This window comes from Mus musculus, chromosome 17 (assembly GCF_000001635.26).
Source record: "Mus musculus strain C57BL/6J chromosome 17, GRCm38.p6 C57BL/6J".
NCBI lineage: Eukaryota > Metazoa > Chordata > Mammalia > Rodentia > Muridae > Mus > Mus musculus.
Window position 1 is genome coordinate 23044544 of NC_000083.6, and position 72089 is coordinate 23116632.

Below are 72089 nucleotides of genomic sequence, written 5' to 3' on the forward strand. Positions count from 1 at the left end.
TTGACATGAGTATACACACAGACAGAATCACCCCATACCAAAAGACATAGACATACAAACAAATCTATGCTCACTTACACAGACAGTTATAAAGACAAGCAGATAAATGAAAACACATGTATATACAATAAAGATATACACACGGATACGTAGAAACTCACAAATATACATACATACTAATGGGAAATGCATATTCATATACAAGAACATACATGTATGTACTAACTGAATCCCATCACTGTTTTTTGTGTAATTGGGCTTAGAGTACTGAGGGAAGTCTCCAGAGCCTAAAGTTTGGCCATAACCAGTTGAGAACATATGTAAAAATTATCCTCTAGAGAGAGTACCACATATTTGCCAATTAATGAGCAAACATTCATTTTCTCATTATAGAGGGGATTCAAGAACAAAGATTGATTATATTTCCATTATTAGAATAGATGTGGTGTTCAGGCACTTTGAATCAAAATCATTGTCTTTCATTGATAAAGTGTCTTCCACTCCAATGTTTTCACATAAGAAATTTATACTAATCTCTAGATTTACTTTCTCAGCAGGAAAAACCTTCAGAAATTTGTCTATTTTGGAAAATATTTTCTAGTCCTCTCAGGTTGTGTATCTGAAATATTCTTAAATACTGTGACATTCGTGACACAGAATATTACCTCACAATACAAACACCACCTGCAGACAGTGAAAATCAAGTTCTTTCCCATTATTCATGGGCTGACTACCTACCTGCTGAAGAAACATCTCATAGAGGACATGGGCAACAATATATGCAGCATTGTATTTGTCATAACAGCCATCATTAAAGGCAATCTCAAAGTCTATTCCATTAGTCAATTGAACAAGGGATGTGATGAGTTCTGTAGTGCCTCACTCATATATGCTAAGACCTCACAGTTAAAAGTATATCCTCGTCAGTCTTGCAATATATTCATCTGACATTTGAGAGGGTTCAATGTCTGGATAAAAATTTTAAAACCAGAAATTTTATCATGGTGATATGAAAAATCAACAGTCCCATGAGATGAGTCAGTTGGAAAGTCTTTCTTATTTTCAGTGAGATATCACTGGGAGGTGGTGACCCATACTCTATGTATACCTAGACATTCACACATTCTAAGCTCACAGCTAGAGTAATCTCTGTGTCACTGTAAATAAAAACAACATTTGTAAATGTTGTCATGATTAGGTTGTAATACACTTTGGCTCTCAACAAATATAAATGAATATTGACTTGGATCATGTTCACAAAGGCAAAGGAGACTAATTTTTTCCACCTATCTTCTGAGATGTGAGACAAATTTGCTACCATAATGTCTGAGACAGCCAGCCTGACTCAGTTATAGCTGAAGTGGTATCATGGTCAGGAGTTGTGCCATCTCCTTGGGGGCCATTTGATACAGATAATGAAATTGTTCACGAACACTCATGATAGGATGAAAAGATTCACAGGTAAACTGAAGGACCTAGGACACAGGAAGCACCATGAGGAAGCATCCACTTCTGAGCACTTGCAAACACATTTTCTCTGCAAAAGTTCTAGAGAACCACACTAGCTGGTACTTTCTCCTCATCTCTATTTCAAACAAGAAAATGTTGAGGCACTATCAGATCTAAATAGTACCCTTCAACTTCATAGACTGACAAAAATATAAGGGAAGTCTCCTCCTTATACTGTTCTTAACAACTGGGTATGGCACCAATGGAGACATGATTTTATAAATTCCTACCTCATACAATTCCATATGTTGAGATTTATAGAGCTCTAGGAGTGTCCAAAGTGTTTCAGATGTAATGTGCTCTGATCCTATAATCATAACTGTACATTCAGTCTTTTTCCAACACACATAATTAGGTAAAATATCATGATGTTGTGTCAGGAGTCATAATGGGACAAGCTAATAAGTAGCAGGTGACCGTCCTGAAATGGCCTGCTTCAGATTATTATATAATCTGCGACAGGTGTGCCCTTATTAAGCAAGGCTGTAAGGGATTCATTTTAGGAAAGATCCCTGCTATTAATATGTTTTCCTGTTATTATTAAACATATATAGCAATCACTAAGTAGCAGCACACCCCTTTGGAGCAGATCTCTGCAGATCCACAAAGATGTACTGTTTTGTAGTGATACTATATAGACAAATAGATGACTTAAGTCTTAGTGATGATCCTATAAGAATTCCTAATATTGTATCTGTGATCATTAAGCTCTTTTATAATGAGACTAATATTAGGTTCTTTTCTGATAGTCAAAGCTTCAGTTAGAACTCTGCCAGTCTCCCAAGTGTCACCAGTTAATTGCTCTTAGATAGTAACCAGGGTTTCTCCTCCTACTCACAGCACATTCCAAGAGGTTCTAAAACAATTAACCAAAGGTCATAATAAAGAAACCAACGATTTATTATAGGTGCTAGGACAGAAGATAAAATATGACTGGGTGTATTTATACAAAACTTCACTAATAACTTACTTACACTTTTAAACTGTCAGGAACCTGTGGAGCTGAGACAGGTGATGGATGTTAAGCTAAATAATTACTCTAATGGGTATGCATGTAAACATTCTCTGTTGTAAACTTCTATTTCAATTTATTATTTGATTTTTGTGTGAACTTGTGATGAACTTTGTAACATGTGATCATGTATTCTAAAAGATGTTTAAGTACCGAGGGCAAAGAGAAAAGTCAGAACTGAGATGAGAGGAACAGAGGTGAGAAGAACAGAAGTGAGAAGAACTAAGCTGAGAGTGAACTGAGCTGAGGAGAAGTTTTTAGACAGAACACTTTTCAGACAGAACTGAACTCAAGAACTTAGAATTATAGGCACAGCATTGGGAGAAATGGTATTGAGAGTTAGAGTATTATTTTTTCTTTATTAACATATTTATTAGTTATTTCCTTCATTTACATTTCAATGATACCCCCTTTCCTAGTGTCCTCTTCGAAATACCCTATACCCTCCCCCTCCCCCTGCTCCCCAACCCACCCACTCCCTGCTTCCTGACCCTGGCATTCCCCTATACTGGGGCATATAATCTTCACAAAACTAAGGGCCTCTCTTCCCATTGATGGACGACTAGGCCATCATCTGCTTTATATGCAGCTAGAGACACGAGCTCTGGGGGTACTGGTTAGTTCATATTGTTGTTCTTCCTATAGGGTTGCAGACACGTTCAGCTCCTTGGGTACTTTCTCTAGCTCCTTCATTGCGGACCCCGTGTTTCATCCAATAGATGACTGAGCATTAAAACAGAAGGAGAGCAAGATTAGAAGGAGAATGCAGAGTGGAATAACTTAGAAACTATAAGTAACATAAAATACTAAGAGAGCAATGAGCAGCAGAATGCAGAGGGAAAGAGATAAAAAAAGAAGATATTGCAGAGAGCAGAAGGAGCAGGTAGGCTTCTCCTTACAGTGGGACAGAACAGGTCCCATGGTAAGGACAAGGCAGGCTTAGTCTTATTAAAAGAAACAAAGCTTTTTTTCTTACAAACATGGGTTTAGTTCATTTAGCATTATAAAGGGAGAAGCTTTTTCTTTCTCTCTGTAATAAAATTGGAGCTCATTTTTCATCCAGAATGAGTGAGTTCTTTCTGCACTGGTGCTTGGTGTTTTGTTCCATATGCAGAGGTAAGTATGGATGTATGTGTGTAAGTATGTAATTGTGAGAATGCATGAAAGCTGGACCCAACTGGGTTTGAATGGAAATATGTAAAAAAAAATGGACAAATCTGTATATGAATTTACGTGAGATTATGCATATGTGCTTATGTAAAATTTTTTTCATCTTTGAGTGTTGTTCTCTTCTCCTAGTTCAATAAAAGTTTATTGCTCCAAACTTTCCTCTAGCCTGACAAGCAAGAGGCATCTGAACATAGGGAAAAGTCTCTAGCAATTAATTCTTTACTTAAATCTCCTGCTACTTTAGGATGAGTTGCTAAGTGTCTGAGATTGCAGTCTCTGGCCTCAGAGGAACACAGAAGGCAGGTCAGCTACAATAACATAATAAATTAGATTTAGACAAGTAAACTTTTTATTATACAGCAACCCTAAGTATCTCATAAGATAATATTCATTTTTTCATTCTAGTGTATCAATTGCAGGCAGAAAATAGTTTTTTAAAGGTTTATTTTTAAATATATTCAAATATCTGGACATATTTGGTAAAAGATGTATGTTTTAAACACCTGTGTAAATGGACATGAACAATGCTGATTTAGGCCATTAAGGAGGCAATAGATGCCATGGTTAGAACGATACTTTCCTGTAGATTGCGCTGGTTTCAAATGCACAGGAAGACACCTGCTTCAGGTCCTGACTGCAGAGAGTAAGTGCACACATGACCATCCCAATATACTTCAGCTATTTTATGGTTGCACAGACAAGTGATAAATTCACATTGCGTATATCTCAATAACATTATTTTTCTTCTAAAATATATTTTTACTATTTTCCTAGCTACATTAACACAATACTATAGGATCCTACTGAGAACTAGAATCATCTAGAAATTTCAGTGAGATTTGTCGGTGTTAATATTACATGTTTATGGAATAGAAACTGTGACCTGTAATATGTATTGGAAATAATTATGGTATTCTTAAGAAAATAGGTAACAAATCAGGTGGAATGGAATGCTACCTGTTTATATTTGTGCATATGCAAAGAATAACAACTCATTTCTTTTCCTACTCTTGTCCTATCATCTGTCCCATAATCATCAAACAATTCTTCGTTCAGAATCATTCAGTCTTATATACTTATATACTTATATAAAAATTTTTCCACATAGAAATGGAACTTTGGTGGTTTTTCTATAAAAAAGTAGGCCCTTTTAATATATGCTTTATAAACACACAAAAATGTTTCATTGAAAATTTCAGCAAAACACATCAGGAATTTGAGACTAGAATTTGTGCAATTCAAACACTAACTGATACACAACATTAAGAAACATAAATTACTTGAACTGTCAAGACAGTCTACTGATCTAAAGTGCTTTGTGTGAAAACATCTATAGCAAGAGGGAAAAGAAAATCAAATGTGTGTAGTACACACCTTGGTAAAATATGCAGGTATGCTTAATAAAATTACTGAGAGGTAAAAACAAGAAGCAAATGTGATAAAAGTACCAAAGTATTAACAACTTAGACAAGAAGAAAGAAGAAATGTTTTTTGAATAATGGCAAAAACAAGCTAGCAGATAACTGATTTATCCCTCTTCTCAAGTGTTGCTAAGTATCGAATGCCACAGCTGTCACTCAGGAAAGTAACAAGGGAAGTATGCAGTCATAATAATTATATTGAATCTATATACTCCTTCTTTACTCAAGGGAGAGTTAAGAAGTGTACATTGTAATACTTACCAACCAATGATTTCACATGTATACAGATGAACTATTGAGAAATAGGAACAAATATGAATTTTATAGAGGACTGATCTCCTACTTCCATATTCAATGAAGTGTCAGAACTTATAGAGTAATCACATGCAGAGGATCTGAGAGAGTAACTTAGTATGTATGTGAAAGCGGTCTATATTATGCTTCAAACATATGTTGCTCTGTACCATGTACTAGGAGCTACACAATGGTGTAAGGACAATCAGCAATCTCTCCATGGCCATTAACTTGCATGCAGTTAGGATGCAATTTATTAAAGTACTATGGGGTTTCATTCTATAAGACATAACTGACTACTGTGTCTTGGAACCTGTTAAGAGAAGAGCCTATTGTGATGCATCAAGCCTTTTCTTTGATAAGCTTCCAGTCGTATAGGTAGGAGACTAGGTGGAAGAAAAACAGAATTTTTACATAGAAGATGCAAAAGCACTTACTGCATATTCAGAATGTAGTTGAAATACTTTTTTCTCCATGCCTCTCAAGTGTACTGAGGGAGACAAAACAAATAAGCTGTCACCAAGTCTCCATCCTTTTCTTCATTCTGCTTCATTCTCCAAAAATACCTGTGGTGAGTAAAACTGGCCATGAGAAGTGGAGTGCTCTGCACCAAGAGGAGGAAAATCAGAATGTACCTGTTTGTTCTGCTCTAAGCTTAGGCAGTGTGAAATGTGAAGTGCCATGCAAATCAACAATCAAATAGAACCCATATATTCCCATCTGCTTTTATTTTCATGGCCAAAGGAAAGGCTGCTTGCATAATCATGACACTTTTTTATTTTTTATTTTATTTTTTGAGGTAGTTCCTTAGCCCTGTAGAAATCTTTGCAGTCTCTTCCCTGGGAATCTACATCTGATGTTCATAGTTCTTGCCATAAATTTAGGTTGATAAATATACATGAAGGTATTTCAGCTAGTTCCATGATATCAATCATGCTTTTTGAAAATAAGGCCCCCAAGGAGATATCATTTTGGTAATATTTGAACATAGGACTTCCTCAACAACCTATTTATGTGAAGAGATTCAGAAATGATGTGAGTGGATTTGGTTTATGGTCCACAGTGATATATACATTAATGGTTAAGGAAGGACTCACAGTGTTAGAGTTCAGGGCTACACACTGAGTATTGTATGCCAAAATTCATGTCACAGAAAAGCAGCCTCACTTTTAGAAGATCTGAGATCCAAAAAGTATGCATAATATGGACTATGCTATACCAGTGAAAGATACAGAGGGTCTAAACCAAGCCTCTGTTTCCATTGTCTTGAGAACCAATAAGAAGGCCAAATCCAGAAATGTTCTGATTTCTACTGTATCCAAATTTACCCAGGTCATCACAAAGCCACAGCTGATTTACACATTAGTTTGATTTGTCAATATCTTTACATGATCTAGAGGGTATGCCAAACCCATGTGCATGATTTCAAACACTACTTAATACCCATTACTTCTCCTTCACCATATTATTATTAAAAAAAAAAACTAAGCAGAATACTTGAATTCTAAAACACCATCTTCCCCCTAGAACCTTAGTTCTCAATTATCAATATATTGTATCTATACATGTCTTTTAATTTTTCTTAGATTTCCTATGCTGATTTTGCTTGATTTACATTCCAGTAGTGGCTGTGAGAAAAATAATTTAGGCATTGGTAAAGACTTCCTCAGCAGGACTCCACACCACTTGTTTGGGAAATAAGGCCAACAACTGTCTTTTAAGAGTTCATAAAAAAGGAGGAGGAGGCGGTGGAGGAAGAGGGGAGGAGGAGGAAGAGAAAGAATAAGAAAGTAAAAAGAAAGAGAGAAAGAAAAAAGAAAGAAAGACCCAAAAATATTGAATAAATGAGCACTCAACAAAATGGAAGAAAATCATTGCACAATATACGTCTGACAGAGGAATAAAATCCATAATATATAAAATCCTCAGAAGACTAAATAACAGAAAATTCAGACAATATGGTTATTAAATGGGCTAATGAAATAACAGTTTTCAAAAGAAGAAATGCAGGGCCCGGATCCCTCAGAGACAAGTCTGCACATGTGAGAGTGTGGACTAGAGAATCTACACTGCTTCTGAGACAGGCCCTGTTTCAGGCCTTCATCTTCAGGCAGGAGGCAGGTCCGAATGCCAGATATCTGTGCACCTTCCCTGTAAGAGGAGAGCTTGCCTGCAGAGAGTACTCTGACAACTGAAACTCATGAGAGCGCTAACTCCCAAGTCTGCTGACAGGCTAACAGAATCACAGGAGGAACAAGCTCCAACCAGAGACAACTATAACAACTAACTCAAGAGATTACTAGATGGCGAAAGAAAAATGTAAGAATCTTACTAACAGAAACCAAGACCACTCACCATCATCAGAACACAGCACTCCCACCTCAGCCAGACCTGGATACTCCAAAACATCAGATATGCAAGACTCTGATTTAAAATCATATATCATGATGATGGTAGGGGACATCAAGAAGGACTTTAGTAACTCACTTAAAGAAATACAGAACACTGCTAAAGCGGTAGAAGTCCGTAAAGAAATACAGGAAAACACAACCAAACAGCTGATGGAATTGAACAAAACAATACAAGACCTAAAAAGGGAAGTAGACACAATAAAGAGAACCCAAAGTGAGGCAAAGTTGGAGAAAGAAGCCCTAGGAAAGAAACCTGAAACCATAGATGTGAGCATCAGCAACAGAATACAAAGATGGAAGAGAGAATCTCAGGTGCAGAAGATTCCATAGAGAACATCGGCACAACAATCAAAGAAAATGGAAAATGCAAAAAGATCCTAACTCAAAACATCCAGGGAATCCAGGACACAATGAGAAGACCAAACCTAAGGATAATAGGAGTAGATGAGAATGAAGACTTTCAACTTAAAGGACCAGCAAATATCTTCAACTAAATTATAGAACAAAACTTCCCAAACCTAAAGAAAGAGATGCCCATGAACACACAAGAAGCCTACAGATCTCCAAATAGACTGGACCAGAAAAGAAATTCTCCCCACACATAATAATCAGAACAAAAAATGCACTAAATAAAGATAGAATATTAAAAGCAGTAAGAGAAAAAGGTCAAGTAACAGATAAAGGCAAGCCTATCAGAATTACACCAAATTTTCACCAGTGAGTATGAAAGCAAGAGGAGCATGGACAGATGTTATACAGACACTAAGAGAACACAAATGCCAACCCAGGCTACTATACCCAGCCAAACTTTCAATTACCTTAGATGGAGAAGCAAAAGTATTCCACAACAGAACCAAATTCACATATTATCTTTCCATGAATCCCGCCCTTCAAAGGATAATAACAGAAACAAACAAACAAACAAAAATTACAAGGACAGAAACCAAGTCCTAGAAAAAGCAAGAAGGCAATCCATCAAACCTGAAAGAAGACAGCCACAGAACAGAATGCCAACTCTAACAACAAAAATATTTGGAAGCAACAATTACTTCTCCTAAATATATCTTAATATTAATGGACTCAGCTCCGCAATAAAAAGACATAGACTAACAGACTGGCTACACAAACAGGACTCAACATTTTGCTGCTAACAGGAAACCCATCTCAGGGAAAAAGATAGACACTACCTCAGAATGAAAGTCTAGAAAACAATTTTCCAAGCAAATGGTCTAAAGAAACAAGTTGGAGTAGCCATTCTAATATCTAATAAAATCGACTTCCAACCCAAAGTTATAAAAAAAGGCAAGGAGAGGCACTTCATAATCATCAAATGTAAAATCCTCCAAGATGAACTATCAATTCTGAATATCTATGCTCCAAATACAAGGGCAGACACATTCATTAAAGAAACTTTAGTAAAGCTCAAAGCATACGTTGCAACTGAAACAATAATAGTGGGAGACTTCAACACACCACTTTCACCAATGAACAGATCATGGAAACAGAAACTAAACAGGAACAGAGTGAAACTAACAGAAGTTATGAAACAAATGGACTTAACAGATATCTACAGAACATTTTATCCTGAAACAAAACGATATACCTTCTTCTCAGCACCTCATGGTACCTTCTCCAAAATTGACCACATAATTGGTCACAAAATAAGCCCCAACATGTACAAAAATATTGAAATTGTCCCAAACATCCTATCAGATCACCATGGACTAAGGCTGATCTTCAATAACAAAATAAATAATAGAAAGCCAGCATTCACGTGGAAACTGAACAACACTCTTCCCAATGATAACTTGGTCAAGGAAGGAATAAACAAAAAAATTAAGGCCTTTTCAGAGTTTAATGAAAATGAAGCCACAACATACCCAAACTTATGGGACACATTGAAAGCATTTCTATGAGGAAAACTCATAGCTCTGAGTGCCTCCAAAAAGAAACTAGAGAAATCACACATAAGCAGCTTGACAACACAATAAAAAGATCTATAACAAAAGGAACAAATTCACCCAAGAGGAATAGAAGACAGGAAATAATCAAACTCAGGTGCAAAATCAACCAAGTGGAAAGAAGAACTATTCAAAGAATCAAAGAAATGAGGAGCTGGTTCTTTGAGAAAATCAGCCAGATAGATAAACCCTTATTTAGATTCACTACAGGGCACAGGGAAACATCCTAATTAGCATAATCAGAAATGAAAAGGGAGACATAACAACAGATCCTGAAGAAATCCAAAGCACCATCAGGTCCTTCTACAAACAGCTATATTCAACTAAACTGGAGAAGCTGGATGAAATGGACAAGTTTCTAGATAGATACCAGTTACCAAAGTTAAATCAAGATCAGGTTAATGATCTAAACAGTCCTATATCCTCTAAAGAAATAGAAGCAGTTATTAATAGTCTCCCAACCAAAAAAAGCCCAGGACCAGATAGGTGTAGTGCAGAGATCTATCAGACCTTCAAAGAAGATCTAATCCCATTTCTTCACAAACTATTCCACAAAATAGAAACAGAAGGTACTCTACCCAACTCATTCCAGGAAGCCACAATTCCTCTGATACCTAAACCATAAAGAGACCAAACAAAGTTAGAGAAATTCAGACCAATTTCCCTTATGAATATCAATGCAAAAATCCTCAATAAAGTTCTCGCTAACCGAATCCAAGAACACATCAAAACAATCATCCATCCTGACCAAGTAGGTTTCATCCCAAGGATGCACGAATGGTTCAATATGCGGAAATCCATCAACGTAATCCAGTATATAATCAAACTCAAAGGCAAAAACCACATGATCATCTCATTAGATGCTGAGAAAGCATTTAACAAGATCCAACACCCATTCATGATAAAAGTCTTGGAAAGATCAGGAATTCAAGGCCCATACCTAAACATGATAAAAGCATCTACAGCAAATCAGTAGCTAATATCAAACTAAATGGAGAGAAGCTGAAAGCAATCCCACTAAAATCAGGGACTAGACAAGACTGCCCACTTTCTCCCTACCTATTCAACATTGTACTTGAAGTCCTAGCCAGAGAAAATCGATAACAAAAGGAGTTCAAGGGGATACAAATTGGAAAGGAAGAAGTCAAAATATCACTTTTTGCAGATGATATGATAGTATATATAAGTGACCCTAAAAATTCCACCAGAGAACCCCTAAGCCTGATAAACAGCTTCAATGAAGTAGCTGGTTATAAAATTAACTCAAACAAGTCAATGGCCTTTCTGTACACAAAGGATAAACAGGCTGAGAAAGAAATTAGGGAAACAACACCCTTCTCAATAGTCACAAAATTTGCACATTCATCTGGAAACAAAAATCCTAGGATAGTAAAAACTCTTCTCAAGGATAGAAGAACCTCTGGTGGAATCACCATGCCTGACCTAAAGCTGTACTACAGAGCAATTGTGATGAAAACTGCATGGTACTGGTATAGAGACAGACAAGTAGACCAATGGAATAGAATTGAAGACCCAGAAATGAACCCACACACGTATGGTCACTTGATCTTCGACAAGGGAGCTAAAATCATCCAGTGGAAGAAAGACAGCATTTTCAACAATTGGTGCTGGCACAACTGGTTGTTATCATGTAGAAGAATGCGAATTGATCCATTCCTATCTCCTTTTACTAAGGTCAAATCTAAATGGATTAAGGAACTCCACAAAAGCCGGAGACACTGAAACTTATAGAGGAGAAAGTAAGGAAAACCCACGAAGATATGGGTACAGGGGAAAAATTTGTGAATAGAACAGCAATGGCTTATACTGTAAGATCAAGAATTGACAAATGGGACCTCATAAAATTGCAAAGCTTCTGCCAGGCAAAAGACACTGTCGATAAGACAAAAATGCCACCAACAGATTGGGAAAGGATCTTTACCTATCCTAAATCAAATAGGGGACTAATATCCAATATATATAAAGAACTCAAGAAGGTGGGCTCCAGAAAATCAACCCCATTAAAAAATGGGGCTCAGAGCTGAACAAAGAATTCTCACCTGAGGAATACCGAGTAGCTGAGAAGCACCTGAAAAAATGTTCAGCATCCTTAATCATCAGGGAAATGCAAATCAAAACAATCCTGAGATTCCACCACACACCAGACAGAATGTCTAAGATCAAATATTCAGGTGAGAGCAGATGCTGGTGAGGATGTGGAGAAAGAGGAACACTCCTCCATTGTTGGTGGGGTTGCAAGCTTGTACAACCACTCTGGAAATCAGTCTGGTGGTTCCTCAGAAAATTGGACATAGTACTACCGGAGGATCCCGAAATACCTCTCCTGGGCATATATCCAGAAGATGTTCCCAAACGGTAAAAAGGTCACATGCTCCACTATATTCATAGCAGCCTTATTTATAATAGCCAGAAGCTGGAAATAACCCAGATGCCCCTCAACAGAGGAATGGATACCGAAAATGTGGTACATTTATTCAATGGATTACTACACAGCTATTAAAAAGAATGAATTTATGAAATTCCTAGGCAAATGGATGGACCTGGAGGGCATCATCCTGAGTGAGGTAACACATTCACAAAGGAACTCACACAATATGTACTCACTGATAAGTGGATATTAGCCCAAAACCTAGGATATCCAAGATATAAGATACAATTTCCTAAACACATAAAACTCAAGAAAAATGAAGACTGAAGTGTGGACACTATGCCCCTCCTTAGAAGTGGGAACAAAACACCCTTGGAAGGAGGTACAGAGACAAAGTTTGGAGCTGAGATAAAAAGATGGACCATGTAGAGACTGCCATATCCGGGGATCCATCCCATAATCAGCTTCCAAATGCTAACACCATTGCATACACTAGCAAGATTATGCTGAAAGGACCCTGATATAGCTGTCTCTTGTCAGAGTATGCCTGGGCCTAGCAAACATAGAAGTGGATGCTCACAGTTGGCTATTGGATGGATCACATGGCCCCCAATGAAGGAGCTAGAGAAAGTACCCAAGAAGCTAAAGGGATCTGCAACCCTATAGGTGGAACAACATTATGAACTAACCAGTACCCCGGAGCTCTTGACTCTAGCTGCATATGTATCAAAAGATGGCCTAGGCGGCCATCACTGGAAAGAGAGGCCCAATGGACACGCAAACTTTATATGCCCCAGTACAGGGGAACGCCAGGGCCAAAAAAGGGGAGTGGGTGGGTAGGGGAGTGGGGGTGGGTGGCTATGGGGGACTTTTGGTATAGCATTGGAAATAAATGAAATAAATACCCAATAAAAAATAAAGAGCATGAATTCACTGTTCCAAATGCCTATCTTAATCTTTTTGAACATTCAGAGCATTCAGAACCTTTTTTTTTGCTAAATGATTAACAAAATAGATGTCTTAACTTCTTGTGTAAAACAATTGCAAAAGCAGCGGTGCTAGCTATTAATGTAATCAAAGCTGTTATACTAGCAATAATTGAGACCACTATCCTCTTGCTTCTGCTTAAATCCTGACTCACTTCTTCCACTATTTGCAAGGTTTTTCATAATAGTAATGTCCTGTCATACTCACAGGCAATAATATATACATATATACCACCATAATAGACATGCCAAATTTCAATATACTAATACAATTAGAAAGTGTACAATCATTGTACCTTACATTAAATACTGTAGAACAAAAGTAATTTTAACATTACCTGTCAATAAGACATTAGGAGCTTTCAAACATGCACTAACACTTTTTTAAAATCTAGATCCTATTCCAATTTATACACTGCAAACATAACATCATACAAGGCAGTTTTAATTTTCAAATACATTTCTGATAATGTACAGAACCAGCCCTCTGAAAATTCACTGTCTTTTCCATTTTTCCCAGTATTGGATTGATTTCCAGACCAGTCCATGATTGAGTTAGTATAACTGATCACATTCAAGGAAAGAGAAAGGTCCTTATCACAACATCTCTATTTGATTAATTTTTTCAAAGGCATTTTCCATAGTCTCCATATCTCTGTCCTACAAGGTCTAAAGGCTTGAGGCAAAGTGCTCAATTTGGGATATAAACAAGCAAACATGGGTCAGAAACATATGCCCAATATAGCTCAACAGCAGCTGAAAGAGTCAGATGCAGATATTTGTAACCAACCAATGAACAGAAGCTGCTAACCCCTGTGGTTGAATTAGGGAAAAACCTGAAGAAGCTGAGGAGGAGCATGACCCTGTAGAAGGGTCAGCAGACTCAATAAATCTGGACCCCCAAGATCTCTCAACACTGGACCACCAACCAGGCAGCATACACCAGCTGATATGAGGCCCCCACTATACATACATATATATATATATACAGCAGAGTACTGCTGGGTCTGGGTTTAGCCAGAGAAGATGCACCTAACCCTCAGGAGACAGAAAATGGATTAAGACAGAAATAAAGATATATAAAAATAGTTTTAGAATTAAATGAAAATGATTGCACAGCATATACAAACTCAGCAAGCACAATGACAACAATCAAAAGAGGCAAGTTCAACTGTGTAGTAGTAGCACATGTATTAAATTCAGTATGTGAGAGGCAGATCCAAGAAAATTTAAACTAGTCTATATAGCTAGTTCCAGAAAAGCCAAGGCTACACAAACACCTCTTCATGAGGAAGAAGAAGAAGAAGAAGAAGAAGAAGAAGAAGAAGAAGAAGAAGAAGAAGAAGAAGAAGAAGAAGAAGAAGAAGAAGAAGAAGACAAAAGAAGAGAAAAGAAAAGAAAAGAAAAGAAATGAAAAGAAAAGAAAAAAGAAAAGAAGACAAAAAAGAAGAAAGATCGATTTAACAGTACTTAGTTAACAGCACACCAGAAGCCTGAAATATAAGAGATATAAATATTTTTCTCAATACATACCACTTACTGGAATTAAAGAATGTCAAAATAACAATTTACACAGAACTATAACCAATAATGAAATAGAAGAACTCAATAAAATTCTCCCAACTGCTGCACCTTCCAAAAAATCCAAAACAAATAAATTTATGACAGAACTGTTTGAGAATTTCAAAAATATAATACCATTACTCCGATAATATCCCAAACAATAGAAACAGAAGAAACATTGCTTAATTCAGGTTATGAGGCCACAGCCACCATGATATCCAAGCCACATAAAGAACTAACCAAGAAGGAGATATATAGACTGATTTCTCTTATCAGCCTTAGTACAAACACACTCAATAAAATGCTTGCAAAGTGAATCCTAGAACAAATAAAATATATCAACTACCATGATCATGTAGGCTTTATCCCAGAGAGGCAAGGCGGGTTCCATATACAAAAGTCAATAAATGTATGTATGTATGTATGTATGTATGTATGTACACATGCATACATTTTACATGAAGCAAGTGCGTAACACATTTTGGAGAACTGAAAAGACTCAAGGGATTTGGTGATGGGGTTCCATGGGAAGTCAGTTTGGAAAAATACACAAGAAAATATGACACTTGTCTCATAAACTTAACACAAAAGTCATAAAGTAAGAGGGTGGCTCTTTGAACTGAGGAATGGAATGAGTGGTAAGATGAGCAAGAGATGTGGGTTTCTAATGGGAAAAATCTGGAAAAGTACATGAAACATATTTATGAATGGGTCATAATAAAATGTGTCAATTTAAAATGAAATAACCATTTCACACAGATGAAACTGAATGCAATCCTGAATCTGGACTCTTGAAATTTTTATTAGTACTCATCAAAGATGAATGTGCTTTGCCTTCCTATGAAAATCTCTCCATCTCATATCTGTCTGTACCCACACTTTTGCTGCCTAGGACAGAAGTTCTGGTTCATGCACATATGAAATGTTGATATTTAAATGTAAAACAAAATATAGAAAAAGAAAACCGGCTCTGTTTGCCTCGTCGTAAGTGCTAAATATTACACATCACAACACACAACAAAATTGCCTATATTTGTGCTGCTTTCTCTGCAGTTCATATCCACAGACTGAGACTCATCAGACCACAATTATCAATAGACTTTCCCACTTGCAATGCAAGTTCTAAAATATTATCAAGAATAGATGACTATGAAAATTGTATAAGAAGATTTTACTCATTAAACACAGGTTCATTTGCCCCTTGCTATTTGCTTCTAAAATACTAACAGTCAGAATTCTTCTCAGTGAATACTGGATGTAAAATTAGCAAAGTCAGTGTAGAAAATCAATAGTAAATTAGAAGAAACCGGTCAAAACAAGGTATTGATCTGTGAGAACTGAGGGTCAGATTTGGAAATCATGTTTTAGAACTCAAATATTCAGCTTAGTTTCTCACTCATAATAATGGGGAATAGGAGTGCTAGGTCTATTTGAAATGAGGCACAAAGTTCTAACATTCTCTCTGGATTTTCTTAAATATTTTAAAAGCAACATTTAATATGTAAGTAAAATGTGGTTTTGTGATGATTTTTGGACACTGCAGGATTCAGGACATTTCAGGATTTGTCATGATTTTGTACCTGTCACTGCTGTAGCATTGTCCATACTACATTCCCAGTGGACATCAAATGCTCTAAACTTGAGGCTGCTTTTCACTGACATGGGACTTGTGACACAAGGTCAGTGTGTAATCATGAGTCCTTCCTGAAGGTGGATCAACTAACAAAATCTGTTGACGTTATTTCAAGTGTTCACATAAACAGATTTTGAGGCAGTTCTGGGACCAAATTTTCACAAAGTGGAATCTTTCCAGGGACCTCAATTTCCACAAACATGAGTGATGTCATTCATCACCCTGATCTATATTTATCAGCCAGGTTTATCACATGCATGGTGGACATCAGATGAAGATCCTCAGGAGATAGTGTCAAAGATTCCTCCAGGGGTGAGGAAACAGCTGTGAAAAAAAGAAACAAAAATACAGATGTAGCATCTCCCTTGGACACAGTGATAAAATAGTACATGGGGATATATTAGTACCTGTTTGATTTGCTGATTTGTGTGGCACTTCACAAACCATTCTGCCCAGCCTCAGAGAAGGAAAAATATGTTCACTTTGATTTTACTCTTCTTGCTGCTAAACATTCCACTTATTGTGGCTGATTTTATTTATTCCAGGTGCTTTTGGAGAATAAAACAGAATAAAGACAAGGATGGAAACCTGGGATCAGGTTGTGCCCTCTTTATTCAAGCAGTACAATGGCCTGTGGAGAAAGAGTATTTCAGTCCTATTTTGAATACACAGTAAGTGCTTTTGTATTTTCCATGTAAATGTGATCATGAATATTTCCTGAGTCTACTGAGGTTGAGGAGCAAAACAATGCAAAGTCTCTTTTATATCGTTCTTAATGTGCAAAACAAGAAAGAACTCCATATTCTATTAGAGACTAATGGTATATTACCATTTTAAATTGACATATTCTATTGACATAGTCTATTAGAGACTAATGGTATATTACCACTTTAAATTGACAGATTTTTTTTCAAGCCTGCCTTCCATTTATAGGGATCGAATTTGAGTAATAAAACAACTTTGGGCCATTACCAATCACATATTATCCTCTAATAGACAGTTCTATAGCACTGTGGCACAATGATATCTTATTGAAAGACATCATTTTTATGACATTATCCTAGATGTGTTAATGCAAATGACAACAGAGTCTGGTGATGGTCCTTCCATAACTGTGCAGCTTCTAGGGTTTGTGCTAGGGCCACTAATGTTGGAGACACCACTAGCTATGCAGAGTCTTCATACAGATACTCAGTTACTTTCTTAAATTTGTTCCATGAGGTACCCGTTTAATTACTGAAGCTGCAGCAAGAATTGATGCAAGAGATCTGTCCTCTGTCAAATTCCTATTTTGACCTATGCAAATTCACTGGCTTTTAGGTCTTACAAACACCAGTTCTTTACTCTTTCATTAGAATAAAGAAGGAATGTATGACGGTAAAGAATATGTTTGATTCTTTGAAAAGTGATATTATTTCTAATAGTGGTGACTAGTTACTTCCCTAATCACTATCCTGGGTAACAACAGTGGCATAGTATAGTTGGCAATATTAGAGAATAAGGATAAAGGAGTTACTTACTAGCTCGTCTTTGCCATCATTGAGGAGCATGTCTTCCCTCTTTACTTCTCTGTTATTTAATCTGATACTTTCAATATTTATCATTTATGTCTGTTTTTCAGTAATCTTACAAAATGTAGTTGCATAGTTTACCAGTGTGGACATATCCACATTTTGACTTTGTGGACATCTGATAGTTTTTTTCAGACATAGTACTTTACACGAAAAAGCCACTCTAACCACTTAAGTATTTTATGTTTCTTAATGTTTACTGTGGAGGAGTTAGTGTTTTATTTGTACAAGTACTAGTCTCAAATTTCTGTTGTGTGTTACTAAAATATTTAACAACATCATTTTTCTGTGCATTTATGAATAATATCCTAAAAGGGCTTGTGTTTATAAAAACAAAAACCCCAGGACAGATGTATAATTTCTAACCAGAACGCAGATATTTAACTCTTAGTAAAATTAATAATGAAGTAATATATTTGATATTTTTCAGTCAGATGTTTTGAAGTAATTCAGAAGGGATATGAGTTTTTCTTTTCATAAACATAAACACAAAATAGAATTAATCCATTGAAACTGAATTTTAGAAAGAAAGAACATTTAAGATAAGAATGATTATGTGGGGATATGATAAAAATAAATATATTGGCTCCTAATGAGAAAGAATTTTAATGACATGAGCCAAGTATTGCCACAGAAGACTGCTGTGAACTCACCTGTCACTCTTTCACTGCCTTAGCCAATAGTCAATTTCATACATAATACCATAAACTCAATGGCACACATGCATCCCATGTATTTTACATATTTCTAATTAATTTCAAATGAATATGTGACTATTTTTACTGTTTCATCAAAGCATTTGGTGACTATTTACTGTCTTAGCAAACATTCAAACCCCAGAGGAAAAAACTGTCTTGGTGAGAATATGACAATAGTACATCTCATTTATGGGAGATGACTTCTCACGAACATATGAAGAGTTTATGAGCTCCCAGCTTCTTTGGTCATCTCAACCACATTACACAGGTCATTTCAATCTTAGGGGGTGGGGGCAATACAATCCAGTGCAGGATTGTGTTTTTATTGACTGCAAATAATATCTGTAAATTGCTGTCCTTATAAGCACTGTAACCTTTTACAGAACATACACTGAAAATTACAAGTATATTCTGGTCTTCATGTTTTCCATAAATGAAGTCAACAGGAACTCTGATCTTTTGCCAAATATGTCTCTAATATTTACATTCTCAGCACTTAGTTGTAATGAATCCCAATTAAAAAGTTTCATTCATTTGAGTTTACAAGATCATGATTATTTCCCTAATTATATCTGTAACGATTACATATGTGGAGTGGCACTTGTAGGACTAAAATGGGAAACAACTCTGACACTTTATACAATCCTAAACAACTTTATGTCTCATCAGGTAAGTGTGTGTGTGTGTGTGTGTGTGTGTGTGTGTGTGTGTGTGTGTGTGTGTGTATTCGGGGCAGGGAGGAACCCATGAAATCAGATATCATGGGTACTCCCATAGTCTTATTAAGCCTGAGCCAATCTATGTAGTTCAAGGGTACTATTCAGAGTCTTGATGGAGCTTTCAAATGTCCTCTCATGATATAGAGAAGATGGAAGAAATAATAGCTAGTTTAGATTTCTAGAAATTTGCAGAAAACTATGTTTATAAGTTCTTAGGAATTCATTCTACCTCATGCTGCTTCCTGTGTTCTAGTTCCTTTTTCTTAATTATGGACCCTTTCATCCTGCCATGAGTGATCATGAAGAATTTCCCTATATATATCAGATGGCCTCTGAGGATACATCTCTAGCCCTTGCCATGGTCTCCTTCATAATTCATTTCAGTTGGAACTGGGTAGGGTTGGCCATCTCAGACAATGATGAAGGTATCCAATTTCTTTCCCATTTGAGAAGAGAGATGGAAAAAAATACAGTCTGCTTTGCTTTTGTCAGCATGATTCCTGTCAATATGCATTTATACATGACAAGAACTGAAGTGTATTACAATCAAATCATGACATCATCTACAAATGTTGTTATCATATATGGTGACACAGACAGTACTTTAGCTGTGAGTTTTAGAATGTGGGAATCTCTAGATATAAAGAGAATATGGGTCACCACCTCACAGTGGGATATAATTACTAGTAAGAAAGACTTCACATTTAATAACTTGTATGGGACATTTGCTTTTGGACACCACCATGGTGAGATTTCTGGCTTTAAAAACTTTGTCCAGACATTGGACCTGTTAAAATTCTCAGATGAATATCTGGTAAAGCTGGAATGGATGTACTTTAACTGTGAAGACTCAGCACCTAAATGTAAGACACTGAAGAACTGCTCTTCCAATCACCCATTGGAATGGTTAATGGTACGTACTTTTGACATGGCCTTTACTGAAGGGAGTTATGCCATATACAATGCTGTATATGCTGTTGCCCATGCACTCCATGAGCTGACTTTTCAAAAATTTGATAATCTGCGACCTGACAATGTGAAAGGACAAAAATATGCCTGCAACAAGGTAGTTATTCTTATATTATAATGTCTCATGTTATCAATGTCTTTAAGAGTCTTTTAGATGCCCAAACCAAGTGTGCTAGAAAATATTTTCTAAAATAGAGTGATTTATGGATACTTTTCCTACTGATAATGTAAATCTAGAAGTTTGTATAAATCTCTAAGGTAAAGGGAATAGAGTAGAAGGCATTATTTGTCAATGTAGCACTGTGATTTTGATACAGATTACTTGACTATCATCACACATATTCTAAAACTGAAAACATATGCAGTCCTTCCTCATGAACCCACTCAGTGATGAATCCTTGTTCATTGATTATCAAATATAACCATCTTTAGAGATCCTAACATATGCTGTTCTCACTGTAGATGAGGGATATCACGTCTGTGTTTCTGTATATCTGTCTGTATATCTATATATGTCTATAATGTGTATATCTATATGCATATACTTTATATATGTACATATACATTATATATACATATACATTATACACACACACACACACACACACACACACACACACATATATATATATATATATATATATATACATATATATATATATATATATATATATATATATATATATATAATTTTGTGTATTTACCTATATGTCTGTCTATGGCAGTTAACATAAATTTGTCAGTGTTTCAATTGCTTTGTCTAAGTGTATATTCCTGTGTATATTTATCAATGCATGTGGATGTATGTTTTGTGTATGTTCTTTCACTTATGTATAACTGTTTTGCTTGCCTGTGTCTTTGTAAGTGAGCATAAATTTGCCGGTGTGACAATGTCACGCTGTGCAAATGTCAGTATATGTATATGTCTTCTGAGGTATATTCCTCTGTACATGTGTTTCCATGTGGTTTTGTGTGTGCACCTGGATAATTGTTTTCTGTGTTTTTGTGTCTGTTTGACTATTTTGATGCATATTCTGTCTCAGTGTATCTCTGTATAGTCATATGTGTGTTTGGGCATGTATGTGTATATTGTGAAAATAACTGTGTGCTCCAGCCATGTGTGTATTTCTATACAGATGCGAGTATCTCTCTATGTGTCTGTATGTTTCATATTGTAAATACATGTTTGTGTTTGTTTCCTAATTTCCTCTTAGAAATCTAAAGTAACAGAAACATTATACTTTTGTTCATCTCTTTGCTTTCACCGAGATTTCTCACCTGCATACTATCAATAAAGTTGCCAAAAAGATGAAATAACAATACCTTTTCTTACTTTAAGAAAGAACATATACTCTATAGTATGCTGCCTATCTTTCAGCTGGGTTCCTTCCTGAGAAAGATCCACTTCACTAATCCTGTTGGGGACAGAGTGAATATGAACCAAAGAAACAAGCTGCAGGAAAATTATGACATTTTCTATGTTTGGAATTTTCCACAGGGACTTAGACTTAAAGTGAAAATAGGAATATTTAGTCCCTATTTTATAAATGGTCAACAGCTACATTTGTCTGAAGATATGCTAGAGTGGGCAAGAGGAAGTACACAGGTAGGCTTCGCCTAACTGTACTAATTTAAATGACACTGTCAAGTTTGTGCATCCAATCTTCCTTGAAAGTGGTGAAATGAAATTGATTGTCAAATGAGAGACTAATTTATATCCTCCTAAACTAAGTTTCTTCTTTTCATTTTTCAGATGAGTTTTTAGTAATTCACTGAGGATTTCTAACATGCATACAATGTATTTGTATCATATCAGAACCTGTTTCTTACTTTTAACATTAATGTAAATTGTTTTAGAAAACAGTTTGATATTATTTTCAGTAAAGTTAGCAATATGCTATTGGTTCTATTTTTATTGCTATAGAGTGATTTCTACTCTTATGGTAAACCTCTTCAAAAGATGCTTAAAGACTCTTGCTTATTGTAAGTATAGAGTAAATTCAACACAATCAAGTAACTGACTTTTATAATGTTCTCTTAAGCCTGTTTACCAACTAGTCCTAAATTTCCAACACCTCTAGATAACCATATATTAACATTTTATGAAATTTAAATACTTTATGAACTATATCTTGTTTTTTCAATTTTGAAAAATATGGGTATGGGTGTTTTTTTCTGCATGTGTATCAGTGCAACACCTACATGTATGGTATATGCAGATGGCTGATGAGTTACTCTAATCTCAGAGCACTTGAAAGTGGCAACTCAGTAGGTGCTAAAAATCAAATTTGGGACCCCTTCACTGGTAGCAATTACTCTTGAGAGCTGAGCTATATCTGCAGCCCTGACTCATATCTGTAAAATAATGTTGACTAAAGGAAACTATTTGGTCCCACTAATTCTTGCACAAATCATTCAAACAAAGAAATATTTGCATAGTTTCCTTCTGAATATGGGGAGAAATTGGTAGTAATTGCCTTTTGAGGAAATTTGAAAATCAATAATCTCATCTGCATACTAAGTATAAAATCTAATACACTTGATTTTAATGTGTCATATTCAAACTGCTCCAAAACAAAGTTGATTAAATGTCTTCAAGTTTGATATGATGTGATTCCCAGGTTTCTCAAACAGTATGAAAAGTATAGTTGCTATGGTTCCTCAATGTGAGTAAGAATGCAATTCTTAGAGAAAAGAGCATAAGAACTAAAAGTGTAGTTACAGAGCTACATATACATTTAGAAGATAGCATTGAGATTTTAAGAAATTCAACCAGTGTTCTATTCACATATATCTTAATTCCAATGTGGAAACTAATAAATAAAAACATGAAGATATCAGGAAAATATGATTCCAAACCCTGTAGTCATAGACTGAAGTGCGACTATATTTAATGTTATACTAAACAAAGAATCAAAGAATGATTATAAGAATGTTTAAAAAAATCAAAGATGACAGTAACTACCTCTCAGAGAATACAATGAAAGTATGAAAACTATATTACAATAAGACACTGAGCATGTATATGATAGAGAGACTCCAAAAAGGTATAAAGTAATGAAATAATTCCAAACTAGAATATATAATGGAAAAACAAAGTAAACCAAATAAATATCTCAGTGAAAAGACTCACAAAATGAATGCTCCAAGTTGAGGACAGGATGGCAAGACTTGAAGACAAGGCACAAGAATTAGAAACTTCAAACAATGCTCACGGTCAGCTATTGGATGGAGCACAGGGCCCCCAATGGAGGAGCTAGAGAAAGTATCCAAGGAGCTAAAGAGATCTGCAACCCTGTAGGTGCAACAACATTATGAACTAACCAGTACCCCGGAGCTCTTGACTCTAGGTGCATATGTATCAAAAGATGGCCTAGTCGGCCGTCACTGGAAAGAGAGCCCCATTGGACACGCAAACTTTATATGCCCCAGTACAGGGGAATGCCAGGGCCAAAAAATGGGAATGGGTGGGTAGGGGAGTGGGGGGGAGGGTATGGGGAAATTTTGGGATAGCATTCTAAATGTAATTGAGGAAAATACATAGTAATAAAAAATATTTTAAAAAAAGATGTAAAGGTTATCAACCAAAAAAAAAAAAAAAGAAAAAGAAAGGAAAAGAAAAGAAAAGAAACTTCAAACAATGACAAAGGTAAAATAACAAGGAAAAATGAAAATCATAGTGACTTAGGAAGTATGATTAAAAGATTACTTTTAAAACCTCTGTGAACAATACAAGGAAGAACATACTCTATGAAACAAGAAGAAAACCATTATATTGCATCTGTACATTTCCATAATAATTTGAGAAATTTTTAGTAAAGGCATTTTAATGGCAAATAATCGATGTTTGAAATGAAATAGTCCTTGACATATTTGACTTAAAATTTGTTGTGGAACAAAGGGAGTATATAAAATCTGCAGGAGAGAACCTTGTGTCATAGAAAATCCCTCTCTGAATAACAGCAGGTTTCCCCAGCATCACTCATTTTTAAATCAAAATAGTTCATTCATTCATTCATTCATTCATTCATTCACTTTATATCCAGGCACCAGCTTACACGCCCTACTCTACTCCTACTCCCCCCATCTTTCCCCTCCTTCCTATCCACTACTCCTTTCTTCAGAAAAGGGGACCCCCCCCGCACGCATATCAACATGCTTTGACATATCATGGTGTACAATAAATAGGCACAGTTTCATGTTCTCCTAATCAGGCCTAGGGGAGGCAGCCCAGCAGGGGTAAAGTTTCACAAAGACAGGCAACAGAGTCAGACTGCTTTTGAATACTGCTTTTAGGTGTCCCATGTAATGGCCAAGCTTCACAAATGTTACATATATTTGGAGTAACTAGGTTAGTCTCATGCATCATTTGTAGCAAGTGGTTCAGTCTCTGTGAGCCCTTAGGGCTCCTGGTAATTTTTATGTAGGTTTTCTTGTGTTTTTGATTCCTCTGACTCCCACAATCCTTCTTTCCCCTCTTACCCAGGATTCCCCAAACTTTGCCTTTTGTTTGTGTGTTGATCTTTGCATGTGTTTTTATCAATTGTTGGGTGAATTCTGTCTGATGATGGTTACTCTAGGCTCTCGCCTGCAAATATAACAAAAATATTATTACCAGCATGAGCAGAGGGCTTTCTCTCATGGCAAGGTTCTCTAGTTGATCCAGTCACTGGTTAACTAGCCCCTGATCTGCTACATCTTTTCTCCCACACATCTTTATGCAGGGTAAATTGTAGATTGGAGGTTTTGTGGTTAGATGTTGTCTCAATTCCAACAGTGGACATCTTAGCGGGTTATTGGAAATGACCATTAAAGGCTCCATACTGTGCTTTGCTAGGAGACTTAGCCAGGGTCATCCTCATAGATTTCTGGAAGTTTCTATTACCTGAGAATTCTAGCTTGACTCAGAGATGCCACCACCATCATAGTGGTCTCTCCAAATAATCTGTTCCTCTGCCCTCCCCTTCTGTTCTCACCCCACACCACTTCTATTGAGTCCCCAAACCCATTCATCCACACTGTCGATTCTGTTTTCCTTCTCAGGGAGACACATGTGTCCCACCTTCTGCCATATTTGTTACTTAGCTTCTTTAGTTATGTGCAGTGTAACATATCTTGGATATTCTTAAGTGAGGAAAATAAATATTGTGTATTTAAAACATTAAAAGACAGAACTGCCAATTCAGTTACTATAGACAGTGAATTTATTCTTCATAAAAAAGGGAAAAAATTTCATGATGAACAAAATTACAATAAGTCACAACAAGTAAATGAGTGCTAAAAAGGACATTAAAAGAACACCATCATATTTAAAAGTAAGATGAGCACAAAAGGTCAAAATAACATGTAAACAGCACTTGAATGCCTGACAGAAAACTATTAGAAAACATCAAATATTGAAATAACAACTAAAACATAATCTACAAATAACTCTTAGTAATAATTGAGTGTTCATGATCATTTCTAATCAAATATCACAGATAATGAGTTTAGTTTTATTGATTCTTTACAAATTTCCAATCATGCACTGTGATCATACTCAATTCCCAGTCCTTTCATGTTTCTCTCTCCATGACAACACTCCACAAAAAATTAAAAAATTAAAATTAAATAGTCCAATTTCTGTAATTTATGTATTCACTGGATATGATGGTTTGTACATGCTTATCCCAGGGAGTGGCACTATTTAGAGGTGTGGCCTTGGTGTAGCAGGATTTTCCCTGTAGATGCAGGTTTTAAGACCCTCTTCCTAGCTGCCTGGAAGTTAGGAAACCGCTAGTAGCTTTCAGATGAAGATGTAGAACTCTCATCTCCTCCTGTACCATGCCTGCCTGGATGCTGCCATTTTCCTGCCTTGATGATAATGGACTGAACATCTGAAGCTGTAAGCCAGGCCAAATTAAATGTCGTCTTTATAAGATTTACCTTGGTCATGGTGTTTGGTCACAGCAGTAAAACCCTAAATAAGACACTGGAGCATGGTCAAACTCTCAGTTCCTGCTCCATAAATAGTACTTAGTTTTTCACTCCCATACTCCCTCAAGAAGCCCTCAGTTTTAGAAAGCTGACTTCAGATTACTTACCATATATTTTAAGAGTGCTTTTTATGATTTCCTGTTTAAAGTTCTTCTCTTTTTTTGGATTGTGGGGGAATGTGGGTGTTGGAATGTTGGTAAGAGTAGTTACAGAAAACTTTCATGCAACTCCTTCGCATCTATGAATCTACAATCATTCATATCAGTGCAAAAGTAGTTTCCTATCACTTTAAAAGTAGGGAACAAAGATAATGGGGTTCTACATGGTTTCTGGTGCTAGCAGAGAAAACACCATGGGGCCTAACTGTAGCAGGACCACAGACTCAGACAAGGCCCTCAAAATGAGCACAGCTTATGGACGTCAACATGGTTCAGGCTTCCGTCCAGACCATGAAAATTCCAAAGTCTTCAGTCATAATATGTACCATGGAAATCAACATTGATTCCATATACAGTAGGAATATTGATCCAGATACAGCCATCAGCAGCAGTATAGATCTTGACATCTCCCTAGCCTTACTTGGTAGTGCAGATCACTCAGATCAGTATGGCTCCAACTGACAACAGAACTCATTGACCGCGACATGGCATCAACTCAGGCTAAGGGCATCCACATGACCTTTGGTGGTAACACAGTTCATGGACATCAATACAGATCTCATTGGCAGCAGGATCTCTGGCCTACACATGCACCATTGTGGCAGCAGGCTCCACATATATTTGCACAAACTTTGATAGAAACACAGACCACAGACACCAACAAAGACTCTGGGTGACATAGGACAACAGGCCCAGACATGGCTCTTGGTAGCAGTATGGAGCTCAAATCTCCATGGCTAGAGATAACAGAACAGACCACTCATGTAAATATGGCCACTGCGGGAATGCTTGGTCTATAAAAATAGGCATTCTTTTGTGGCCTCCATGGGGAGAGTGTAAAAAAGAAATCCTTTACCTTATATATATATGAACAGAGCACTTCTATAAAAAGGGGTATGGGGGAGGCAACAAAATGAAGTAGAACGAAAGAATAATAATTGGAATATAACATCCTTTAATTTTTTGTGGACATGCCTGAAATAATCTTGACTAAACATTTTCCAATGGACGCCAGCATTACAACTGAAAGATCAGTCCCTGGGTGTAATATGTATTAATTAATCCCAGTGGCTAATTTGCTACCAGCTTCAATTGTTTATGTTAGTGAAAGAAGGAGATGCACACATAGCTTTTATATTTTAATATGTCTTAAACAGTACAATAGCTGGGCCACTGACCAACCTCCATGCTGTTAATCCTGAGCTATTACTTCCTAATTCTATGTTTCATTTCAGCTGTTCTTAACTCTACTTAGACAAGTGTCTGGGCCACAATTTTTGGCCCGGAACCAAGGACACTTGCCTTGCTTTTCTAAGCAATGTGGACTCTGTCTTTTCTCTGTTTGCACTTTCCTCCAGCATGGCAGACCTCTTCCTTCCTCCTTCTCCTAGTCGCAAGCCCAGGAAATTCTGAAATCCCTCTTTCTCTCCTCCCCAGATATTGACTGTTGGAATCTTTATTTACCAACCAGAACCTCCTGCGGGGGGGGGGGGAGGTTTGCAGAAGCTGTATTAGTGTCAAAAGTTTTTTGGGAAACAATTAGCATTCATGATGCAAGCAGCTACAGCTGAACAAAAATTACTTCATTCCACAAGGTTCATCATATGTATGGTTAAGTATAAAACATCACAACATAAACTCAAGGATAGAATTATATTATTATCCAAAAACATGCAGAAAAGTCTTTTGACAGTGTCTAGGATCCGTTCTGAAAATTTAAAAGGAGAACAAACAAAAACCTGACAAAGAAAACTCATGTTGCCATAATAAAGTTTTCTACAGCAAACTTATTGATGGCATTGCAGGGTATGGAAAGGAGAATCAAATAATTTCCATAAGAACTAGAAATGAGATCAAGTTTTTGTAGTGGCACATGTCTTTAATCTACATTCTGTGAATCAAGGGTCAGAAGAACCTCTCTCCACTCAAAGGCTAGTCTGCCTTTTCTATTGAATCTACTCAAACCAGGGCTGAAATGGATACTCTGCCTTAAATGAAATGAGCTGAATACAGATAAGGAAATACATTTCCTCATCCTCAAAATAGTCCTTAAATCTTACTAAGTGTGAAAACAAATAATAAAAAATAAATACAAAAATAGAAGGAAAGTACTGTGCCCTGATCTGTATAGAAAGTTGAGATCTACCAATACTGCACAGTGAGACCCTGTTTCAGCAAAAACAGAAAGATTTAATCCCAGCACTTGGGAGGCAGAGGCAGGCAGATTTCTGAGTTCAAGGCCAGGCTGGTCTACAAAATGAGTTCCAGGACAGCCAGGGCTATATAGAGAAACCCTGTCTCAAAAGAAAGAAAGAAAGAAAGAAAGAAAGAAAGAAAGAAAGAAAGAAAGAAAGAAAGAAAGAAAGAAAGAAAGAAAGAAAGAAGAAAGAAGAAAAAGAAAAAAAGAAAGAAAGAAAGAAAGAAAGGAAAAAGAAAATAAAAGGGAAAAGAAAAAGTAAAATAAAAGGAAAGTAAAAAAGAGGAAGAGTTGTGCTTAATCATATTTCTGAAGGAAATGACATGAACTGTGAATAATAGACTCTGTAATGGCAATATCAAAGGCAACATGAAACAAAGGATACAAATTCAGCATGCAGAGATCAGCTAAATTCCAGTGCAACATATTGACATCCATCACCAGACTCGTTATAATACCAAGGTTTTCCTTATTTAAGAAGTACTTTAATTAATTTTAAGCAATCTAAATTTTCACCATATTTGCAGGCTCCATAAAGCCTTTTAACTTCTGGAAATACTCCACCTTCCAGTCCATTATACAGAAACTCAGTACCTCCTCTCCACAAATGCCACAGGGCTCTGCCTATGCAGCTATTTTTCTCTTTCTATTTAGTTTGTTATGGTGTGGAGTCCTAAAGTAGATGAGGTTATTTTGGTATTCTGATATTTTAGGTGTTTTTTCCCCTTTTATGTATGTTCTTTACTTGTAATTTGTGTCTATGTTGCAGTTCTTAAACAATAATTATAAGCAAAGTGAGGAGGAAAAGGTTGATTTGGTTCATGGATTACACTCAAGGGAAGACAAGGCATGAATCTGGATAATGTCACTGAAACTTAGTCATTCGAGGTCTATTTACTGGCTTGTTCTGCATAATTTCTGATGTACCACTGCCTGTGGGCAACGCTGTTTTTAATGGGCTGGACACTCCTACATCAATTACCACTTTAAAATATGCTTCACAGGTCTGATGATAGGCTAAACTGATAGAGATAATTTCTCTATTAGGATCTCTGTGTCTTTATACTGTGCTTTTTATTAATAACACAAGAACTTAAAAGAATAACCACCTTGCAATCCCTGCACTACTTGCAAACAGGACACTACCACCTCTTCTTTCTAAATTTCAAGTTGATGGGAAACGATTTTACTTTTACTCAAATTCTCCACATACTGATGTCTGTCACCATAAAATGCACTAAGTGAAATCTGGTAACTTTGTTTCTGTATATAAAATAAACTTATTAATGGCACATGCTAATATAATATAATTTGTGAAGCGGTAAGTAAAACTCCTGATATCAGGATATGTTTATTTTTCCTTAGATGCTGACCTCTGTGTGCAGTGCTGATTGTGGTCCAGGATTTAGAAAATTCAGGAGGAATGGAATGCCAGCCTGCTGTTTTGATTGCAGGCCCTGCCCAGAAAATGAAATTTCTAATGAGACAAGTGAGTATTTCCCACAGGGATAAGTTCTTCAAATTGATTATCACCTTGCAGCCAACTGTGAATGGTGAAGTGGTCTAAAATGGTATGTTAAAAAATACATATCATTTTCCTAAGTTGGGGATTATAAGAGTACAATAATTTAAAATACCCTCATTAAGAAAAATAGAACTTGTCATATATATTTGACTCACTGAAAATTTATAGTAGATGGAATATTCTCAAACAGTTTTGATAAGAAAACTTCAGTGTTAGTGTGTTCTAGAGAAGATCTTTCCTAGGGATTAACTCTCTCTAAAAATATATGTAGATCATGAGTCTTTAAACGATTTGTTTATATTGTCTTGATGTATGTACCTTTACATAAGTTTATGCACCCCTATCGAGTAGAAAAGTATATGGAAGACAGAATCAGGCATGTGGCTAGAGGGAACCAAGTCTAAGTCCTCTGAAAATCTAATGACAATGGCACATAATAATTTGTAAAATTATTACAACTGTTAAGGATGAGACAGGAAAAAGAAAGAAATTTTGTATAATAAAGAGACATTCTTCTTTTCAAATGTTCAGTGCTATTTAAAGTGTAGAAAATTGAGAATCACTGTTGGCACATAATGCGTAAATATTAGGAGTCCTCTATTCAATACTAGTATAAATAGTACCTAGTTAGTATTTCCCAAAATAGCATACAGTAAAATTGTTTTATCATGAAAAGAATTAGCCACAATTTTCAAATGGTATTGGCACTTGCATAGTCCATATTTGTCAAATAATGATTTAGTCAGGATTAACTGAATATCATTGGCAGGCATGCATTTATTCCCTTCCTTGGTGCACCATCCTATATGAATAAATGGAAGTCCTTAAAGGCTTTTATGACCAGTAAGATAGCTTAGCAGTTAAATCCTTTCCCATTATATATGATGGCATTAGTTCATTACCAGAACCCATAAATAGGACGTAACCAACTCCTACCTGTTGTTTTCTGATACCATGAAGTTCTACATAAAATGTACACAAGTAATTCAACAAGGCTGTTTGAATACACCTGACCTTTGTGCTGGGATCCAAACTCAAGTACTCTCTAAGAGCAACATATTCTGTCCACAACCAAGCTACATTTATAATTCCTCAAACAAATTAAGTGATAACATGTCAACAAAAGCATTGTTCCATGTAAAAGACTTCAAACCTTGGAAGCTTATTATCCCTTGTTGCAAATATCCAATCATTCGGTGCAATGGCAAACAGATTTCCTCCACATACAATAGTGGGAATTACAGAGCTTTATACCTGGAGTTGCATTCTCTGTGGCTGTTTGACTGTGTTGGCCAAAACAATTGTTATTGTACTGGCATTCAGTGATAGGGTAACTTATTTTTATGAAAAAAAAAAAACCTCAAGAATATGGAATTATTACAGTCAAAAGAGGACAAAACTAGAAATGATCTTCATTTTTGCAGGTACAAACTAATAATATATTCATATAAACTTTACTTCTTATTCTCAGCCCCATACCTCACCCATATAAACCCAGTTACTCTCATGTTCATGAGAATGTTTATTATTTTTACTCATAAATGCACTTATCAATTTACATACCCATGGTAAATGATCACAGCAATATAGTAAACTAGACAAAAAATTTGTTGTTTTTGTTTACCATAACAGTAAGTGGCATTAAAAAATGGAATCAATCATTTTATGTAGCAATGACCTTGAATGTATTTTCAGCAACCAGATTCACATATTGAAACACTTCTTTTATAAACTTAAATGAAATATCCTGACAATAAAATTGCTGAAGCTACACTAATAATACTTTTATTTTTCCATTAGATGTGGAGTTGTGTGTCCCGTGTCCAGAAGACCAATATGCTAATACAGAGCAGAATAACTGCATTCAAAGAGCTGTTATATTTCTCACTTATAAAGACCCCTTGGGGATGGCACTTTCCTTAATGGCATTGTGCTTCTCTGCATTTACAGCTGTTGTTCTTTTGGTCTTTGTGAAGCACCACAGTACTCCCATAGTGAAGGCCAATAACCGCACTCTCACCTACATCTTGCTCATCTCCCTCATTTTTTGTTTCCTCTGCCCCTTGCTCTTCATTGGCCATCCAAACTCAGTCACCTGTGTCCTACAGCAAGTCACGTTTGGAGTTGCATTCACTGTGGCTGTTCCCACTGTGTTGGCCAAAACAATTACTATTGTACTGGCATTCAGAGTCACAGCCCCTCAAAGAATGATGAAGTACTTTCTTGTTTCAGGGGCATCTATCTATATCATTCCCATCTGTACTCTCATCCAAGTTATTGTCTGTGCAGTCTGGCTGGGAGCTGCTCCTCCTTCTGTTGACATTGATGCACGATCAGAGCATGGTCACATTATCATTGTTTGCAACAAGGGTTCAGTCAGTGCCTTTTACTGTGTCCTGGGATACCTGGCCTGCCTGGCCTTTGGGAGCTTCACTCTGGCTTTCCTTTCCAGAAACCTGCCCAGCACCTTCAATGAAGCTAAATCCATAACATTCAGCATGCTGGTATTCTGCAGTGTCTGGGTTACTTTCCTTCCTGTTTACCATAGCACTAAAGGCAAGGTCATGGTGGCTGTTGAGATCTTCTCCACTTTGGCTTCTGGTGCAGGGATGCTGATATGCATCTTTGTTCCCAAATGTTACATAATATTGTTTATGCCAGACAGAAATTCTCTTCAAATGATCAGAAAGAAATCATCTTCCCATGCTCACCTTTCATAAATTCTAATTGACACATGTGAAGTTGGTTCATAGTCACCTAATATTGGATTGCATTGTCATATGTATCTGTTTTTGGAATGACTCTCACTGTTTCCTCTTATGATTTTGCCTAGCAATATCATGTCTTCTGAGGTCTAAATTGTCTCCTATAATTATCCACAATGTTTTCCATCAATAGTCCTCTTTGCCAGAAAGAGAAATACAATCCTGATTCATTTTAGGAGTTAGAGGAGTTCTACTATGAACATAGAGCAGAAAGGAATATTTTTATCAAGAGGCTGATAGATTATCTCAGAAGATGGTATTATGTCTCAGCAATTAAAATCATGCCCTGCTCTTGTAGAGCAAATGATTCAATACTCAATCATACCAACTCCTATTAAAAAACCACCTGTAAAAACAATATCTTTCTAGTAATCCAGCCCTACAGAGGACATTAGAAGGAAAACCCAATAAAAGTAGGATAATTACACCCAATGAAACACAAGAAATTAATCGTCCCACAACAAACTGAAAAGAAGAGAAACAAACACACACACTAACACATCCAACAAGAAAAATAACAGAAATTAACAACTACTGGTCTTTCACATCTCTCAACATCAATGAATAGAATTCCCCAATAAAAGGTCACAGGCTAACAGACTGAACATGTAAACACAATCTAGTATTTTGTTGCATACTAAGAAACACACATCAATGACAAAGAAAAACACTACTTCCTAGAACATGACTTCCAAAAAGTTTTCCAAGAAAATAGTCCTAAAGAACAAGCCAGAGTAGTCATTTAATATCCAATAAAACAGACTTTGAAAAACAGTTATCCATAAAGATGGGGAATGACACTTCATGATCACCAAAAGAAACATCCACAAAGTGGAAGTCTCAATTCTGACCATCTATGCTCCAAATGCAAGGGCACCCATATTCATAAAGGAAACTTTGCTACATCTAAAAACACATATTGAATCTCAAACAATAGTAGTTGGAGATTTCAACAACCCACTTTTACCAAGGGACCAGTCATTGAAATAGAAACTAAACAGAGACACATTGAATCTAACAGAAGTTATAAACCAAATGAATTTGATATCTACAGACCATTTCACCCCCAAATGAAACCTTCTTCTCAGCACCTCATGGAACCTTCTCTAAAATTGCCCACATAATTAGACATAAAACAAGCCTTAGCAGATATATGAATTTTGAAATAATCCCATGCATTCTATCAGATCACCAAAGACTTCAGTAACAACAAAAATAAATAAATAAATAAATAAACAGAAAGTCCACATACTCATGCATGCTGAACAACGGTCTACTCCTTGATAACTTGTTCAGGGAAGAAATAAGGAAAATAATTAAAGACTTTCTATAATTCAATGAAAATGAAGATACAGTATGCCCACACTTGTGGGACACAAAGCAATGTTAAAAGGAAATTTCATAGCACTGAGTGCCTTGATAAAGAAATTAGAGAGATCTTAAACTAGCAAATTAACAGCACACCTAAAAGTTCTAAGAGAAAAAGAAGCAAATATTTTCAAGAGAACTAGAAGGCACCAAAGTCAAACTCGGCACTAAAATCACCAATTAGAAAGAAAGAGAACAATGGAAAAAAAATCAACAAAACCAAGAAATGGGTCTCTGGAAGTCAACAAGATATATAAATTCTTAACCAAACCAACCAAAGGGCAGAAAGACAGTATCCAAATTAACAAAATCAGAAAAAAAAGGGGAGACTTTGCAACTGAAACTGAAGTAATTAAAAAAAAAATCATCATATCTTACTACCAGCACCTATACTCAACCAATCTGGAAAAGCTAGAAAAGAAATCAATGAGTTTCTAGACAGATATCATGTTTGATTATTATAGGACATGTTTGATTATTATATGACAAGATACATTTCTTTTTGGATTCAATGTATTTGGTGTTCTGAAGGATTTTTATACATTTATGTGCATCTCTTTTTTTTAAGTTATGGAAATTATCTTCTATGATCTTGTTGAAGATGTTTGTTGCCCATTTGAATTGGGGATCGTCACTCTATTCTATAGTTATTAATCTTAGGGTTGGTCCTTTCATTGTGTCCTGAATTTCCTGAATGTTTTGGGTTAGGAGCTTTTTGCACTTTGTATTTTTTTTTTTACTTTTGTTTTAATCTCTTCTATGGAATCTTTTACACCTGAGATTCTCTCTTCGGTCTCCTGAGTTCTGTTGGTCCTGCTTGCATCTGAAACTCCTGACGAATTTCCTAGCTTTTCCATCTCCAGGGTTGTGTCCCTTTGTGATTTCTATATAGATTCTATTTCCATCTTTAGATCCTGGATGCTTTTTTTTTTTTCAATCAAACCTGTTTGACTGTTTGGTTTTTTTGTTTGTTTGTTTTGTTTTGTTTTGTTTTGTTTTGTTTCCTTTTTAAGGTCTTCTACTTATTTACCTGTGTTCTCTTATATTTCTTTAAGGGAGTTATTTATTTCCATCTTAAGGTTGTCTATCATCTTCATGAGATAGGAGTTTAGATCTAAATATTGCTTTTTTAGTTATTAGGGTATCCGTGGTTTGTTGTGGAAGAACTTGCTTCTAATGTTTCCAAGGGGTATTGGTTTCTATTGCTTGTGTTCTCTTGCTTGCCTCTCCCCATCTGGTTATCTCTGGTGTTAAATGTCCTTTCTATTTTTTAGTGGAGCCTGTCCCTCCTATGAGCCTAGTTATGCTGTACCTCCTTGGGTCAGATTACCTCTGGATGTGAGTGTGGCTGTGGCACACCTCCCAGGAGTCTAACTGACTCTGGATGTGGGTGGAGTTGGGTGAGCTAGAGCACCAGATCTCTTCACAGGCACAGATGTGGACCTGAAAGATGTGTCTCTAGCAGGGTGGGAGGACCTGTGTCCTCTGGGCCTCAGGGTGGGGGTGGGGTGTTCCAGTTAGGCCAAGTACTGGGGAAGTAGGGGGGAACTCACCTGTGAGCCTAGTAATGTCAGAACTCCTGGGAGTCAAGCTTTAGGTGTGGAAGGGTTACAGTCAGTTCTGAGGTACATGATCTGCCGCTCCCAGCCCAGTTGTGAACCAGAAAGAAGGTGAATAAGTAAACTATTTAAACACTTGCAAACCCCTAATTAGAAGTAGTCATTTAAATCTCCCATCCAAAAAAAAAAAAAAAAAGTGACTAGGGCCAGATGGTTTAGGTGCAGATTTCTACCAGTGTTTCAGGGAAGACCTAATTGCTATACTCCTCAAACTATTCTATAAAATAGAAACAGGAGAAACATAACCCAATAATTCTATGAGTCCATAGTCACCCTGATATCAAACCACACAAAGACTCAACAAAGAAAGAGAAGTTCAGATCAATTTCTCTTATGAAAAATTGATACAAAAGTATTCAACAAAATACAACCTGAATCCAGGAACACAACAAAGACATCATCCATCAAGATCAAATAGTCTTCATCCCAGGGATGCATGGATGGTTCAGTATATGAAAATCCATCAACATAACCCACCATATAAACAAACAGAAACAAAAGAAATCCCATTATTATCTCTTTAGAACATGAAAATGCCTTTGATGAAATCCTACATCACTTCATGTTAAATATATGAGAGAATTCAGAGATAGAGGACACATACAATCAAAGCAATACAGAGAAAGCCAATAGTCAACATCAAACTAAATGGCAAGAAATTTAAAGCATTTCCACTAAAACCAGGGCAAGACTAGGCTGCTCACTCTCTCCCTATTTATTCAGTATAGTACTTGAAGTTCTGGTAAGAGCGATATGACAACTAAAGGAGATCAGGGGATACAAGTTGGAAAGGAAGAATTCAAAGGAATGCTATGTGTGGATGATATGATAATATACATAAGTGACCCCCAAAATTCTTCCAGATAACTTCTATAGCTTATAAACACCTTCAGCACAGTGTCTGGATACAAAATTAACTGAAAGAAACCATTAGCCCTATTTTATACAAATGATAAATGGGTGGAGAAAGTAATTAGAAAAACAACACCCTTTATAATAGCTGTGAATAATATAAAATATCTTGGTGTAACCCTAAGTGAAAGATCTATATGACAAGAAATTCATGTCTCTGAAGAAAAAAATTAAAAAAGATATTAGGATATGAGAAGATCTCACAAGGTCACAGTCTGATAGGATTACCATAGCAAAAATAGTCATTTTACAAAAAACAATCTACAGATTCAATGCAATGCCCATCAAAATTCAAACTCAATTTTTACAGACCTTAAAGAGCAACTCTCAACTTCATAAGGAAAAACAAAAAAACCAAAATAGCTAGAACAACCCTGAACAATAAACCAAATTTAGGAGGAATCACCATGCCTGACCTCAAACTTCACTCCAGAGCAATAGTCATGAAAATTGCATTGTATTGATTCTGAAACAGACATGTTGATCAATTGGATGGAATTGAAGACCCAAAAATAAAACCACACACATATGTACAGTTCATTTTTGATAGAGAATCCAAAACTATACAATGGGAAAAAAGAAAGCATCTTCAACAAATTGTGCTGCACCAATGGGAAGTCTACATGTAGAATAACAAAAATAGATCAACACATATCACCCTAAACAAAACGCAAGTATAGTTGGACCAAGGATCTCAACATAAAATTGGATACACTAAATCTGATAGAAGAGAAAGTGGTACTCTTGAATGCACTGGTATAGGAGACAAGTTCCTGAACAGATAGATCATCAATGGCTCAGGCTCTAAGATCAATAATCGATAAATGGTATCCCATAAAACATCAAAGCTTAAGGCCAAGGACAGTGTCAATAGGACAGATCAGCAGCCCACATATTAGGAAAAGCTCTTTATCAACCCTACACCTAACAGAGGGCTAATATACAAATTTTACAAAGAATTCACAAAGTTAGACACCAACAACCCAAGTAAACCAATTTTTAAAAACAGTGGGGAAGAGAACTAAACTGTTCTCAACAGATGAATCTCAAATGGCCAAGAAACACTTGAAGAAATGTTTGAAGTTCTTATTCATCAGGGAAATACAAATCAAAGCAACTGTGAGATTCCATGTTCCATCAGAATGGCTAAGTTCAGACATTCAAGAGGTAGCACATTCTGGCAAGGATGTCAAGCAAGGGGGAGCACTCCCAAATGTCAAGCAAGGGGGAGCACTCCCACATGTCAAGCAAGGGAAAGCACTCCCACATGTCAACCAAGGGGAGCACCACCACATGTCAAGCAAGGGGGAGCACTCCCACATTTCAAGCAAGGGGAGCACCTCCACATGTCAAGCAAGGGGAGCACCCCCACATGTCAAGCAAGGGGAGCACTCCCACATGTCAAGCAAGGGGAGCACTCCCACATGTCAAGCAAGGGGGAGCATTCCCACATGTCAAGCAAGGGGGAACATTCCCACATTGCTGGTGCGTGTGCAAACTTCTACAAACACTTTGGAAATCAATTTGGCATTTTCTTAGGTAATTGATAACAGTTTGATCTCAAGACCCAGTTTTACCACTCCTGGACATATACCCAAAAGATCCCACAACCACACTTGCTCAGCTATGCTAATAGCAGCTTTATTCTTAATAATCAGAAACTGGAAACAAACCACATACCCCTCAACTGAAGGATAGATAAAGAAAATGTGGCATATTTACACAAAGGAATACTATTCAGCTACTAAAAAGTCATGAATTCTGCAAGCAAATGTCACAAACACAAAGAAGCTAAATAAGAAAGAACTCCCTAGTGAGGAAGCTAGAATCTCACTTAGAAGGGGAGATAAAGTAGTTGTAAAAGCCAGATGGAAGGATGAAATTAGGATGGAGGAGAGATGGGAAAGGAAATGGGGCTTTCAGAATCAGGTGTGGGGAAAGGACAGGAAAGATGTCTAGATACCCATAAACATTAATGGAAATCTGCAACTAAACAGGACAAGGAGGTAGGAGACATCTCCAAGAGATGTCAGAAACCTGGTATAAAAGAGGTGCCCCAAGAAACAATCAATGGGGGTAAATTAGCTGTGACTCACTACATTGGTGATATGGAACCTGGAAAGGCTACCTTCTGCATCCAGACAGGGGTTCTCACGGAACAATAGAGACACCAACCCACCCACAAAATTTTCAACCCAAAATTGATCCTGTCTCAAAAAAAAATACAGGAACAGGAGAGGGAGCAGAGACTGAGGTAATGGCCAACCAATCACCACCCCAACTTGAAATCCATCCCAGGAGCAAACACCAATCCCTAACACTATTAACAATACTGTTATACTTCCAGAGAGGACTACGTTTTCTTTGAGAGGCTCTACCTCGCAGCTGACTCAGACAGACACAGACACCCACAGCCAAACATGGATGGAGATTGGGTACTCTTATGGAAGAGTAGGAAAAATGATTTTAGACCTCAAAAGAATACGAAATCCACAGGTAGACCAACAGAATCAACTAACCTGGGCCCTTGGTGCTCTGGGAGTCTGAACCACCAACCAAAGAACATACATGGACTGAACCTAGGCCTCCCTATACATATGTAGTAGATATGCAGCTTGACCTTCATGTGGGTTCTGAACAGCTGGGATAAGGGCTATCCCAAAAGTTATTGCCTATATGTGGGATATATTCTACCAGTTGGGCAGCCTTGTCTGGTCTCAATGGGAGAGGAAGTGCCTAGCTTCACAAAGACTTGAAATTCCAGGATCAGCATGATACCCAAAAAGACCCTACCTGCTCAGAAAAGATGTGGATGGGGAGAGGGGAAGGATTGTATTAGAAGGTGACTGGAAGTGGGCAGTGAGTGAGATGTAAAGTCAATAAGTTTTTAAAATTAAAAAAAAAAGAAGAAAAAGAAAAAAGAAACAGACTCCGATGTTGTAATTTACACTGCAGGCATGTCTGAAATCCTCAATTAATTAACATAGTGTTACATCAAAAACTAAAAGGAAGAAACAATATAAAAGGCTGAAATGATCCCTAATGTGAAAATCTATCTCATTGCAATAAGCCACAAGGAATCACAAAATGGACACATTTCACACTATTTACTGCTGTATAATGTAGGTCAGTACAGTAAGAACAAATACATCAGTCTACTTCCAATAGAGTACTTTATTATGTCTTGTAATAAATGAAGCTGTTGACCATGTGAGAATTATGGTCTTCAAGATAACTCCAAGACTGTGTGAGAAATTTAAAATGTGTAAAATGCCATACTTTTCTTCCATACTTTTCTTTCTGGTTCATGGTCATTCTGTCCCCAATAGGATTATTGAAATGGACTTTCTCAAAAAGGAGTGCAGCTAAAAGACAGGCAATAGTTGATACTGCATGTGCCCTTTCTTAAAGTTAGAAAATATATTCTGATTTCGTCTTAAAGACCATTTTATTGAACGTTCACAAGGGAAAAATCTTAATGAAAGCAAATGGATAATTAAATTACCATCATAATCTTAGAAGTTTAGTTTTCTCTGAGGAAACAGTCAAACACATACAAACACAGACATGCATGCAGACACCAAACAAAGATTTGGAATAGGCACACACACAAACCACAAACACACACTGCACAGAGAGAGACTCTCTTGCATAAAGAGATAGACCCAGAATACATCCACACACTTATAAACATACACACATATGCCAAGTCATACATATAGGGCACATACAGTCAGACAAGAATATGCACCCAGCCAGACACACTGACACAGAAACAAGGTAAATGCATTACATAGGTAAACATACACATACACAGACAAGTACACACATGAAGACACACATAGTTTCTAATAATCACACAGACAGACATTTATACACAAAAAAATTTATGCTCACATTATAAGACAGGCAGACAAAAACACACACACAAAGGCACACGGACACAGGAACACAGATATAGACATAGATATATTCAGGCATATAAACACAAGACACAAACAGGCATAGGAAGACAACTGCATTGACATGAGTATACACACAGACAGAATCATCCCATACCAAAAGACATAGACATACAAACAAATCTATGCTCACTTACACAGACAGTCATAAAGACAAGCAGATAAATGAAAACACATGTATATACAATAAAGACATACACACGGATACATAGAAACTCACAAAGATACATACATACGAATGGGAAATGCATATTCATATACAAGAACATACATGTATGTACTAACTGAATCCCATCACTGTTTTTTGTGTAATTGGGCTTAGAGTACTGAGGGAAGTCTCCAGAGCCTAAAGTTTGGCCATAACCAGTTGAGAACATATGTAAAAATTATCCTCTAGAGAGAGTACCACATATTTGCCAATTAATGAGCAAACATTCATTTTCTCATTATAGAGGGGATTCAAGAACAAAGATTGATTATATTTCCATTATTAGAATAGATGTGGTGTTCAGGCACTTTGAATCAAAATCATTGTCTTTCATTGATAAAGTGTCTTCCACTCCAATGTGTTCACATAAGAAATTTATACTAATCTCTAGATTTACTTTCTCAGCAGGAAAAACCTTCAGAAATTTGTCTATTTTGGAAAATATTTTCTAGTCCTCTCAGGTTGTGTATCTGAAATATTCTTAAATACTGTGACATTCGTGACACAGAATATTACCTCACAATACAAACACCACCTGCAGACAGTGAAAATCAAGTTCTTTCCCATTATTCATGGGCTGACTACCTACCTGCTGAAGAAACATCTCATAGAGGACATGGGCAACAATATATGCAGCATTGTATTTGTCATAACAGCCATCATTAAAGGCAATCTCAAAGTCTATTCCATTAGTCAATTGAACAAGGGATGTGATGAGTTCTGTAGTGCCTCACTCATATATGCTAAGACCTCACAGTTAAAAGTATATCCTCATCAGTCTTGCAATATATTCATCTGACATTTGAGAGGGTTCAATGTCTGGATAAAAATTTTAAAACCAGAAATTTTATCATGGTGGTATGAAAAATCAACAGTCCCATGAGATGAGTCAGTTGGAAAGTCTTTCTTATTTTCAGTGAGATATCACTGGGAGGTGGTGACCCATACTCTATGTATACCTAGACATTCACACATTCTAAGCTCACAGCTAGAGTAATCTCTGTGTCACTGTAAATAAAAACAACATTTGTAAATGTTGTCATGATTAGGTTGTAATACACTTTGGCTCTCAACAAATATAAATGAATATTGACTTGGATCATGTTCACAAAGGCAAAGGAGACTAATTTTTTCCACCTATCTTCTGAGATGTGAGACAAATTTGCTACCATAATGTCTGAGACAGCCAGCCTGACTCAGTTATAGCTGAAGTGGTATCATGGTCAGGAGTTGTGCCATCTCCTTGGGGGCCATTTGATACAGATAATGAAATTGTTCACAAACACTCATGATAGGATGAAAAGATTCACAGGTAAACTGAAGGACCTAGGACACAGGAAGCACCATGAGGAAGCATCCACTTCTGAGCACTTGCAAACACATTTTCTCTGCAAAAGTTCTAGAGAACCACATTAGCTGGTACTTTCTCCTCATCTCTATTTCAAACAAGAAAATGTTGAGGCACTATCAGATCTAAATAGTACCCTTCAACTTCATAGACTGACAAAAATATAAGGGAAGTCTCCTCCTTATACTGTTCTTAACAACTGGGTATGGCACCAATGGAGACATGATTTTATAAATTCCTACCTCATACAATTCCATATGTTGAGATTTATAGAGCTCTAGGAGTGTCCAAAGTGTTTCAGATGTAATGTGCTCTGATCCTATAATCATAACTGTACATTCAGTCTTTTTCCAACACACATAATTAGGTAAAATATCATGATGTTGTGTCAGGAGTCATAATGGGACAAGCTAATAAGTAGCAGGTGACCGTCCTGAAATGGCCTGCTTCAGATTATTATATAATCTGCGACAGGTGTGCCCTTATTAAGCAAGGCTGTAAGGGATTCATTTTAGGAAAGATCCCTGCTATTAATATGTTTTCCTGTTATTATTAAACATATATAGCAATCACTAAGTAGCAGCACACCCCTTTGGAGCAGATCTCTGCAGATCCACAAAGATGTACTGTTTTGTAGTGATACTATATAGACAAATAGATGACTTAAGTCTTAGTGATGATCCTATAAGAATTCCTAATATTGTATCTGTGATCATTAAGCTCTTTTATAATGAGACTAATATTAGGTTCTTTTCTGATAGTCAAAGCTTCAGTTAGAACTCTGCCAGTCTCCCAAGTGTCACCAGTTAATTGCTCTTAGATAGTAACCAGGGTTTCTCCTCCTACTCACAGCACATTCCAAGAGGTTCTAAAACAATTAACCAAAGGTCATAATAAAGAAACCAACGATTTATTATAGGTGCTAGGACAGAAGATAAAATATGACTGGGTTTATTTATACAAAACTTCACTAATAACTTAGTTACACTTTTAAACAGTCAGGAACTGTGGAGCTGAGACAGGTGATGGATGTTAAGCTAGCTAATTACTCTAATGGGTATGCATGTAAACATTCTCTGTTATAAACTTCTATTTCAATTTATTATTTGATTTTTGTGTGAACTTGTGATGAACTTTGTAACATGTGATCATGTATTCTAAAAGATGTTTAAGTACTGAGGGCAAAGAGAAAAGTCAGAACTGAGATGAGAGAAACAGAGGTGAGAACAGAAGTGAGAAGAACTAAGCTGAGAGTGAACTGAGCTGAGGAGAAGTTTTAAGACAGAACACTTTTCAGACAGAACTGAACTCAAGAACTTAGAATAATAGGCACAGCATTGGGAGAAATGGTATTGAGAGTTAGAGTATTATTTTTTCTTTATTAACATATTTATTAGTTATTTCCTTCATTTACATTTCAATGATACCCACTTTCCTAGTGTCCTCTTCGAAATACCCTATACCCTCCCCTTCCCCCTGCTCCCCAACCCACGCACAACCTGCTTCCTGACCCTGGCATTCCCCTATACTGGGGCACATAATCTTCACAAAACCAAGGGCCTCTCTTCCCATTGATGGACGACTAGGCCATCATCTGCTATATATGCAGCTAGAGACACGAGCTCTGGGGGTACTGGTTAGTTCATATTGTTGTTCTTCCTATAGGGTTGCAGACACGTTCAGCTCCTTGGGTACTTTCTCTAGCTCCTTCATTGCGGACCCCGTGTTTCATCCAATAGATGACTGAGCATCAAAACAGGAGGAGAGCAAGATTAGAAGGAGAATGCAGAGAGGAATAACTTAGAAACTATAAGTAACATAAAATACTAAGAGAGCAATGTGCAGCAGAATGCAGAGGGAAAGAGATAAAAAAAAAAAGACATTGCAGAGACCAGAAGGAGCAGGTAGGCTTCTTCTTACAGTGGGACAGAACAGGTCCCATGGTAAGGACAAGGCAGGCTTAGTCTTATTAAAAGAAACAAAGCTTTTTTTCTTACAAACATGGGTTTAGTTCATTTAGCATTATAAAGGGAGAAGCTTTTTCTTTCTCTCTGTAATAAAGATTGGAGCTCAATTTTCATCCAGAATAAGTGAGTTCTTTCTGCACTGGTGCTTGGTGTATTGTTCCATATGAATAGGTAAGTATGGATGTATGTGTGTAAGTATGTAATTGTGAGAATGCATGAAAGCTGGACCCAACTATGTTTGAATGGAAATATGTAAAAAAAAAAAATGCACGAATCTGTATATGAATTTACGTGAGATTATGCATATGTGCTTATGTAAAAGATTTTTCCTTCTTCTTCGAGTGCTGTTCTCTTCTCCTGGTTCAATAAAAGTTTATTGCTCCAAACTTTCCTCTAGCCTGACAAGCAAGAGGCATCTGAACAATAGGGAAAAGTCTCCAGCAATTAATTCTTTATTTAAATCTCCTGCTGCTTTAGGATGAGTTGCTAAGTGTCTGAGACTGCAGTCTCTGGCCTCAGAGGAACACAGAGGGCAGGTCAGCTACAATAACATAATAAATTAGATTTAGATAAGTAAACTTCTTATTATACAGCAACCCTAAGTATCTCATAAGATAATATTCATTTTTTTTCATTCTAGTGTATCAATTGCGGGCAGAAAATAGTTTTTAAAGGTTTACTTTTAAATATATTCAAATATCTGGACATATTTGGTTAAAGATGTATGTTTTAAACACCTGTGTATATGGACATGAACAATGCTAATTTAGGCCAATAAGGAGGCAATAGATGCCATGGTTAGAATGATACTTTCCTGTAGATTGCGCTGGTTTCAAATGCACAGGAAGACACCTGCTTCAGGTCCTGACTGCAGTTAGTAAGTGCACACATGACCATCCCAATATACTTCAGCTATTTTATGGTTGCACAGACAAGTGATAAATTTACATTGGGTATATCTCAATAACATAATTTTTCTTCTAAAATAATTTTTACTACTTTCCTAGCTACATCAACACAATACTATAGGATCCTACTGAGAACTAGAATCATCTAGAAATTTCAGTGAGATTTGTCTGTGTTAATATTACAAGTTTATGAAATAGAAACTGTGACCTGTAATATGTATGGATAATAATTATGGTATTCTTAAGAAAATAGGTAACAAATCAGGTGGAATGGATTGCTACCTATTTATATTTGTGCATATGCAAAGAATAACAACTCCTTTCTTTTCCTACACATGTCCTATCATCTGTCCCATAATCATCAAACAATTCTTCATTCAGAATCGTTCAGTCATACTTATATAAAAATTTTTCCACATAGAAATTGTACTTTGGTGGTTTTTCTAGAAAAAATAGGCCCTTTTAATATATGCTTTATAAACACACAAAAAGGTTTCATTGAAAATTTCAGAAAAACAGAACAGGAATTTGAGACTAGAATTTGTGCAATTGAAACACTAACTGATACACAATATTAGGAAACATAAATTACTTGAACTGTCAAGTCAGTCTACTGGTCTAAAGTGCTTTGTGTGAAAACAACTATCAGCAAGCCGGAAAAGAAAATCAAAGGTGTGTAGTACACACCTTGGTAAAATATGCAGGTATGCTTGATAAACTTACTGAATGGTAAACACAAGAAGCAAATGTGATAAAAGTACCAAAGTATTAACAACTTAGACAAGAAGAAAGAAGAAATGTTTTTTGAATCATGGCAAAAACAAGCTAGCAGATAACTGCTTTATCCCTCTTCTCAAGTGTTGCTAAGTATCAAATGCCACAGCTGTCACTCAGGAAAGTAACAAGGGAAGTATGCAGTCATAATAATTATATTGAGTATATATACTCCTTCTTTACTCAAGGGAGAGTTAAGAAGTGTACATTGTAATACTTACCAACCAATAATTTCACATGTATACAGATGAACTATTGAGAAATAGAAACAAATATGAATTTTATAGAGGACTGATCTCCTACTTCCATATTCAATGAAGTGTCAGAACTTATAGAGTAATCACATGCAGAGGATCTGAAAGAGTAACTTAGTATGTATGTGAAAGCTGTCTATATTATGCTTCAAACATATGTTGCTCTATACCATGTACTAGGAGCTACACAATGGTGTAAGGACAATCAGCAATCTCTCCATGGCCATTAACTTGTGTGCAGTTAGGATGCAATTTATTAAAGTACTATGGGGTTTCATTCTATAAGACATAACTGACTACTGTGTCTTGGAACCTGTCAAGAGAAGAGCTAATTGTGATGCATCAAGCCTTTTCATTGATAAGCTTCCAGTCGTGTAGGTAGGAGACTAGGAGGAAGAGAAACAGAATTTTTTACATAGAAGATGCAAAAGCACTTACTGCATATTCAGAGTGTAGTTGAAATACTTTTTTCTCCATGTCACTCTAGTGTACTGAGGGAGGCAAAACAAATAAACTGTCACCAAGTCTCCTTCCTTTTCTTCATTCTGCTTCATTCTCCAAAAGTACCTGTGGTGAGTAAAACTGGCCATGAGAAGTGGAGTGCTCTGCACCAAGAGGAGGAAAATCAGAATGTACCTGTTTGTTCTGCTCTAAGCTTAGGCAGTGTGAAATGTGAAGTGCCATGCAAATCAACAATCAGATAGAACCCATATATTCCCATCTGCTTTTATTTTCATGGCCAAAGGAAAGGCTGCTTGCATAATCATGATACTTTTTTATTTTTTATTTTATTTTTTTAAGGTAGTTCCTTAGCCCTGTAGGAATCTTTGCAGTCTCTTCCCTGGGAATCTACATCTGATGTTCATAGTTCTTGCCATAAATTTAGGTTGATAAATATACATGAAGGTATTTCAGCTAGTTTCATGATATCAATCATGCTTTTTGAAAATAAGGCCACCAAGGGGATATCATTTTGGTAATATTTGATCATAGGACTTCCTCAACAACCTATTTATGTGAAGAGATTCAGAAATGATGTGAGTGGATTTGGTTTATGGTCCACAGTGATATATACATTAATGGTTCAGGAAGGACTCACAGTGTTAGAGTTCAGGGCTACACACTGAGTATTGTATGCCAAAATTCATGTCACAGAAAAGCAACCTCACATTTAGAAGATCTGAGATCCAAAAAGTATGCATAATATGGACTATGCTATACCAGTGAGAGATACAGAGGGTCTAAACCAAGCCTCTGTTTCCATTGTCTTGAGAACCAATAAGAAGGCCAAATCCAGAAATGTTCTGAATTCTACTGTATCCAAATTTACCCAGATCATCACAGAGCCACAGCTCATTTACACGTTAGTTTGATTTGTCAATATCTTTACATGATCTAGAGGGAATGCCAAACCCATGTGCATGATTTCAAACACTACTTAATCCCCATTACTTCTCCCTGGCCATATTATTATTTAAAAAAAAAAAAACTTAGCAGAATACTTGAATTCTAAAACACCATCTTCCCCCTAGAACCTTAGTTCTCAATTATCAATATATTGTATCTATACATGTCTTTTAATTTTTCTTAGATTTCCTATGCTTTTTTTGCTTGATTTACATTCCAGTAGTGGCTGTGAGAAAAATAATTTAGGCATTGGTAAAGACTTCCTCAGCAGGACTCCACCCCACTTGTTTGGGAAATAAGGCCAACAACTGTCTTTTAAGAGTTCATAAGAAGAGGAGGAGTAGGAGGAGGAAGAGGGGAGGAGGAGGAAGAGAAAGAAGAAGAATGTAAAAAGAAAGAAAGAAAGAAAGACCCAAAAATATTGAATAAATGAACACTCAACAAAATGGATGAAAATCATTGCACAATATACGTCTGACAGAGGATTAAAATACATAAACATAAAAACCTCAGATGACTAAATAACAGAAAATTCAGACAATATGGTTATTAAATGGGCTACTGAAATAACAGTTTTCAAATGATGAAATGCAGGGTCCCGGATCCCTCAGAGACAAGTCTGCACAGGTGAGAGTGTGGACTACAGAAGCTACACAGCTTCTGAGACAGGCCCAGTTTCGGGCCTTCATCCTCAGGCAGGAGGCAGGTCCGAATGCCAGATATCTGTGCACCTTCCCTGTAAGAGGAGAGCTTGCCTGCAGAGTGTACTCTGACAACTGAAACTCATGAGAGAGCTAGACTCCCAAGTCTGCTGACAGGCTAACAGAATCACAGGAGGAACAAGCTCCAACCAGAGACAACTATAACAACTAACTCAAGAGATTACTAGATGGCGAAAGAAAAATGTAAGAATCTTCCTAACAGAAACCAAGACCTCTCACCATCATCAGAACACAGCACTCCCACCTCAGCCAGACCTGGATACTCCAACACATCAGATATGCAAGACTCTGATTTAAAATCATATATCATGATGATGGTATGGGACATCAAGAAGGACTTTTATAACTCACTTAAATAAATACAGGAGAACACTGATAAAGAGGTAGATGTCCTTAAAGAAATACAGGAAAACACAACCAAACAGGTGATGGAATTGAACAAAATAATACAAGACCTAACAAGGGAAATAGACACAATAAAGAGAACCCAAAGTGAGGCAACGCTGGAGATAGAAGCCCTAGGAAAGAAATCTGAAACCATAGATGCAAGCATCAGTAACAGGATACAAGAGATGGAAGAGAGAGTCTCAGGTGCAGAAGATTCCATTGAGAACAACGGCACAACAAATAAAGAAAATACACAAGGCAAAAAGATCCTAACTCAAACATGCAAGAAATCCAGGACACAATGAGAAGACCAAACCTAAGGATAATAGGAGTAGATGAGGATGAAGACTTTCAAATTAAAGAACCAGCAAATATCTTCAACTAAACTATAGAACAAAACTTCCCAAACCTAAAGGAAGAGATGCCCATGAACATACAAGAAGCTTACAGAACTCCAAATAGACTGAACCAGAAAAGAAATCCCTCCCCACACATAATAATCAGAACAACAAATGCACTAAATAAAGATAGAATATTAAAAGCAGTAAGAGAAAAAGGTCAAGTAACAGATAAAGGCAAGCCTATCAGAATTACACCAGATTTTCACCAGAAAGTATGAAAGCAAGAAGAGCATGGGCAGATGTTATACAGACACTAAGAGAACACAAATGCCAACCCAGGCTTTTACACCCAGCCAAACTTTCAATTACCTTAGATGGAGAAGCAAAAGTATTCCACAACAGAACCAAATTCACATATTATCTTTCCACGAATCCCACCCTTCAAAGGCTAATAACAGAAACAAAACAAAAAAAAAAATACAAGGACAGAAACCAAGTCCTAGAAAAAGCAAGAAGGTAATCCCTCGACAAACCGAAAAGAAGACAGCCACAGAACAGAATGCCAACTCTAACAACAAAAATATTAGGAAGCAACAATTACTTTTCCTAAAAATATTTTAATATCAATGGTCTCAACTCTGCAATAAAAAGATAGAGACTAACAGACTGGCTACACAAACAGGACCCAACATTTTGCTGCTAACAGGAAACCCATCTCAGGGAAAAAGATAGACACTACCTCTGAATGAAAGGCTGGAAAACAATTTTCGAAGCAAATGGTCTAAAGAAACAAGTTGGAGTAGCCAATCTAATATCTAATAAAATCGACTTCCAACACAAAGTCATCAAAAAAGACAAGGAGGGGCACTTCATACTCATCAAAGGTAAAATCCTCCAAGATGAACTATCACTTCTGAATATCTATGCTCCAAATACAAGGGCAGACACATTCGTTAAAGAAACTTTAGTAAAGCTCAAAGTATACATTGCACCTCACACAATAATAGTGGGAGGCTATAACACACCACTTTCACCAATGGACAGATCATGGAAACACAAACTAAACAGGGACAGAGTGAAACTAACAGAAGTTATGACACAAATGGACTTAACAGATATCTACAGAACATTTTATCCTGAAACAAAACGGTATACCTTCTTCTCAGCACCTCATGGTACCTTCTCCAAAATTGACCACGTAATTGGTCACAAAACAAGCCTCAACATGTACAAAAATATTGAAATTGTCCCAAACATCCTATCAGATCACCATGGACTAAGGCTGATCTTCAATAACAAAATAAATAATAGAAAGCCAACATTCACGTGGAAACTGAACAACACTCTTCCCAATGATACCTTGGTCAAGGAAGGAATAAACAAAAAAAATTAAGGCCTTTTCAGAGTTTAATGAAAATGAAGCCACAACATACCCAAACTTATGGGACACATTGAAAGCATTTCTATGAGGAAAACTCATAGCTCTGAATGCCTCAAAAAGAAACTAGAGAGAACACACATAAGCAGCTTGACAACACACTAAAAAGATCTATAATAAAAGGAACAAATTCACCCAAGAGGAATAGAAGGCAGTTTCCTATTATTTCTAATCAAACTCAGGTGCAAAATCAACCAAGTGGAAACAAGAACTATTCAAAGAATCAACCAAAGGAGGAGCTGGTTCTTTGAGAAAATCAGCAAGATTGATAAACCCTTAACCAGATTCACTAGAGGGCACAGGGAAACATCCTAATTAGCAAAATCAAAAATGAAAAGGAAGACATAACAACAGATCCTGAAGAAATCCAAAACACCATCAGGTCTTTCTACAAAGAGCTATATTCAACTAAACTGGAGAAGCTGGATGAAATGGACAAGTTTCTAGACAGATACCAGTTACCAAAGTTAAATCAAGATCAGGTTAATGATCTAAACAGTCCTATATCCCCTAAAGAAATAGAAGCCGTTATTAATAGTCTCCCAACCAAAAAAAGCCCAGGACCAGATAGGTGTAGTGCAGAGATCTATCAGACCTTCAAAGAAGATCTAATCCCAGTTCTTCACAAACTATTCCACAAAATAGAAACAGAAGGTACTCTACCCAACTCATTCCACGAAGCTACAATTCCTCTGATACCTAAACCACAAAAAGACCCAACAAAGATAGAGAACTTCAGACAAATTTCCCTTATGAATATCAATGCAAAAATCCTCAATAAATTCTTGCTAACCGAATCCAAGAACACATCAAAACAATCATCCATCCTGACCAAGTAGATTTCATGCCAGGGATGCATGGATGGTTCAATATACGGAAATCCATCAATGTAATCCAGTATATAATCAAATTCAAAGGCAAAAACCACATGATCATCTTGTTAGATGCTGAGAAAGCATTTGACAAGATCCAACACTCATTCATGATAAAAGTCTTGGAAAGATCAGGAATTCAAGGCCCATACCTAAACATGATAAAAGCAATCTACAGCAAATCAGTAGCTAACATCAAACTAAATGGTGAGAAGATGGAAGCAATCCCACTAAAATCAGGGACTAGACAAGACTGCCCACTTTCTCCCTACCTATTCAACATTGTACTTGAAGTCATAGCCAGAGCAAATCGGTAACAAAAGGAGATCAAGAGGATACAAATTGGAAAGGAAGAAGTCAAAATATCACTTTTTGCAGATGATATGATAGTATATATAAGTGACCCTAAAAATTCCACCAGAGAACCCCTAAGCCTGATAAACAGCTTCAATGAAGTAGCTGGTTATAAAATTAACTCAAACAAGTCAATGGCCTTTCTGTACACAAAGGATAAACAGGCTGAGAAAGAAATTAGGGAAACAACACCCTTCTCAATAGTCACAAAATTTGCACATTCATCTGGAAACAAAAATCCTAGGATAGTAAAAACTCTTCTCAAGGATAGAAGAACCTCTGGTGGAATCACCATGCCTGACCTAAAGCTGTACTACAGAGCAATTGTGATGAAAACTGCATGGTACTGGTATAGTGACAGACAAGTAGACCAATGAAATAGAATTGAAGACCCAGAAATGAACCCACACACCTATGGTCACTTGATCTTTGCCAAGGGAGCTAAAGCCATCCAGTGGAAAAAAGACAGCATTTTCAATAAATGGTGCTGGCAGAACTGGCGGTTATCATGTAGAAGAATGCGAATTGATCCATTCCTATCTCCTTGTACTAAGGTCAAACCTAAATGGATTAAAGAACTCCACATAAAGCCAGAGACACTGAAAATTATAGAGGAGAAAGTAGGGAAAACCCTCGAAAATATGGGTACAGGGGAAAAATTTCTGAATAGAACAGCAATGGCTTATGCTGTAAGATCGAGAATTGACAAATGGGAGCTCATAAAATTGCAAAGCTTCTGCCAGGCAAAAGACACTGTCAATAAGACAAAAATGCCACCAAGAGATTGGGAAAGTACCTTTCCCTATCCTTAATCAAATAGGGGACTAATATCCAATATGTATAAAGAACTCAAGAAGGTGGACTCCAGAAAATCAAATAACCCCATTAAAAATGGGGATCGGAGCTAAACAAAGAGTTCTCACCTGAGGAATACCGAGTGGCTGAGAAGCACCTGAAAAAATGTTCAGCATCCTTAATCATCAGGAAAATGCAAATCAAAACAATTCTGAGATTCCATCTCACACCAGACAGAATGGCTAAGATCAAAAATTCAGGTGAGAGCAGATGCTGGTGAGGATGTGGAGAAAGAGGAACACTCCTCCATTGTTGGTGGGGTTGCAAGCTTGTACAAACACTCTGGAAATCAGTCTGGCAGTTCCTCAGAAAATTGGACATAGTACTACAGGAGGATCCCGCAATACCTCTCCTGGGCATATATCCAGAAGATGTTCCCAACCGGTAAAAAGGACACATGCTCCACTATATTCATAGCACCTTATTTATAATAGCCAGAACCTGGAAAGAACCCAGATACCCCTCAACAGAGGAATGGATACCGAAAATGTGGGACATTTATTCAATGGAGTACTACTCAGCTATTAAAAAGAATGAATTTATGAAATTCCTTGGCAAATGGATGGACCTGGAGGGCATCATCCTGAGTGAGGTAACCCAATCACTAAAGAACTCTCATGATATGTACTCACTGATAAGTGGATATTAGCCCAGAAACTTACAATACTCAAGATATAAGATACAATTTGCTAAACGCATGAAACTCAAGAAGTACGAAGACCAAAATGTGGACACTTTGCCCCTTCTTAGTATTGGGAACAAAATACCCATGGAAGGAGTTACAGAGACAAAGTTTGGAGCTGAAACAAAAGGCTAGACCATCTAGAGACTGCCATATCTGTGGATCCATCCCATAATCAGCTTCCAAATGCTGACACCTTTGCATACACTAGCAAGATTTTGCTGAAAGGACCCAGATATGGCTGTCTCTTGTGAGACTATGCTGGGACCTGTAAAACACAGAAGTGGATGCTCACAGTCAGCTATTGGATGGATCACAGGGCCCACAATGGAGGAGCTAGAGAAAGTACCTAAGGAACTGAAGGGATCTGCAATCCTATAAGTGGAACACCAATATGAACTAACCAATAACCCCCCAAACTCGTGTCTCTAGCTGCATATGAATCAGAAGATGGCCTAGTCAGCCATCAGTGGAAAGAGAGGCCCATTGGTTTTGCAAACTTTATATGCCTCAGTACAGGGGAGCCCCAGGGCCAAGAAGTGGGAGTAGGTGGGTAGGGGAGTAGGTGGGGAAGCGTTTGGGGGACTTTTGGGATAGCATTGGAAATAAATGAAATGAATACCCAATAAAAAATAAAGAGCATGAATTCACTGTTCCAAATGCCTATCTTAATCTTTTTGAACATTCAGAGCATTCAGAACATTTTTTTTTTTTTTGCTAAATGATTAACAAAATAGATGTCTTAACTTCTTGTGTAAAACAATTGCAGAAGCAGCGGTGCTAGCTATTAATGTAATCAAAGCTGCTATACTAGCAATAATTGAGACCACTATCCTCTTGCTTCTGCTTAAATCCTGACTCACTTCTTCCACTATTTGCAAGGTTTTTCATAATAGTAATGTCCTGTCATACTCACAGGCAATAATATATACATATATACCACCATAATAGACATGCCAATTTTCAATATACTAATACAATTACAAAGTGTACAATCATTGTACCTTACATTAAATACTGTAGAACAAAAGTAATTTGAACATTACCAGTCAATAAGACATTAGGAGCTTTCACACATGCATTAACACTTTTTTAAAATCTAGATCCTATTCCAATTTATACACTGCAAACATAACATCATCCAAGGCAGTTTTAATTTTCCTTTTTTTTTTAAATTTTTTATTAGGTATTTAGCTCATTTACATTTCCAATGTTATACCAAAGTACCCCATACCCACCCACCCCCATTCCCCTATCCACCCACTCCCCCTTTTTGGCCCTGGCATTCCCCTGTACTGGGGCATATAAATTTTGCGTGTCCAATGGGTCTCTCTTTCCAGTGATGGCCGACTAGGCCATCTTTTGATACATATGCAGCTAGAGTCAAGAGCTCCGGGGTACTGGTTAGTTCATAATGTTGTTCCACCTATAGGGTTGCAGATCCCTTTAGCTCCTTGGGTACTTTCTCTAGCTCCTCCATTGGGAGCCCTGTGATCCATCCATTAGCTGACTGTGAGCATCCACTTCTGTGTTTGCTAGGCCCCGGCATAGTCTCACAAGAGACAGCTATATCTGGGTCCTTTCGATAAAATCTTGCTAGTGTATGCAATGGTGTCAGCGTTTGGATGCTGATTATGGGGTGGATCCCTGGATATGGCAGTCTCTACATGGTCCATCCTTTCATCTCAGCTCCAAATCTTGTCTCTGTAACTCCTTCCAAGGGTGTTTTGTTCCCACTTCTAAGGAGGGGCATAGTGTCCACACTTCAGTCTTCATTTTTCTTGAGTTTCATGTGTTTAGGAAATTGTATCTTATATCTTGGGTATCCTAGCTTTTGGGCTAATATACACTTATCAGTGAGTACATATTGTGTGAGTTCCTTTGTGAATGTGTTACCTCACTCAGGATGATGCCCTCCAGGTCCATCCATTTGGCTAGAAATTTCATAAATTCATTCTTTTTAATAGCTGAGTAGTACTCCATTGTGTATATGTACCACATTTTCTGTATCCATTCCTCTGTTGAGGGGCATCTGGGTTCTTTCCAGCTTCTGGCTATTATGAATAAGGCTGCTATGAACATAGTGGAGCATGTGTCCTTCTTACGAGTTGGAGCATCTTCTGGATATATGCCCAGGAGAGGTATTGCTGGATCCTCTGGTAGTACTATGTCCAATTTTCTGAGGAACCGCCAGACTGATTTCCAGAGTGGTTGTACAAGCCTGCAATCCCACCAACAATGGATGAGTGTTCCTCTTTCTCCACATCCACGCCAGCATCTGCTGTCACCTGAATTTTTGATCTTAGCCATTCTGACTGGTGTGAGGTGGAATCTCAGGGTTGTTTTGTTTTGCATTTCCCTGATGATTAAGGGTGTTGAACATTTTTTCAGGTGCTTCTCTGCCATTCGGTATTGCTCAGGTGAGTATTCTTTGTTCAGTTCTGAGCCCCATTTTGTAATGGGGTTATTTGATTTTCTGAAGTCCACCTTCTTGAGTTCTTTATATATGTTGGATATTAGTCCCCTATCTGATTTAGGATAGGTAAAGATCCTTTCCCAATCTGTTGGTGGTCTTTTTGTCTAATTGACGGTGTCTTTTGCCTTGCAGAAACTTTGGAGTTTCATTAGGTCCCATTTGTCAATTCTGGATCTTACAGCACAAGCCATTGCTGTTCTGTTCAGGAATTTTTCCCCTGTGCCCATATCTTCAAGGCTTTTCCCCACTTTCTCCTCTATAAGTTTCAGTGTCTCTGGTTTTAAGTGGAGTTCCTTGATCCACTTAGATTTGACCTTAGTACAAGGAGATAAGTATGGATCGATTCGCATTCTTCCACATGATAACAACCAGTTGTGCCAGCACCATTTGTTGAAAATGCTGTCTTTTTTCCACTGGATGGTTTTTGCTCCCTTGTCGAAGATCAAGTGACCATAGGTGTGTGGGTTCATTTCTGGGTCTTCAATTCTATTCCATTGGTCTACTTGTCTGTCTCTATACCAGTACCATGCAGTTTTTATCACAATTGCTCTGTAGTAAAGCTTTAGGTCAGGCATGGTGATTCCACCAGAGGTTCTTTTATCCTTGAGAAGACTTTTTGCTATCCTAGGTTTTTTGTTATTCCAGATGAATTTGCAAATTGCTCCTTCTAATTCGTTGAAGAATTGAGTTGGAATTTTGATGGGGATTGCATTGAATCTGTAGATTGCTTTTGGCAAGACAGCCATTTTTACAATGTTGATCCTGCCAATCCATGAGCATGGGAGATCTTCCCATCTTCTGAGATCTTCCTTAATTTCTTTCTTCAGAGACTTGAAGTTTTTATCATACAGATCTTTCACTTCCTTAGTTAGAGTCACGCCGAGATATTTTATATCATTAGTGACTATTGAGAAGGGTGTTGTTTCCCTAATTTCTTTCTCAGCCTGTTTATTCTTTGTATAGAGAAAGGCCATTGACTTGTTTGAGTTTATTTTATATCCAGCTACTTCACCGAAGGTGTTTATCAGGTTTAGGAGTTCTCTGGTGGAATTTTTGGGGTCACTTATATATACTATCATATCATCTGCAAAAAGTGATATTTTGACTTCCTCTTTTCCAATTTGTATCCCCTTGATCTCCTTTTGTTGTCGAATTGCTCTGGTTAATACTTCAAGTACTATGTTTAAAAGGTAGGGAGAAAGTGGGCAGCCTTGTCTAGTCCCTGATTTTAGTGGGATTGCTTCCAGCTTCTCTCCATTTACTTTGATGTTGGCTACTGGTTTGCTGTAGATTGCTTTTATCGTGTTTAGGTATGGGCCTTGAATTCCTGATCTTTCCAAGACTTTAATAGTGAATGGGTGTTGGATCTTGTCAAATACTTTTTCTGCATCTAACAAGATGATCACGTGGCTTTTGTCTTTGAGTTTGTTTATATAATGGATTACATTGATGGATTTTCGTATATTAAACCATCCCTGCATCCCTGGAATAAAACCTACTTGGTCAGGATGGATGATTGCTTTAATGTGTTCTTGGATTCGGTTAGCGAGAATTTTAATGAGGATTTTTGCATCGATATTCATAAGAGAAACTGGTCTGAAGTTCTCTATCTTTGTTGGATCTTTCTGTGGTTTAGGTATCAGAGTAATAGTGGCTTCATAAAATGAGTTGGGTAGAGTACCTTCTACTTCTATTTTGTGAAATAGTTTGTGCAGAACTGGAATTAGATCTTCTTTGAAGGTCTGATAGAACTCTGCACTAAACCCGTCTGGTCCTTGGCTTTTTTTGGCTGGGAGACTATTAATAACTGCTTCTATTTCTTTAGGGGATATGGGACTGTTTAGATGGTCAACTTGATCCTGATTCAACTTTGTTACCTGGTATCTGTCCAGAAATTTGTCCATTTCGTCCAGGTTTTCCAGTTTTGTTGAGTATAGCCTTTTGTAGAAGGATCTGATGGTGTTTTGGATTTCTTCAGGATCTGTTGTTATGTCTCCCTTTTCATTTCTGATTTTGTTAATTGGGATTTTGTCCCTGTGCCCTCTAGTGAGTCTAGCTAAGGGTTTATCTATCTTATTGATTTTCTCAAAGTACCAACTCCTCGTTTGGTTAATTCTTTGAATAGTTCTTCTTGTTTCCACTTGGTTGATTTCACCCCTGAGTTTGATTATTTCCTGCCGTCTACTCCTCTTGGGTGAATTTGCTTCCTTTTTTTCAAGAGCTTTTAGATGTGTTGTCAAGCTGCTAGTATGTGCTCTCTCCTGTTTCTTCTTGGAGGCACTCAGAGCTATGAGTTTCCCTCTTAGAAATGCTTTCATTGTGTCCCATAGGTTTGGGTGCGTTGTGGCTTCATTTTCATTAAACTCTAAAAAGTCTTTAATTTCTTTCTTTATTCCTTCCTTGACCAAAGTATGATTGAGAAGAGTGTTGTTCAGTTTCCACGTAAATGTCGGTTTTCCATTATTTATGTTGTTATTGAAGATCAGTCTTAGGCCATGGTGGTCTGATAGGATACATGGGACAATTTCGATATTTTTGTATCTGTTGAGGCCTGTTTTGTGACCAATTATATGGTCAATTTGGGAGAAGGTCCCGTGAGGTGCTGAGAAGAAGGTATATCCTTTTGTTTTAGATTAAAATGTTCTGTAGATATCTGTCAGGTCCATTTGTTTCATAACTTCTGTTAGTTTCACTGTGTCCCTGTTTAGTTTCTGTTTCCACGATCTGTCCATTGATGAAAGTGGTGTGTTGAAGTCTCCCACTATTATTGTGTGAGGTGCAATGTGTGCTTTGAGCTTTACTAATGTGTCTTTAATGAATGTGGCTGCCCTTGCATTTGGAGCGTAGGTATTCAGAATTGAGAGTTCCTCTTGAAGGATTTTACCTTTGATGAGTATGAAGTGTCCCTCCTTGTCTTTTTTGATAACTTTGGGTTGCAAGTCGATATTATCCGATATTAGAATGGCTACTCCAGCTTGTTTCTTTAGACCATTTGCTTGGAAAATTGTTTTCCAGCCTTTCACTCTGAGGTAGTGTCTGTCTTTTTCCCTGAGATGGGTTTCCTGTAAGCAGCAGAATGTTGGGTCCTGTTTGTGTAGCGAGTCTGTTAGTTTATATCTTTTTATTGGGGAATTGAGTCCATTGATATTAAGAGATATTAAGGAAACGTAATTGTTGCTTCGTTTTATTTTTGTTGTTAGAGTTGGCATTCTGTTCTTGTGGCTGTCTTCTTTTTGGTTTGTTGAGGGATTACTTTCTTGCTTGTTCTAGGGCGTGATTTCCGTCCTTGTATTGCTTCTTTTCTGTTATTATCCTTTGAAGGGCTGGATTCGTGGAAAGATAATGTGTGAATTTGGTTTTGTTGTGGAATACTTTGGTTTCTCCATCTATGGTAACTGAGAGTTTGTCCGGGTATAGTAGCTTGGGCTGGCATTTGTGTTCTCTTAGTGTCTGTATAACATCTGTCGAGGCTCTTCAGTCTTTCATAGTCTCTGGTGAAAAGTCTGGTGTAATTCTGATAGGCCTTCCTTTATATGTTACTTGACCTTTATCCCTTACTGCTTTTAATATTCTATCTTTATTTAGTGCATTTGTTGTTCTGATTATTATGTGTCTGGAGGAATTTCTTTTCTGGTCCAGTCTATTTGGAGTTCTGTAGGCTTCTTGTATGATCATGGGCATCTCTTTCTTTATGTTTGGGAAGTTTTCTTCTATTATTTTGTTGAAGATATTAGCTGGCCCTTTAAGTTGAAACTCTTCATTCTCATCAACTCCTATTATCCGTAGGTTTGGTCTTCTCATTGTGTCCTGGATTTCCTGGATGTTTTGAGTTAGGATCCTTTTGCATTTTGTATTTTCTTTGACTGTTGTGTCAATGTTCTCTATGGAATCTTCTGCACCTGAGATTCTCTCTTCCATTTCTTTTATTCTGTTGCTGATGCTCGCATCTATGGTTCCAGATCTCTTTCCTAGGGTTTCTATCTCCTGCTTTGCCTCGCTTTGGGTTTTCTTTATTGTGTCTACTTCCCTTTTTAGTTCTAGTATGGTTTTGTTCATTTCCATCACCTGTTTGGATGTGTCTTCCTGTTTTTCTTTAAGGACTTCTACCTGTTTGCCTGTGTTTTCCTGCTTTTCTTTAAGGGCCTGTAACTCTTTAGCAGTACTCTCCTGTAATTCTTTAAGTGACTTATGAAAGTCCTTCTTGATGTCCTCTATCATCATCATGAGAAATGTTTTTAAATCTGGGTCTAGATTTTCGGTTGTGTTGGGTTGCCCAGGACTAGGTGGGGTGGGAGTGCTGCATTCTGATGATGGTGAGTGGTCTTGATTTCTGTTTTAGGATTCTTACGTTTGCCTTTCGCCATCTGGTAATCTCTGAAGCTAGCTGTTATAGTTGTCTCTGGTAAGAGCTTGTTCTTCAGGTGACTCTGTTAGCCTCTATAAGCAGACCTGGGAGGCTAGCTCTCTCCTTAGTTTCAGTGGGCAGAGTATTCTCTGAAGGCAAGCTCTCTTCTTACAGGGAAGGTACCCAGATATCTGGTGTTCGAACCTGCCTCCTGGCAGAAGTTGTGTTCCACTCACTAGAGGTCTTAGGATCCCGTGGGGAATCCTGTGTGGGCCCTTGCGGGTGTCAGGCGACTTCGCTGGCAAGGTACCCTGGTGCTTGAGTGGAGTAGAAGGGACTTGTGCCCCAGGTCAGGCCTGGGTAGTCTGTTTCCCTATTTACCGCAGTCTCAGGTTCCGCGAGATTGGATTGGGGCAGATGCTGTGTTCCACTAACCAGAGGTCTTAGGATCCCATGGGGAATCCTGTGTGGGCCCTTGAGGTTGTCGGGCGACTCCCCTGGCAAGGTACCCCAGTGCTCGAGTGGAGCAGAAGGGATCATGGATATTCTTAAGTGAGGAGAATGAATATTGTGTATTTAAAACATTAAAAGAAGAACTGCCAATTCAGTTACTATATCCAGTGAATTTATTCTTCATAAAAAAGGGAAAAAATTTCATGATGAACACAATTACAATAAGTCACAACAAGTAAATGAGTACTAAAAGGACATTAAAAGAGCACCATCATATTTAAAAGTAAGATGAGCAAAAAAGGTCAAAATAACATGTAAACAGCACTTGAATGCCTGACAGAAAACTATTAGAAAACATCAAACATTGAAATAACAACTAAAACATAATCTACAAATAACTTTTAGTAATAATTGAGTGTTCACGATCATTTCTAATCAAATATCACAGACAATGAGTTTAGTTTTATTGATTCTTTACAAATTTCCAATCATGAACTGTGATCATACTCAATTCCCAGTCCTTTCATGTTTCTCTCTCCATGACAGCACTCCACAAAAAATTAAAAAATTAAAATTAAATAGTCCAATTTCTGTAATTTATGTATTCACTGGATATGATGGTTTGTACATGCTTATCCCAGGGAGTGGCACTATTTAGAGGTGTGGCCTTGGTGTAGCAGGATTTTCACTGTAGATGCAGGCTTTAAGACCCTCTTCCTAGCTGCCTAGAAGTTAGTAAACCGCTAGTAGCTTTCAGATGAAGATGTAGAACTCTCAGCTCCTCCTGTCCCATGCCTGCCTGGATGCTGCCATTTTCCTGCCTTGATGATAATGGACTGAACATCTGAAGCTGTAAGCCAGGCCAAATTAAATGTCATCTTTATAAGATTTACCTTGATCATGGTGTTTGGTCACAGCAGTAAAACCCTAAATAAGACACTGGAGCATGGTCAAACTCTCAGTTCCTGCTCCATAAATAGAACTTAGTTTTTCTCTCCCAAACTCCCTCAAGAAGCCCTCAGTTTTAGAAAGCTGACTTCAGATTACTTACCATATATTTTAAGAGTGCTTTTTATGATTTCCTGTTTAAAGTTCTTCTCTTTTTTTGGATTTAGGGGGAATGTGGGTGTTGGAATGTTGGTAAGAGTAGTTACAGAAAACTTTCATGCAACTCGTTCGCATCTATGAATCTACAATCATTCATATCAGTGCAAATGTACTTTCCTATCACTTTAAAAGTAGGGAACAAAGATAATGGGGTTCTACATGATTTCTGGTGTTAGCAGAGAAAACACCATGGGGCCTAACTGTAACAGGACCACAGACTCAGACAAGGCCCTCAAAATGAGCACAGCTTATGGACATCAACATGGTTTCAGGCTTCCGTCCAGACCATGAAAATTCCAAAGTCTTCAGTCATAATATGTACCATGGAAATCAACATTAATTCCACATACAGTAGGAATATTGATCCAGATACAGCCATCAGCAGCAGTATAGATTTTGACATCTCCCTAGCCTTACTTGGCAGTGCAGATCACTCAGATCAGTATGGATCCACCTGACAACAGAACTCATTGACCGCGGCATGACATCAACTCAGGCTAAGGGCATCCACATGACCTTTGGTGGTAACACTGTTCATGGACATCAATACAGATCTCATTGGCAGCAGGATCTCTGATCTAGACATGCACCATTGTGGCAGCAGGCTCCACATATATTTGCACAAACTTTGATAGAAACACAGACCACAGACACCAACAAAGACTCTGGGTGACATAGGACAACAGGCCCAGATATGGCTCTTGGTAGCAGTATGGAGCTCAATATCTCCATGGCTAGAGATAACAGAACAGACCACTCATGTAAATATGGCCACTGCGGGAATGCTTGGTCTATAAAAATAGGCATTCTTTTGTGGCCTCCATGGGGAGAGTGTAAAAAAGAAATCCTTTACCTTATATATATGAACAGAGCACTTCTATAAAAAGGGGTATGGGGGAGGCAACAAAATGAAGTAGAACGAAAGAATAATAATTGGAATATAACATCGTTTAATTTTTGTGGACATGCCTGAAATAATCTTGACTAAACATTTTCCAATGGACGTCAGCATTACAACTGAAATATCAGTCTCTAGATGTAATATGTATTAATTAATCCCAGTGGCTAATTTGCTACCAGCTTCAATTGTTTATGTTAGTGAAAGAAGGAGATGCACACATAGCTTTTATATTTTAATATGTCTTAAACAGTACAATAGCTGGGCCACTGACCAATCTCCATGCTGTTAATCCTGAGCTATTACTTCCTAATTCTATGTTTCATTTCAGCTGTTCTTAACTCTACTTAGACAAGTGTCTGGGCCACAATTTTTGGCCCAGAACCAAGGACACTTGCCTTGCTTTTGTAAGCAATGTGGACTCTGTCTTTTCTCTGTTTGCACTTTCCTCCAGCATGGCAGACCTCTTCCTTCCTCCTTCTCCTAGTTGCACGCCCAGGAAATCCTGAAATCCTTCCTCTTTCTCTCCTCCCCAGATATTGACTGTTGGAATCTTTATTTACCAACCAGAACCTCCTGCGGGGGGGGGGGGGAGGTTTGCAGAATCTGTATGAAGATACTTTAGTGTCAAAAGTTTTTTGGGAAACAATTAGCATTCATGATGCAAGCAGCTACAGCTGTACAAAAATTACTTCATTCCACAAGGTTCAACATATGTATGGTTAAGTATAAAACATCACAACATAAACTCAAGGATAGAATTACATTATTATCCAAAAACATGCAGAAAAGTCTTTTAACAGTGTCTAGGATCCGTTCTGATATTTTAAAAGGAGAACAAACAAAAACCTGACAAAGAAAACTCATGTTGCCATAATAGTTTTCTACAGCAAACTTATTGGTGGCATTGCAGGATATGGAAAGGAGAATCAAATAATTTCCATAAGAACTAGAAATGAGATCAAGTTTTTGTAGTGGCACATGTCTTTAATCTACATTCTGTGAATCAAGGGTCAGGAGAACCTCTCTCCACTCAAAGGCTAGTCTGCCTTTTCTATTGAATCTACTCAAACCAGGGCTGAAATGGATACTCTGCCTTAAATGAAATGAGCTGAATACAGATAAGGAAATACATTTCCTCATCCTCAAAATAGTCCTTAAATTTTACTAAGTGTGAAAACAAATAATAAAAAATAAATACAAAAATAGAAGGAAAGTACTGTGCCCTGATCTGTATAGAAAGTTGAGATCTACCAACACTGCACAGTGAGACCCTGTTTCAACAAAAACAGAAAGATTTAATCCCAGCACTTGGGAGGCAGAGGCAGGCAGATTTCTGAGTTCAAGGCCAGGCTGGTCTACAAAATGAGTTCCAGGACAGCCAGGGCTATATAGAGAAACCCTGTCTCAAAAGAAAGAAAGAAAGAAAGAAAGAAAGAAAGAAAGAAAGAAAGAAAGAAAGAAAGAAAGAAAGAAAGAAAGAAAGAAAGAAAGAAAGAAAGATAGATAAAAGGGAAAAGAAAAAGAAAAAGAAAAGGAAAAAGAAAATGAAATAGTAAAAGAAAAGGAAAAAGGAAAGTAAAAAAGAGGAAGAGTTGTGCTTAATCACATTTCTGAAGGACATGACATGAACTGTGAATAATAGACTCTGTGATGGCAATATCAAAGGCAACATGAAACAAAGGATACAAATTCAGCATGCAGAGATCAGCTAAATTCCAGTGCAGCATATTGACATCCATCACCAGACCAATTATAATACCAAGGTTTTCCTTATTTAAGAAGTACTTTAATTAATTTTAAGCAATCTAAATTTTCACCATATTTGCAGGCTCCATAAAGCCTTTTAACTTCTGGAAATACTCCACCTTCCAGTTCATTATACAGAAACTCAGTACCTCCTCTCCACAAATGCCACAGGGCTCTGCCTATGCAGCTATTTTTCTCTTTCTATTTAGTTTGTTATGGTGTGCAGTCCTAATGTAGATGAGGTTATTTTGGTAATCTGATATTTTAGGTGTTTTTTCCCCTTTTATGTATGTTCTTTACTTGTAATTTGTGTCTATGTTGCAGTTCTTAAACAATAATTATAAGCAAAGTGAGGAGGAAAAGGTTGATTTAGTTCATGGATTACACTCAAGGGAACACAAGGCATGAATCTGGATAATGTAACTGAAACTTAGTCATTCGAGGTCTATTTACTGGCTTGTTCTGCATAATTTCTGATGTACCACTGCCTGTGGGCAACGCTGTTTCTAATGGGCTGGACACTCCTACATCAATTACCACTTTAAAATATGCTTCACAGGTCTGATGATAGGCTAGACTGATAGAGATAATTTCTCTATTAGGATCTCTGTGTTTTATACTGTGCTTTTTATTAAGAACACAAGAACTTAAAAGAATAACCACCTTGCAATCCCTGCACTACTTGCAAACAGGACACTACCGCCTCTTCTTTCTAAATTTCAAGTTGATGGGAAACGATTCCACTTTTACTCAATTTCTCCACATACTGATGTCTGTCACCATAAAATGCACTAAGTGAAATCTGGTAACTTTGTTGCTGTGTACAAAATGAACTTATTAATGGCACATGCTAATATAATATAATTTATGAAGCGGTAAGTAAAACTCCTGATAGCAGGATATGTTTATTTTTCCTTAGATGCTGACCTCTGTGTGCAGTGCTGATTGTGGTCCAGGATTTAGAAAATTCGGGAAGAATGGAATGCCAGCCTGCTGTTTTGATTGCAGTCCCTGCCCAGAAAATGAAATTTCTAATGAAACAAGTGAGTATTTCCTACAGGGATAAGTTCTTCAAATTGATTATCATCTGGCAGCCTACTGTGAATGCTGACGTGGTCTAAAATGGTGTGTTAAAAAATACATATCATTTTCCTAAGTTGGGGATTATAAGAGTACAATAATTTAAAATACCCTTATTAAGAAAAATAGAACTTGTCATATATATTTGACTCACTGAAAATTTATAGTAGATGGAATATTCTCAAACAGTTTTGATAAGAAAACTTCAGTGTTAGTGTGTTCTAGAGAAGATCTTTCCTAGGGATTAACTCTCTCTAAAAATATATGTAGATCATGAGTCTTTAAACGATTTGTTTATATTGTCTTGATGTATGTACCTTTACATAAGTTTATGTACCCCTATCGAGTAGAAAAGTATATGGAAGACAGAATCAGGCATGTGGCTAGAGGGAAGCAAGTCTACGTCCTCTGAAAATCTAATGACAATGGCACATAATAATTTGTAAAATTATTAGAAACTGTTAAGGATGAGACAGGGAATTTTGTATAGTAAAGAGACATTCTTCTTTTCAAATGTTCAGTGTTATTTAAAGTGTAGAAAATTGAGAATCACTGTTGGCACATAATGCGTAAATATTAGGAGTCCTCTATTCAATACTAGTATAAATAGTACCTAGTTAGTATTTCCCACAATAGCATACACTAAAATTGTTTAATCATGAAAAGAATTAGCCACAATTTTCAAACGGTATTGGCATTTGCATAGCCCATATTTGTCAAATAATGATTTAGTCAGGATTAACTGAATATCATTGGCAGGCATGCATTTATTCTCTTCCTTGCTGCACCATCCTATATGATTAAATAGAAGTCCTTAAAGGCTTTTATGACCAGTAAGATAGCTTAGCAGTTAAATCCTTTCCCATTATATATGATGGCATTAGTTCATCACCAGAACCCATAAATAGGACGTAACCAACTCCTACCTGTTGTTTTCTGATACGCATGAAGTTCTACATAAAATGTACACAAGTAATTCAACAAGGGTGTTTGAATACACCTGACCTTTGTGCTGGGATCCAAACTCAAGTACTCTCTAAGAGCAACGTATTCTGTCCACAACCAAGCTACATTTATAATTCCTCAAACAAATTAAGTGATAACATGTCAACAAAAGCATTGTTCCATGTAAAAGACTTCAAACCTTGGAAGCATATTATCCCTTGTTGCAAATATCCAATCATTCGGTGAATGGCAAACAGATTTCCTACACATACAGTAATGGGAATTACAGAGCTTTATACCTGGAGTTGCATTCACTGTGGCTGTTTGACTTTGTTGGCCAAAACAATTACTATTGTACTGGCATTCAGTGATAGGGTTACTTATTTTTATGAAAAAAAAAAACCTCAAGAATATGGAATTATTACAGTCAAAAGAGGACAAAACTAGAAATGATCTTCATTTTTGCACTTACAAACTAATAATATATTCATATAAACTTTACTTCTTATTCTCAGCCCCATACCTCACCCATATAAACCCACTTACTCTCATATTCATGAGAATGTTTATTATTGTTACTCATAAATGCACTTATCAATTTACACACCCATGGTAAATAGAAACAGGAGAAACATAACCCAATAATTCTATGAGTCCATAGTCACCCTGATATCAAACCACACAAAGACTCAACAAAGAAAGAGTAGTTCAGATCAATTTCTCTTATGAACAATTGATACAAAAGTATTCAAAAAAATAAAACCTAAATCCAGGAACACAACAAAGACATCATCCATCAAGATCAAATAGTCTTCATCCCAGGGATCATGGATGGTTCAGTATATGAAAATCCATCAACATAACCCACCATATAAACAAACAGAAACAAAAGAAATCCCATTATTATCTCTTTAGAACATGAAAATGCCTTTGATGAAATCCAACATCACTTCATGTTAAATGTATGAGAGAATTCAGAGATAGAGGACACATACAATCAAACCAATACAGAGAAAGCCAATAGTCAACATCAAACTAAATGGCAAGAAATTTAAAGCATTTCCACTAAAACCAGGGCAAGACTAGGCTGCTCACTCTCTCCCTATTTATTCAGTATAGTACTTGAAGTTCTGGTAAGAGCGATATGACAACTAAAGGAGATCAGGGGATACAAGTTGGAAAGGAAGAACTCAAAGGAATGCTATGTGTGGATGATATGATAATATACATAAGTGACCCCCAAAATTCTTCCAGATAACTTCTATAGCTTATAAACACCTTCAGCACAGTGTCTGGATACAAAATTAACTGAAAGAAACCATTAGCCCTATTTTATACAAATGATAAATGGGTGGAGAAAGAAATTAGAAAAACAACACCCTTTATAAGAGCTGTGAATAATATAAAATATCTTGGTTTAACCCTAAGTGAAAGACCTATATGACAAGAACTTCATTTCTCTGAAGAAAAAAATTAAAAAAGATATTAGGATATGGGAAGATCTCACAAGGTCACAGTCTAATAGGATTACCATAGCAAAAATAGTCATTTTACAAAAAACAATCTACAGATTCAATGCAATGCCCATCAAAATTCAAACTCAATTTTTACAGACCTTAAAGAGCAACTCTCAACTTCATATGGAAAAACAAAAAAACCAAAACAGCTAAAACAACCCTGAACAATAAACCAAATTTAGGAGGAATCACCATGCCTGACCTCAAACTTCACTCCAGAGCAATAGTCATGAAAATTGCATTGTATTGATTCTGAAACAGACATGTTGATCAATTGGATGGAATTGAAGACCCAAAAATAAAACCACACACATATGTACAGTTTATTTTTGATAGAGAATCCAAAACTATACAATGGGAAAAAAGAAAGCATCTTCAACAAATTGTGCTGCACTAATGGGAAGTCTACACGTAGAATAACAAAAAAAGATCAACACACATCACCCTAAACAAAACGCAAGTATAGTTGGACAAGGATCTCAACATAAAATTGGATACACTAAATCTGATAGAAGAGAAAGTGGTACTCTTGAATGCACTGGTATAGGAGACAAGTTCCTGAACAGATAGATCATCAATGGCTCAGGCTCTAAGATCAATAATCGATAAATGGTATCCCATAAAACATCAAAGCTTAAGGCCAAGGACAGTGTCAATAGGACAGATCAGCAGCCCACATATTAGGAAAAGCTCTTTATCAACCCTACACCTAACAGAGGGCTAATATACAAATTTTACAAAGAATTCACAAAGTTAGACACCAACAACCCAAGTAAACCAATTTTTAAAAACAGTGGGGAAGAGAACTAAACTGTTCTCAACAGATGAATCTCAAATGGCCAAGAAACACTTGAAGAAATGTTTGAAGTTCTTATTCATCAGGGAAATACAAATCAAAGCAACTGTGAGATTCCATGTTCCATCAGAATGGCTAAGTTCAGACATTCAAGAGGTAGCACATTCTGGCAAGGATGTCAAGCAAGGGGAGCACCCCCACATGTCAAGCAAGGGGAGCACCCCCACAGGTCAAGCAAAGTGAGCGCCCCCACATGTCAAGCAAGGGTGAGCACTCCCACATGTCAAGCAAGGCGAGCACCCCCACATGTCAAGAAAGGGGAGCACCCCCACATGTCAAGCAAGGGGGAGCACTCCCACATTGCTGGTGCAAGTGCGAACTTCTAAAAACACTTTGGAAATCAATTTGGCATTTTCTCAGGAAATTGATTATATTTTGATCTCAAGACCCAGTTTTACCACTCCTGGACATATACCCAAAAGATCCCACAAAGACACTTGCTCAGCTATGCTAATAGCAGCTTTATTCTTAATAATCAGAAACTGGAAACAAACCACATACCCCTCAACTGAAGGATAGATAAAGAAAATGTGGCATATTTACACAAAGGAATACTATTCAGCTACTAAAAAGTAATGAATTCTGCAAGCAAATGGGTGGAACTTGAGAATATCACTCTGAGTGAGGCAACCCAGTCCCAAAAGGACATGAATGTATGCACTCACTTATAAGTGGTGTTAGCCATAAAACACAGGGATCATGTTACACTTCACAAACAAAAAGAAGCTAAACAAGAAAGAACTCCCTAGTGAGGAAGCTAGAATCTCACTTAGAAGGGGAGATAAAGTAGTTGTAAAAGCCAGATGGAAGGATGAAATTAGGATGGAGGAGAGATGGGAAAGGAAATGGGGCTTTCAGAATCAGGTGTGGGGAAAGGACAGGAAAGATGTCTAGATACCCATAAACATTAATGGAAATCTGCAACTAAACAGGACAAGGAGGTAGGAGACATCTCCAAGAGATGTCAGAAACCTGGTATAAAAGAGGTGCCCCAAGAAACAATCAATGGGGGTAAATTAGCTGTGACTCACTACATTGGTGATATGGAACCTGGAGAGGCTACCTTCTGCATCCAGACAGGGGCTCTCACGGAACAATAGAGACACCAACCCACCCACAAAATTTTCAACCCAAAATTGATCCTGTCTCAAAAAAAAAAAAAAAAAATACAGGCACAGGAGTGGGAGCAGAGACTGAGGTAATGGCGAACCAATCACCACCCCAACTTGAAATCCATCCCAGGAGCAAGCACCAATCCCTAACACTATTAACAATACTGTTATACTTCCAGAGAGGGCTATGTTTTCTTTGAGAGGCTCTACCTCGCAGCTGACTCAGACAGACACAGACACCCACAGCCAAACATGGATGGAGATTGGGTACTCTTATGGAAGAGTAGGAAAAATGATTTTAGACCTCAAAAGAATACGAAATCCACAGGTAGACCAACAGAATCAACTAACCTGGGCCCTTGGTGCTCTCGGAGTCTGAACCACCAACCAAAGAACATACATGGACTGAACCTAGGCCTCCCTATACATATGTAGTAGATATGCAGCTTGACCTTCATGTGGGTTCTGAACAGCTGGGATAAGGGCTATCCCAAAAGTTATTGCCTATATGTGGGATATATTCTACCAGTTGGGCAGCCTTGTCTGGTCTCAATGGGAGAGGAAGTGCCTAGCTTCACAAAGACTTGAAATTCCAGGATCAGCATGATACCCAAAAAGACCCTACCTGCTCAGAAAAGATGTGGATGGGGAGAGGGGAAGGATTGTATTAGAAGGTGACTGGAAGTGGGCAGTGAGTGAGATGTAAAGTCAATAAGTTTTTAAAATTAAAAAAAAAAGAAGAAAAAGAAAAAAGAAACAGACTCCGATGTTGTAATTTACACTGCAGGCATGTCTGAAATCCTCAATTAATTAACATAGTGTTACATCAAAAACTAAAAGGAAGAAACAATATAAAAGGCTGAAATGACCCCTAATGTGAAAATCTATCTCATTGCAATAAGCCACAAGGAATCACAAAATGGACACATTTCACACTATTTACTGCTGTATAATGTAGGTTAGTACAGTAAGAACAAATACATCAGTCTACTTCCAATAGACTACTCTATTATGTCTTGTAATAAATGAAGCTGTTGACCATGTGAGAATTATGGTCTTCAAGATAACTCCAAGACTGTGTGAGAAATTTAAAATGTGTAAAATGCCATACTTTTCTTCCATACTTTTCTTTCTGGTTCATGGTCATTCTGTCCCCAGTAGGATTATTGAAATGGACTTTCTCAAGAAGGAGTGCAGCTAAAAGACGGGCAATAGTTGATTCTGCATGTGCCCTTTCTTAAAGTTAGAAAATATATTCTGATTTCGTCTTAAAGACCATTTTATTGAACGTTCCCAAGGGAAAAATCTTAATGAAAGCAAATGGATAATTAAATTACCATCATAATCTTGAAGTTTAGTTTTCTCTGAGGAAACAGTCAAACACAAACAAACATAGACATGCATGCAGACACCAAACAAAGATTTGGAATAGGCACACACACAAACCACAAACACACACTGCACAGAGAGAGAGACTCTCTTGCATAAAGAGACTGACCCAGAATACATCCACACACTTATAAACATACACACATATGCCAAGTCATACATATAGGGCACATACAGTCAGACAAGAATATGCACCCAGCCAGACACACTGACACAGAAACAAGGTAAATGCATTACATAGGTAAACATACACATACACAGACAAGTACACACATGAAGACACACATAGTTTCTAATAATCACACAGACAGACATTTATACACAAAAAAATTTATGCTCACATTATAAGACAGGCAGACAAAAACACACACACAAAGGCACACGGACACAGGAACACAGATATAGACATAGATATATTCAGGCATATAAACACAAGACACAAACAGGCATAGGAAGACAACTGCATTGACATGAGTATACACACAGACAGAATCACCCCATACCAAAAGACATAGACATACAAACAAATCTATGCTCACTTACACAGACAGTCATAAAGACAAGCAGATAAATGAAAACACACGTATATACAATAAAGACATACACACGGATACATAGAAACTCACAAAGATACATACATACGAATGGGAAATGCATATTCATATACAAGAACATACATGTATGTACTAACTGAATCACATCACTGTTTTTTGTGTAATTGGGCTTAGAGTACTGAGAGAAGTCTCCAGAGCCTAAAGTGTGGCCATAACCAGTTGAGAACATATGTAAAAATTATTCTCTAGAGAGAGTACCACATATTTGCCAATTAATGAGCAAACATTCATTTTCTCATTATA

The 72089-nt window shown here is 37.1% G+C and overlaps 1 protein-coding gene and 2 pseudogenes across 1 annotated transcript; 1 reads left to right on the forward strand and 2 right to left on the reverse strand.

Moving 5' to 3' along the window:
• Gm18396 (predicted gene, 18396) lies at positions 709 to 1273 on the reverse strand (annotated as a pseudogene).
• On the forward strand, positions 16824 to 32882 carry Vmn2r-ps130 (vomeronasal 2, receptor, pseudogene 130). The gene is made up of 6 exons (NM_001384262.1): positions 16824 to 17020; positions 19002 to 19287; positions 19591 to 20403; positions 21685 to 21912; positions 30003 to 30126; positions 31963 to 32882. The coding sequence occupies exons 1-6, from the start codon at positions 16824 to 16826 to the stop codon at positions 32880 to 32882; spliced, it is 2568 nt and encodes an 855-aa protein (NP_001371191.1).
• Positions 41556 to 42120, reverse strand: Gm18397 (predicted gene, 18397; annotated as a pseudogene).

Coding starts and splice junctions, on each gene's coding strand:
- Vmn2r-ps130 (NM_001384262.1), top strand. CDS start 16,824: ATGTTCACTTTGATTTTACTCTTCTTGCTGCTAAACATTCCACTTATT. Junction 19,288..19,590: donor ACAACTTTATGTCTCATCAG/GTAAGTGTGTGT, acceptor CCTGTGTTCTAG/TTCCTTTTTCTTAATTATGG. Junction 30,127..31,962: donor TGAAATTTCTAATGAGACAA/GTGAGTATTTCC, acceptor TTTTTCCATTAG/ATGTGGAGTTGTGTGTCCCG.